Raw genomic sequence first — 72,089 nt, 5'->3', positions numbered from 1 at the left:
CAGACTTCATTTTCGCATGACAGCCCTTGTGCCAATCTGTATTTATATTTTCATTACTCTATTATCTGCAATAAATAATAAAATTTTTACAGATTGGGAAAACTTCACCTATCATATTAATCTTACTATTCTCTTTTCTGTCATAATTCATTACTTCTGTTCAATTCTTACGTATTTTCAAGCTAAGTTTTTATTCTAGAAAAAAAATTTTCTCATTCTTAGCTTCTGTAAGAGAAGATAATATTATCAGCTATCTTAACATGTTTTTTTTTCTCTTCAAATACATATTCCACTCTTTAAATATTTCTTTCAGTCTTGATTTGATCCTTTTATAATAAGTTGAAAAATAATGGAGATATAATGTTTCCATTTTTTTTCTAAATCTGATTTAGCCATTTTTAATCTTCTATTTTCTTAATCACATTATGATTCTTGTACCGGTCATAAATAATTCTTCGCTGAATTTATCTTCTCGTTTTCTCAAAATTTTACAAAAAATATTCACTTCTTTATTATCCAATGGATTTTCAGATCTGCAATTGTCATGAAAGTAGTTTTATTCTTCATTAGCTAATCTTCAGATAAGAATTTAAAAAAAATATATAATCTTAGACTGATTTTAACTGATTGAATTTTGTCTTAGGTAAATAAATTGCAAAAACCTACTACATCTTTGCAGAGGAAAATTTAAAATCATAATATCCTTAGATGTTAATTAAATTAAATTAATAAACTTGTGATACTACAAAATGGACTCTATTTTTAATGATTGAGACACTAGAATTCAGTACGGAAATATAGGATTATTAGTAACAGATTCTGCTGCCGTTCTTCTTGGCTGTTAATTAATACAGAAGTTTTTAATTAAACTGTTCGACAAAATATGTAAACTTAAATAACATTTTTCGAGATGAAATTAAATATTTTTTTTGGGAAGAGTGACTGAGTTGAACCGATTCATTAATTTTTTTAATAACTAATATAAAAAGTTATTTATGTACTATTTCCATTTAGTTGCATCCCATTTTTATTTTTATAAAACAGACCTTGCTATATTTGAATTGAGGATATATATATATATATATATATATATATATATATATATATATATGTGTAAATAAACAAAAATAAATATAGCTATAAATTAGCCTTACTTTCGTTTTGAGTGTAATTTTTAAATAATCCAGATTTCAATAAGTACAAAATGTGAAAAATTATTTTAACAAGAATTCCCGTTCTTAAAAAGCAGTTTTTATTTTCTTAAATGAAACTTGGTAAAATTTTATTCCCGTAGTTATTTTCTTATAATAATGTTTTATTGTTTTATGGAGTATTAATGAAGATCTATTGCAAAAATACTTGAATAACAAAAGAAAGAAAAAAATTAATAACAAGGGGAATTGATTGGCATTCTGTGAATAAGTCACCACCTCGTTTTCATAGGGAGGATGGTTTTCACGTCAGATCGGTTGAGCGATATTTTTCGATTTTGTTGTTAGTAGTTGTATACCCTTCTTAGAGATTGAGTGTTAGAGTAACGAGTAGGACGCCGTCTTTCTGCCAATCAATTATACAATCCAGTGGCTGCAGTGGTGTCTGGTGTGATATTCATTATGAACGAGCGTCTCGGAAAAGGCGAAGTACAACCTAACCTAACCTTACTCTTCTGCCCTCAAACAACCACGTCTCTGTCACACTAATTAACAATCAATTGCCTGCCCCCTTGCTCGACCTACTACGACTGTCTTGTTCAAAAACCCACTCGCTCTCTTTTCGTATACCCCCTATCTATCTCGACTACCCTTCGTTTCGCAACAACGCATTTTAATTTGCCCGTTATTCGGCTCACTTGCTGTTCCCTTGGAATATTTATTAGCAGAAACTCTCCTCTTTCAACCCCTGCCGCTCTCACCCACCCTCATCAACCCTCATTCCTATGATCTCACTGGAAGACCTTCGTTGAGAACGGGACACATTCCCTCTGTTCATCCCCGATAAAGTAATATGTCATTTCCCTAACAGAACACTTTTTAATCCGTTGAAAGCATAATCATACCGTTTTTATTTCAGAGGGTCGCCTTGGAGATTTATAACTGGAGAACATCATTAATTTATTTTTATTACAATAATTTCTCACAATCCTCACAATATTTTCTTTAATCAATTAGTACTAAATTAAAATACGCTCTAATTGATTTCCATACCATAAATTTTTATTTAAAAAAAAACACAAAAAATAAAACGACGCTTATTAAACGTATATCCTTATGTTATCTATAACGTATTATTAGCTTACTAATTTTTTTGTTATTATTGACCGCAATGCTGGAAATTAGTCTGCATATTACCATATTATTTTACTTTTACTGGGTTCGATTCCTTGGTTATTTTTTCCACGTTATCAATATCCATATCTTATTAGTATAAACGTCCATCTGTATGACACATGATATAAATAAATAATCATTATGTATCATACTTATCAGCAGCCTTAATTAATACATAGGTACAATAATTCCCATGAGGTTTTCTAAATTTAATAATAACATGGAGGTTTGCAAAGGAGTTGTTTATCCCGTATGGTTTTGGCAACGTCTAGTTTGTTGGAATCAAAAAGGGTAACGGACTGTAAAATTAAAATCTTACGACTGAAGTGGAAAAGACAATCTTATGTTAAAAAGAAAATACATACATATTTAGGTATTTTTATTTAATATAATAAAAAACTTTGATGTTTATAAATTGTAAAGTATTATATTAACAAAATATATCTATAAAAATAATTTTCTTAAGTTTAATTATTTTTATGGGTATATAACAATATAATTTTATCATTGAAAAATTCCAGAAAAGTAAAGGCACATACAAACGTGTGTATGGCATGTTTTTTACTTGATATCTCCAAGCTAGATATCTGGATGAAATTTTGCACTATAATTTTTGTATTTGATGAAATTTCCTCACTGCAAGTTTCTCACTTAATACGAACCTTGTTATAAAAAAGATTCAAGTATTAAAAAAATAATAATAAGTTATACTTTTCAGATTTTTCTCAATTCGTTATTAACTGTAATTTTGTTTCTTGAAATTAATTGCTAATCTGAAAATTTATACTAATTTTTTATTGTACTAAGAATACAATAAAAATAAACAAATATTTGTATTATTCTACATTTTTTCTTCTCAGCGTAAAAATTTAAAGGTGTTGAAGGGAAATTCAAGAAGGTAATTCAAAGATTTAACATTATAAATTAATGATTTCTATAGATTTTATTTATTTTCATATCAATTTTTTTTTTTAATGTAACGTAATATATTTTCTTGAGTAAACCTAATATTTTATAAATTTTATGTACCATATAGGTTCATATAGAAAGTTTGGTGCATGTAGTATATGGTACAAGAAGCATTTTTTCGGAGTTATTATAAAGACGCGGGTCAGTATTTTTGGTTCAGTGAAAAAGAGAACAAGAATTTACTAGAATATTCATTACCCTTTGTAACCTTGTTATGGAAACTTGTTTTCTTGATATGGATACGGTAAATCCAGAAGTGGTTCACTATTTGTTTCAGATCGCTTACAACCATTTCGTTATTACATATAACATATTGAATATGCATTATATAACCAAAGAAGTCATGTAGTTATTAACAGAAAAAAAATATTACCTTGAATTTTAACGTTAAAACACTTCATTCAATGTGGGCTATTATTAAAAAAATATTCGTTCAAATAGAAAGTGGTAGCGGCCGACTTAATAAGTAAGAAAAGGTAAAATTTTTAAAGATTGTAAAGATTATTTCGGGATGCTCATCACTTATTGAAGGGATTCAAAATTCAACGAGAATTTTATTTCTTCATTTGGTCATTGTAAAGATAGAAAATAAATACTTTTACTTAAAAATTCTGCAAAAATCTAAGTACTTATAGTTTAATTTGTTTTTATTAATGTACTTGAATTTTAATGTGAACATAAATAATTATTTAATCTTTAAAACAAGTTATAAAGAAGACTGGCTATGGCAATAAATTACGAAGTATTATATTTCTAAATAAAATTTATTACAATTTGTTTACTGAATGGATTAATATAAAAATGGAAGAAAGAAATATTGATTTTTACCGACAAACAATTTCATTTTAACAAAATATAAATCATTTTATTCTATAATGAACATGAAATAAAAGTATATTGGATTACGATTTAATATTTAAAAAATACGATGATATTTTTTTCCTTTTATTGAATACAATTTATAAATGAACAGATTTCTTGTTGCTTTTCCCCATCTGTTTTTATGAAACAAAGACTCAATTTCGTGGCTGAGTGAACGCTGCCGGAGGCCTTTACTGGACCAAACCGAACCAGCAAAATGAGTGTTTCTAAGTGTCGTTCAGAACCTTAGGGGAGAGAACAGCACAGCACAGCACCAGCACCAGCCTGAGCTTAAGTATTCTTTCAAAGTTGTAAATGGAAAAATCTATGAAACTCCCAGACGGGCTTCGTTTCCATTCTTTTCCACAACTGTATCAAATCAGGTTTAAAATTAGACCACTTGACTTTTCAATCACATTTCATACATAAAATCTTGAAACTTATTATATATTCGAAATTTTAATAAGGGATTAAAGTAAATTATTTATATTAACTCGAATTATGCTGATGGGTAAATAAAATGAAAGAAATCTGTTATTATAAAGTGTATATTTAAATTATTAAAATCACAGAACGTTTTATGAATAATTTATGAAAAGAATTTTTTATTAAGACTAATTAATTGTTATTAACTGCAGTATTTTATTGCTCTTTTGACGTGAAACATCTTTAAAATCACAATGAAACTATACACAATGTGTACACACTATAAACTATACTATCGTCCTGCCTTAATAACTCCCTAACTATCAGTCTCAGATACGTAAATGCAGTGTCATTTTATAACTTACATTGTCAAATCACTGATACGACTTGAAGTTTGCGTTACTGGTGAGCTGGTGGCGGGGAGGAAGTACACCACAGATCTGCCAAAACTGGCGCTCTCGCTCATTTCCATTCAGTGTAGCTCACGACTTAGACGTGAGAGCGCGATGATTCCAGTGTTTGTGTTTAGAGTTTGCCGAGATAGATCGATTTTAGTAATAAATGTATTTTGGACAATATTTATGTGTAAAAAATTAGAGTAAACATGTAGAAAAGTATGAAAATCCAATATGTCAGCCTCAGCTGAATGCCGGCGAAAAACAGAACGCCGGCGACATATGCCTGGTGGACGTGAAAGTCGAAGATTATCCTGGATTTATCCTCGGTGCCGTGAATGATATTTTTTATTTGTATGCTATTTTACTCTTAATTCCTATAAAATTAGGAAGAGTAATTGCACTGCTAATATCAGCTATATATACATCACAAAGCGTCGGTCGAAGGTGTTAAGTCTTAAAACCTTCTTAATAAGCTTCTGCCATATGCAGCGAAATTGGCGAAATAATTACCAAGTTCTCAACCAGACTTGGAGACTGTTGTCGTTCTCTGTGATGATTTGAATAACGATCAACGATATAACAGCTCCCTTGTTGACTTCATGAAGAATGAATTCGGTCTCAATTACGTTCCCACAGAACCAACAACACCAGTATCGATTGTACGTTCACCAGGCACATTGATACTCATATTAGGCCTTACGTCTCTTACTTCTCATATCACAAACCAATATTGAACAAAACTGTCACAAAATATTTGTCGAAATATATATCATGTACCATTTAGTCTTTGTTTTACGTTAAAATAAAATTTAATACGTCTCATTTTTATAATCCAATACACTGAAAGTGACTTACTGACATAGAGACCGACCAATCTATCTGTAGAATTGGCCAACTGAAGGTACTAAAATTTTCCACTGGAGACTCAGTTTTGTTAAAAAAATACGATGGTGGCTCTCCCATTTAACTCTACAGATAAATTGGTCGATCTGCTCTAGAAAATTCATCCAATGTCTGTAACGTTTCATGTTAAACCAACGGCCATGCGCCCCCACTCGATATCTTTTCTGAGATTTAGAACAAAAAATTAATTTTTATAATCACATGAAGAAGAATAAACACGAATCACTTATGTCGTTCTGTAGTGATCTTTGTACACAATCTGCTACCGAAGGTGAATAAAGACACACTGGAATTGGGGAATATTTATTATTTTGTTTCGTAGTGAAGCACCTAGCCAAGTAAGGAACTACAGATAATTTCTGAGCCCAGAAAATGATAACAAAACTCAAATAGTTTCTCAATATTACACACACATACATACACACAAACACATTTATATATAGAAGATATTAACAAAGTATACTTTTATTTACCTTCCAACATTCACATAAGTTCACTATATTACAAATACCCCAGAAGGGTCAGTAAAAATGCTAAATGTAAATAGTACATTATTTTAAAGAGAATAGGCAAAAACAGCATAAAATCTTTGAGCTTGACAATCTCCCCCCAAAAAAAGTCATTTAATATTTTTCACGAAAGGTTTCTAACAAGTAGTACTTAAAATCAGTACCTCTTAAATAACCACCCAACAGTAAAACACTAAACAAATTCGATTTATTAAACGTTCCTACTTCAAAATAATTTTTTTTTTTTAGTATGAGGCAAGTACTTGGAGCGTATTGCAAACATATTTTAAAATCAGCTGTGAAAAACTTACCACCGCTATTACCGCTATTTTATTATGGTGTTGTTGTAGGCCAATATTTTTATTGATTTTGTCGTAGGCCAACGACAGAATTCTTGTTTTGTCCTTTAAATCCTTGTTGTCCTTAAATGTCCTTTAAAATGATTTGTTCCATCTTTATCGCTTCTATTTTAACATTTTTTAGTTGCTCCACAATGATGGTTTGGGAGTGTGGTGATGCCATACATAAATTGTTTTGAGATATTGTTTTTATAATATATATATATTATATACATATATATATATATATATATATATAATATAACATATATATATATATATATAATATAACATATATATATATACAAATGTAACAATAATAATAATTTGGATGAAGTGCTAGAGGGCGGTGTTTGGATCCGTGATCTAAACATTCGACTACTCGTTTAGGCAAATGACTTTGCTCTCATTTCGTTAAATCCAAACATTCTGCAAATTTTGATTAATAAATGTTGGGAATACTTTGACTCACAGAAATTAGAGTTTAGAAAAGAAAATAGTGATATTTAGAAGGGGAGAAGTAGTGAGAGCGAACGAAAAATGGTGGTATAAAAATAATTTAATTGAAGTACACAATAATTAAACGTATCTGGGGATCTAACTCTCATCTTATCTGTCATTCACAGGCCATTTTAAAGAAAGATTTACTGCAGTAAAATTCGCCGTAAATATTTTTTTTGTAAAGTCTGTTCGTTAGAAAATATATTCCGATATCAGTAAAATGGAGAGTGTTTCACGCTGCCTGTAGGATGATAGTTTTATGTTACGCTCCAGTTTGGGGGTCACAAAAACGGGGGAAAAGAATTGGAATCCATTCAAAGGCGTTTTTCTTTAAAAGATATTTGAACTACCAACTACCAGTTATAATTGTCTTTAACTTAATTAATTATTTTGCACTTTGAAACCAAATCTAAACTTGCCTGTCTTTGATTTATGGGTTTTTATGAAACTAATGTCGAACCTTATTAAGAATTATTGGTTTCCTTTTTTTTTACGAGTCCTTGAAGCTGAACTGGCAAATAGCCTCGTGGTCTTGCTAAATGTATTCATTATTTTTACGTGAAACTTCACTCATTAATTTTGTTTTCTTTTTTATTTTGCTTTTTCACTGATCCATTTTTTCTTACTTTGTGATCCAATATTATCAGATGCGGTATTACATATGCATAATAAAACCTAGCTAATTTCTAAAAAAGCTTTCGGATATGTAAATGCAAAAAAAATTACGAAGTGAATAATATAGTCTAGAATTTTTGAAAGTTAAGCCTATACCAATTTAATTTTTAAATTGTAGCCAAGCTTGAAAGGAAGTAGTTATCAAAATTTCTTGATATTTAGCCAACTAATTAAATTTTTTTTACAATTTTGTTTGCAGGCCTCTCATATGGGGTTTGCAAACATCGTAGCTGTTTAGATAAAATGTGATTTAAATTTTATTTTAAAAAACCTACAGAATCTTGTGGATGTGAAATTTTAATCCAATTAAAGGAATATGTATGTAACATAAGAATATGGCTGCATTTGCATGATTGAAATTTACCGTTACAGACATTTATGATGTGCAGTTTCTTCTACGTTTACTTCAAAATTACAAGCCTACAAGGTACAGTCTCATATTATCATCCTAAAAGATCAGATTTTTAAATATATGATCTCTAACGAAACATAATATCTATACATTTACGTAAAAATAAATTATACATAAAAGATTCTTCTGAAATTGCTGCTAATCATAAATTGATATAGTATAATAACCATTTTCTTTTTATTCTTTTATCAATCTTAAGTAAATTCAAAACGACTTTAATTCATTTATTTACTTATTTTTAATCTAATGGCCACTTTAAATTACTTTTTTCATCAATTTAAATTATTAGTAATGAAATATTACAACTAAAGTTTGTCATTTTATTTAAAGTTATAGAAGGAGTGTAATGCTTAAGTCCTTAGTTATAATGCCTTGACAACTACTACTTGACTGGTATACATATCAAATAAAAATCTGTATAATAAGCATATATCTGTTTTCGACTAAAGCGGACAGTCTAAGCAAAAGATCACAAGGTTCGTGTGGCATAAATTAATAAGAACTTTTACTTATGCCACTTATGAATTAACAACTTACTACTTACAAACAAGATATTGTAAATACTGCTGCAAAATTGAATTCTGGAGGTAAAACTATTTATAAACTGGCTGGAAGCTCCTGGGGAGCGGATGCATGCATTTTTAGAACATCAGCATTACCATTGATCTTTTCTGTGGCTGAGTACTGCGGAACTGGATGATATATTAGCTACCATACCGATAAGCTGAATACTGAATTAAATAAAATCGTGAGAACAATTACTAATACTATCTCCTCCACCCAAATTAAATGGTTCCCAGTACTAGCTAATTACCTTCTCCACATCTCAGGCGCCAGAGTTCTCTGATACTACTGGAGTCCCAGAGTGCTATGGTACTACTCTGGAAAAAAAATGCCAGTACAATGTCACCAGTCAAAAATGACCGTCAGTGGATTAAATAATCGGTGCTATAAATCTTAGATACCTGCATGAAAAATGGCCCAAAAAGCTTATACAGACGGATTTTAATACCAAGCAACAATGGCAGATCTCATGAAACGAAAACTGCGGCTACCAATTAATACAAGCGATCTTAACGCAAGTACCGAGCTTCAGTCTATTAATGCAGTTGTGATGCGAATTGATCCCGTAAGAACTGGACATGATTGATTCCATGTCCCGGGGGATGCGGTCGCGCTTCGACGGGAGCGTTTGTATGAGCACACGACACTGTCGGCGGCAGGACGTGGCTGCGTGCCGCTTAGGTGGCATGCAGCGGCGTTTCGACGGCGGTTAATAAAAGAAGGTGAATGTCACGCGGGACTCCGCGATGGAGCTGAGCGGGAGTAGGCGTTCATTCTCCTCTCCCCGGTAGACCGTTAATTTGCACTCATGAATGAGTTTAACTTAGCGGGGTTCTTTAAGGGAACTAGGTCTAAATTTCGTTACGATTAACACTTTTAGTGGGAAAGTTGTTGTTTGTTGTTGGTTTATTGCCTCGACTTCGAGACATTCAATGAAATTGGCTCATTAAATGGTTAGAACTAGGCGCGGGGTCTTCAATCCGCGGTTAGGTTTCTAGCTTAGTTCCTGAGGGCGACGTGGTAGCTTTAGGTGTCCGTTGACTTCTTCGGAAGGCATAAATCTAAAACTGTGTCTCGGGGTGAATTTACCGATGTAGATGTCCCTCGGGGCATCTGCATCGGTGGCATCTCAGCGGGGCCTGAACTGAACGCTGTGGTAAGTGATCAGTTTGAGGGCGAGAAGATGTCCTCCGTTAAAGCCACTACTGGCTAGGAACGGAGGGGGTGGTGTAGCGACCGGACACGCTACGAGGCGGGATCTTCTCCCCTCGGGGGGGAATCGAGATGGACAAGACTGATGTAATTACTTTATGAACAAATGTAGATATTTATAACATACTGGATTCTGGTTGAACAACCAGCCACTTATTGCTGATTGTGGGTGTGATGAGACACTTCAGACTGTTGAAAATCTAATTTGCTGCCCACAGCGAGTATTTAAGGAAGATTCACAAGATGTAAATCATCTTACCACAACTGAAGTAAATGGCTGAAAAATACTGGCTGTTAATTTGCAGCTATTATGAAATTTATAATTATACCTGTTTAAATATTATATACATTCCGTGCTATTATAATTTTTTGAATGTTTAGTTATAATATTTCGGATACAACACATTTATGTACTATACAATAAATCAGTAAATAAGAAAATTTACTGGTTTTTAGTGAAATTTTACCCGAATAGGTTTAAAATTTAACATATCAGTCTGGATAAATTTGTTTTTATTCGGTTAAGGTTACTAGAAAACTATGTAAATTCATTGAAAAAATATAAAGATATAAAAGTTCAAAAAATATATTACATGTTTAAAATTTGTTATACATATTTAAAATATAGACCTAATTAATAGATTAAGGTCGGCGAAACCTTTATTTTAAATTAAATGTAATAACAATTTTTAGCCAACCTAAAAGTTATAAAGCCTTAAGTTTAAGATTTTAGCCTATTTCAAATGTTTAGCATATTAAGGTAAACATTTAATGGACAAGTAAAAATTAGAACTTAATTATAACTAATTATATAAGAAATGTAACTTGCGATCGAAGATGTAATAATTATTTTAGTTAAAACACTAGTAAAGAGGATATAAAATGCAGAAATGCATCTAACCAGTCAAATAACTAATGAATCAAAGGAAAAAAATCAATAATGTTGCATTTGCTCGATTGCATGAAATTTTATTGAACAATATAATTTTAATGAATGGAAATAGATTAGGCTGTGTATATTAACATAGATATTTTAATGATAGGATATACGTAGCTCCATTCATATTTTTATCACGGAAATGAAGGTTTTATTAAATCTGATCCTCTTAAACCATTATTACTGTCTAATGCTGAATGAAACAATTTCAACATAAACATAAAATTTAGTTATTAGCTTAATCACGTATATAAAATACCTATAAAAACAAATGTATTTATCGAAATATGGGGGGAAAAAAACATTTTTAAGGACCCTTTGGAAAAAGCTTTTACCAAGTTTAAAGATCTCGGAAAATGCATGTTAGTTAATCCATTTAATATTGTCATACTTTTCATTGTATTTAATTAATGGTGGCCCTTATTTATATATTTACATAAAGAAACGTTTATAAAACTATTGTTTATTACAAAAAAAATAGTCTGATTATAAATTTTAACAAAATATGCTCGGTATAATTTAATAAAGCTATTGACAAAAGAATTTAAGAGCATAATACTTTTTAAAAACCGTTGCGATTGAAGGAATTTGATAGCTTACATTTTTTTTAACATACATTATATTTATGAAAATACATAATAACAATTCTGATATTACTACAAGGATATTAAGATGTAACAGAAACTGGGATAATCTGAAATAGTTGACTAAAAGCTGTATTCAAAGCTTTTTTCAGTATTAAAACACCGCTTAGAAGGAAAACTATATCCCAGAACAAACACTTTTAGTCATCGATAACTACACGATTATTGTTTATAATAACGCTCATTGTAGAAGAATGAAGAAAATGAATTATAAGAAAAAATAACAAACTAGATGTAGTGACAGAAATAATTCATGAAGACTGAGATGACCTGGAATGCATAGTTACGAGTTAACACGATTCACAAGTGAAGGAGTTGTGAAATAGTAAGGCGGAAAGATGAAGATTATTGGTACGGTGTAGGCTGATTTGGATAGACATTAAAACATCTGAATAAGGTAAGGGCAGTAGAAGATGAGGGACTTCAGTTAATTGGAGAAGACTAAGTGGCAAGGCCTAAACCATTTCAGGTTTGCATAGCTAGAAGGTAAGCAGTATATATATATATATATATATATATATATTATGGAAATTCAACAAGTAAAAATATAAAGTAAAATTTAATTTTCCTTAATTTAATTGGAAGAAAGTTTTGGGAGGTACCTCCTTTTCCAATTCAGTCAGTCTAAATCACACAGTTATTAAAGAAATTCACAAAATAAGAAATTTTTTTTCAAAAAAAAAAACTTTAAATTTAGTATAAAGCAGTAGTGATCAGATAATGGTATTTTATAAAATTATAATAATTAAAACTAAGTTAAAAGTGAAATGCTTCATTATTATTAATTTCTACGGGCAAGCTTCTTGATTTCTGTCTTCAGCTTTTCAATAGTTTGTTTATTTTATACTTTGAATTGCGTATGATGTATTATCAAACTGTTCCAATCTACATAAATTAACTGCTCCAGTTTATAAATAAAAAAAATCTCATTTATAATGAGATTATATTAGTGGTTTTTTTTTCAGAATTATAAATCTAGTATAGAGGTGAGTAAAAACAGGGTTAAAAAAGAACCACACACACATAATGCGAGCGATATCAATATTTGTGTTAATAATATTTGATTAAAATGGAAAAGGTGAATGAGTGTTCACTAGAGTGAGCTATACAATAAGTTCTGTCTATGTCACGTGACGTCGATGTCAGATACAAGAGAGTTTGGTTAGGGAGTAATAGGGGCAACATACAAGTCAGGCAACAAACAACTAAAACTGAACACCAAACTCTGTTCTGTTCAAAGAAAGAGAGAGAAAGATGGGCTGAAGGAGAGAAAACGAAAGATAGAGAATATGAGAGATAGAGAAAAGAGAGATCGAATGAGAGAGAGAGAGTGACAGCGATGTGTTTCTCTTTATTGGTTTAATTACTCATCTGAAATGGTGTAGAGGAGAAATACATTGTTCTGACATGACATACCATGTGTCTAACTTGTCTGTTTGCTGTCTATACCATGCTATACCATGTTAAAACATGGTTCCTATTTCTCACATTATTTATTTTTATTTACATGGAATTTCATTTCTCTACACTTTGAGTTTACAAAAAAAAAAAATGCAGAATTTATTTTTTAATATTTATGTTCTCTAAACTTTTCAATTTTCTTTTTCGTTTTATTAAAATCTATCTTGTAAAATAAAAATATATTTTATAGAAAATATTTAATATTTTACATCAACAGGAAGGTGATGAGGGGCTGAGTGCTGGACCGTCAGGGACCCCTGCTCGTGAGAATAATTATTATTTGGTTCAAGATTTCCAGAGGGTTATTGGGAGTGCTTGGATCTCCAGTCCTCTTTTAAAATTTGATGAATATTTTGCGGCAGCATTGCATGTGTTAGAGGGTTCAGTAAGAACAATAAAAATACCTGACGTGAGGTGGTTGAGAAAGAGTTAAAGGAACTTTAAGTGATCATGACTGCTTTGATGAACAGTTAGGAGATGAAAACTAAGCCTTCTCTGGTTAAGGAGGTAATTTATGTTCCTACTCGGGTGCCGCAGTCAGTGCAACCACAGCGATGAAGAAGTACTTAAAGGAAAATGTGAGGCTAGTTTATCTCGTTGTTTACCCCGAGGTCCTTTCGAAAATTTAAATGAAGGGGCTACTGTAATGATTATTAGCAAGCAGATAAAGTATGACTTTTAAGTCGTCCTCCATTATAAGAGGCCAAACCTGAGGAATGGGGAATATCAGAGAGAATCAAAAGTTGTTGGTCGTTGTCGCAGATGACAAGGAGACTGTGCAGGTTATTTCGGACTCTCTAGAAGTACATCCAACATGGGAGTTGCCCCAGAATGACTGAGGCACCTAAGAGTTAACATAAGCGATCGATCGACGGTTATCTGGGGATGAGCTGCTGACTCTTTTGAGGCAGCAGAATACTCAGATGCATGAGACCACTTTCAAGGCCAGATGTTGGTTGCTATTTAAATTGGGTAGGCTTAAGGCAGAGGTTTATAATAGCGTATTACAGGATACTACTGAGATACAGGATTAGGTTAGAATTTTAATCTTGAGATTCTTGATAACTTCGTGAAACAAGGCAGGTTGTTCACCGACGTTTCTTCTTGCAGGGTGGAGAGAATACTTATATGTCCGGGGCTGCCAATATAATTATATGGCCAAGAAATCTAACCAATTGGAAGTAGTCTGTGCACGTTGTGCAAATAAAGGGTATCAGCGTGAGGATTCCTTAAGAGGTCTCAGGGTTCTACTTCCATTAATTGCAAACGTTTTCGAAAGTACACTTTGTAATCACTCTGTAAACAGCAAGGAGTGTACGTGTTATCAGAAAACTGTCAACATGTACTGTAATTCGATAGGTTTACATGGTTAGTTGAACGCACAGAATGCCTATGTTGTCCAGGTAGAACTTGATGAGGTTGCTCTTTGTAGTAATTTTGTTTTATTGCAAGATCCCTATATAGTTTCTGATGATCTGCCAGGTTTCTCTCAGAATAAGTTTTATCATGGTTCTAATAGTATGTTCACTGTTTTGTTTGCAGAAGAGAGTTAGATTGTGTTTTTTTTTTCGGTAGTTTTCTAATGTGTCGTTCATCATGTCGTTCATTTGAGTATTCCAAACTTTCATCTTTATGTTGCAAGTTCATATTTTCAATACCGTGACCCTAGTGATCGCTATCTTGAGGTCTAGGATAGGTTCCTCAGATTCTCTGGTCAGTGTCCAATTCTCATTGGTGCGGACGTCAACCCTCGGTCACATTTGTGGCATGGTGGTCTCACCGATGTTAGTGGTGTTAGGTGAGGGTTTTGTAGCCCAACATGGTGTGCAGGCTTTTACTGAACCTGGCGAGTGCCCACCAACGTGGGTATGGTGGATGGTGTCGGTTGTTTGGTGGAACGAACATTGATTTTATCATTGGTAGATATATCCCTGCCAATGTTTGCAATTGGAGGGTGGCTGACGATTGCTCAAATGATTATCGGTTAATTGTTTATGAGATCGTGGGTGGTTTGAGTGGTTGACTGATTGGTTTGAGAAGTTCATCCTTGGTGGAATACGGAGTTATCTAATATGAAGAAACGTGTTTATCGTTTACGGAGGGCCTCTCAACGTGAGGTAGATCCTGAGAGCATGATTCAATGAGAGCAGATGAAAATCCCAACTGTGAAGGTGACGTAGCGTAAAGATCTACAGATTACTGGATTAATTTTTATTAAAATTTTAATTAACTTCATCTTTGCATATACAAGTTTTTCTAATGTCTTCTCGGATTTTTCATTATACATATCCACTACAACATTAAATTTCGTAAGATTCGTTAAAAAAAAAAATTAATTAAAATGACACATTTACAACTTCAATGAATTGAATTTGTTGGATTCATTCTAAATACATTGATAAGTAAAACAATTACAGAAGTATCCATTTTCTGTGTCAATATTACTATAAAGTATTTCTTTCAAACAGCTTAATTTTTTTTTTTTGTAAAAATTTCAAATAAATGCTTTTAATTCTTTAGAAATCTTATTAAAAAATCACGAAAAGTGATATCTGTAAAATAATCTACAGACATTTTTTGATTAAATTCTGAAACTTTCTCTGCTATCAATAAGATAAAGGCTGTATCACAAAAACATATACACTATTATGAGTGTATATACGTTGCAATAAAATAGGTTTGTTGTTTCCATCCCCCGTAAAATAGAGGTGGCGATAGTAAAGAGCTACGTCCACCCCTATCCCTATTACTATTATACGGGGTCCTTTACAAAGTTTTTATGAAAAAGCAATGACGCAGAAACCCGGCAGACCTTGCAGACCTGTGAAGACCTCTTTCAAAGCCCTTTTTTATTATTTGTCAGTGGTACTCTCCGGTACTTTATCTTTGTCTCCTCCTTCCTACCTATTCTTCTCTACCTTCACTTCACCTTACTAATCTTCTCCTCTTTACAATGTCTATTTTTTTTCTTTTATAATAAGTAAGTAAAAGTACACCGCCTTCATTTAATTTAATTTACTAGTAGTTCATTTTATGATTATCGATTATAAAAAAAAAGAAAACAAAATAAATCTAAATAGTAATTAAAACTTCAAAAAATATGTGTTCAGACATGAAAGAAATATAAAAAAATTACAAGCATAATGCCTTCTAATAAATCTTTATAAAAATAAATTAAATGTTAAATTTTTTTTTGATGTTTAATAAGACAAAAATTAAGCTCTTTTTTTTATAATGTATTCATATTTTTTGGAAATTAACGTGAAATTCTCTAAATTATGAACGTAATTTACAAAATTAAAGATAATTTTTTACCGAATTTTCGGTATAAGAACTTAAAATTTTCGGTAAATATTTCTTCATACCGTTGAAATTACTATTTTACTTTTAATAGCATGGGGAAAGTGTGAAGTTAACATAAATATATATATTATATATAGGCCTATATATACAATTTCGTGGTTCGAAAATTTCCAAAACTACTAAATTAATTTCATTGAAATTGAAATATGCAGTAGTAGGATATCTGAAATTGTGCGTATGAAAATTTTATGAAGATTGGTTGATCTTGGATTACGCTCAATTTATAGCGGAAAAAATCTGAGGTTATATTAACTGTGTAGTGTACACGCTTATGCAATGAGTCACAATAGTGTGCGAGATGAAATTTAAGACTTGTGTAGAGTCAACTGGTTAATCGAACGTAGGCGGTGCATTGAACCCTGAAATTCACTGCGTTTCTGACTGCAAAATGGGAGGGCATCAGATACGAAAATTCCGTTTTCTTGCGCAGAATTGAGTAAGAGTTTTTTTAAATATTTTGATATTACTTATCATTACAAGTAACATAAAAAAATAAACCAGTCCATGGAAATTGTATTTTAAACAAAACAAATTTTTGTTTTGCAAGAAAAATAACTATATTTTTCAAATGTTTGTGTACGACTGTTTAAGCGTAAACAAAATATATTTTTTTGTAGAATTTTCAACTTTACAGATTTTTTTAAAATTTAGTATACGAAGTGTTTTACATAAATGATATAATTAATTTAAAAAATATATATAAGATTAAACTTCTCTAAAACTGTTCGTTTGATTCTTAATAAATGTTAATTAACAATAATTTTAAATATAAAATAATAATTTTATGTGTTCATTATAGTAATAATTGCACTCAATTTTGACAAAAAAATGAAAATAAATTATTCTTTTCAATTTCAAAATTCCTATTATCCGCTGTCATTTAAAATGTTTTGGTCAGAGGAACTTCATATACAATCTTAAGTTCTTACTAAAACAATCTGTAAAGAAGAAAAAGTTATTTAAACTTCTTACACAATGTTGTTGAGAAGTCATCGTCCACTTTTTACTGTTATTAAGAAAAACATTATTATACTACACACATATCGGGAAAGATGTAACGTGTAAAAAATAAAATATATTTCAGTAACAGCATAAAATTACACTTTTTATATGCATCATTATACTTCACAAAAATGATTGAGAAACCTTATATCACGTAAAAACCTTAATAACTGAATAAATCTTAAATACTTTAAAAAGATTCAGAAAAAAATGGAATTGAATCTGTAAAATTCCTACATTTTATTTGTACAAAGGTGTATATTAATATAGCATTTTTTATTAATAAAAATACTATTTATTATTAATTATAGAAAGATTTATTTTTTGTGTTTTGACATTTTTTGAATGGATAAAAAACCTTAAAGGGTTCTGATCTGATAATTTATGTTTCGTAACTGATATAATATAGACCAACTGTTCCTTGTTTCAATATTAATGTAAAAATATTAGTATTTTAATTACAATAACCCTAATAGTTGGTAATGATCTTGCATAAGTCACAAGTTCCTAACAGAAATGACATAACCAGTTTCAAGGACAAGATCATATGCCATGCATGTTTGGGAAAGTGAGGAATGAATTTACTTTTTTCATCGAGACGTATCAACATACCAAACCCACTGATGTTGATATTTGTATCCAGAAGTGCCAATTTTACTATTTTATCATAAAGCAAGGCTGTGAAATGAATATTCTGTCAGAAAAAGCATCTCTGATTGACGTCCCTTCATGGGTCATATCCATAACAAAGATTGGAAATGATATTGTAATTCAGTAAATTAATATACCCTGTTTACTTAAAAAATTAACATCCTGTCCATTTTGTATGTATTAAATAAAACGAGGCAGCGATGTGTATTTGTATGGAATTCAGGGCATACTGGTATCTGAGGAAATGAAAGAACAAACGAAACTGCCAGAATAACAAAAATTTGTGAGAATATGTATATAAACCCTATTCGCGTGGCAAACGTTAAAAAAATCGTCTAATTAGCACTATTATAAATTCGGAAAGTTATGAATGGAGAAGACTAAACTCTAAATTAATGCAGTTACTTTAATAACTCCATTTAAATGGAAGAGGGACGCGAAACTGACTCGCCGGGAACAAGTGGCGTTAATGAGAATCAGAATCTGTCACATGCGAATAACTAATTCATATTTGTCAACCGAAGAGGAAAGACCAATGCGCATTGTGTGTGATAAATCACTTACTGTTAAGCATCTAGTGGAAGAGTGTACAATATACGAAAATCTCAGAAAGTGGTACATAGTGACAAACAATGAAAAACCGTTGCTTACCAAGAAGCTAGCAGATTACAAACGTGTTTATAGTAAGTCTTCGACAAATACGTGTTATGTTTGACTGAGGATTCTTTTTGACAAGATTTTTTTGTGTAATTTCTTTTAATGTGCGTTTTATATTTGCATTTAATTTTTAAATAAATTTCAGGGCCCTTAACATCCTGAACGTGATATATCTGTGTATTTCATTTTATATTTCATGTTTGCTTTGGTTTTTGTATTTAATAATAATGTAAGAACCTTATACATCCGTACATCTGACGATCCTGATGAATTATTCCTTTTTTTTGTTTTTGTTTTTAAAACAATGTGACTAGAACTAATAATCTTAGAAATTGGTGCCTTCTTAACTCCGTGGAGGGACACACACACATATATATATATGTCGGAGAATAAAGTACAGTGGAGTATCTTCCGCCCGACAAAAAGTAATTCATACTTTGACCAACGAACCCGTCTTAATTATCTTTGACCCGGATTATCCTATAGAACTGCATACCGATGCTAGTTCTGATGGGTACGGAGCAATACTCATGCATAAAGTAGACGGTAAAAATAAAGTTATTGAATACTTTAGTAAAAGGACAAGCCCAGCCGAGTCCAGGTATCATTCTTACGAACTCGAAACTATGGCCGTTGTTAAATCTATTAAACATTTTCGGCATTACTTGCATGGACGACAATTTACTGTTGTAACTGATTGTAATTCATTGAAATCTTCTCAAAATAAGATTGATCTTAATGACAGAGTCCATAGGTGGTAGGCTTATTTACAGGCTTTTCAGTTCGATATAGTTTATAGAGAAGGCAAACGTATGTCGCACGCGGATTTCTTCTCTCGAAACCCTTTGTCCGATTTACCAAAACAGGTTAATAAAATTGAAGAGAAACGCGTTAACCTCGCGGAAATATCGGTTGATTGGCTTCTTGCTGAACAACAGCGTGACTCGGAAATTTCGGAAATAGTCACCAAATTGCAAAGCGATGAGCTATCGGAAGATCTCTTAAAATCTTATGAAATTAAAGCCGGTACGCTATACCGGAAAATACAGAGAAAAGGCGAAACCCTTTGTTTGCCGATTGTACTCAGAGCATTTCGGTGGTCCGTCATTAACCATGTACATGAGTCTGTTATGCACTTAGGTTGGGATAAAACACTCGATAAGGTTTATGAGTATTACTGGTTTGAAGGTATGTCTAAATACGTACGTAAATTTGTTGACAATTGTATTACTTGTAAACTCTCTAAAGCTCAGTCAGGTAAAATTCAAGCTGAATTACATCCCATCCCTAAGACCCGCATACCTTGGCATACTGTGCATATAGATATTACAGGTAAATTGAGCGGTAAAAATAATACTAAAGAATACATTATTGTTATTATAGATGGTTTTACCAAATATGTTTATTTACATCACACCAGAAAAATTGACTGTAATAGTGTTATTAAAGCTTTAAAGGCTTCAATATTTATATTGGGAGTTCCCGCTCGTGCGATTGCCGATCAAGGTAGATGTTTTACTGGGAAAGATTTTAAAGACTTTTGTAAATCTTTAAATATTAATTTACATTTAATAGCTACAGGTACTAGTAGGGCAAATGGTCAAGTAGAGCGTGTAATGAGTACGTTAAAAAATATGTTCACTGCTGTTGAGTCTAATAATCGTCCATGGCAAGACGCCATTGGTGAAGTTCAGCTAGCTTTAAACTCAACCGCGAATCGTATTACCAAATCTAGTGCGTTAGAATTATTAATTGGTAAGAAGGCAAGACCTTACGGGTTGTTAGTTGATGACAACGAAAATGAAATTGATATCTCTAATGTAAGACAACGAGCGATTGAAAGTATAGAGGAAAATGCTAATTATGAGAAGATTAGATTTGATAAAAATAAAGCGAAGGTTAATAAGTTTAAAATAGGAGATCACGTTTTGATTAAGAACGAAGAACGTTATCAAACGAAACTCGATAGGAAATTTAGAGGTCCATTCGTAGTAACAGAATTACTTGATAACGACAGGTACACACTAAAATCTTTAAGTAGTAGTAGAAGTTATAAGTATAGTCATGATAAGTTGAGAGAAATGCCTGAGAATTATATTCCTAATGAGTTGGATGTTTCCTCGGACAATGAAAGTTGTGCCGAGGAGACTGTTGATGTCGGTCCTGAAACAGGGACTATGGTTTAAAAAGAGACCACCAATGACGCAATGCACTAATGGCTGGCAGCAGGTCGTGGACCTGGCATTTTTATTTTTCGCACATGCATCAGTGTGTAGTCGTAACTGCAAACTAAATTAGTGGCTAATGTTAGTTTGATCAGGGCGCGATGGGCACCTGATGATGTGTCGGGCAGGTAGTTGTGGCAACTACAGAATATGTATGATACTGTATGTGGCATACAGGGTAGCCTAGAGATAGTGCAGAGGTCTATTGGTGGAGGAAATAAAATCTTATTTGACAGTTAAATGATAAGGAATAATGATTGATGGCTTTTCGATCTCTTGAGTACTGTACGATGACTATTTAGGATAATGAATAATTAATGGATTTCTGTTACTCGAGAGGACTTCTGAATCTATCTTTTGTACTTTAACTATTGTAAAATGCTTTATAATGACCGAGGTCAGTTGAAAACAAAAATTAAAATACCACTGTAACTCAATGTTTTAGATACACCCGAGGGCGTGTGATTGTCAGAATGGCCGTGTCGGAGAATAAAGTACAGTGGAGTATCTTCCGACAAAACGATGAGAATATTCTTTAGAATATCTGTATTTTTAGTAGTTTTAAGAAATGTACTATTACTTGTAATATTTTGTAAAATAAGGTTTAAATTGTTTTATTGCGGTAGGCTAGGTAGGCACATGGTTGTCAACGTAATCGGGATCCCAGGACGATAGGGGTATCATAAAATTAATAAGGAAAAGGAAATATGCAGTAGGCATATTATTTGAGAATATTGAGAAAAGGTAGTCTTGCTTTGGAACCCAGATCGAACAGACGTCCTGGTGATCGCGAATTCGTTATTTCCCTGAGCCTCGGTCTATCGCAAGTTGTTTTAATATTATTTGAATTCTAAATTGAATTAATCTTATATTATAATTCGTGTACTACTGAGTTATTGATAAGTGATAATTATCATTTGTAATTATTTCATTGTACGAGTTATCTACTCATTTTTATTAATTGAACATTATTATAATCTTATATATTCTCCACTTGTAATAATAAAAATGAGTGAAACACAAAACGTTGAATCCCTGACAAATCTCCTCGCCTCTCCGACATATATATATATATTCACACAGAGAGAGACACACACACACACACACACACACACACACACACACACACGCACACACACATCCTGTTTTGTTGTGAAACAGAGAGTTTTCTACATTGCGTCAGCTCAGCTAGAGGCGTAAAATATGTACAAAAAACATGTATAAAATAAAATTAAAATTCGTTAGGCAGACCTAAGGAAAGTAACAGGTAAATTTTTAATGGAAAAATCACACAAAAAATAGCTTAAATAACATTTTAACATTTAATCTCAGGTCTACAGATTTATAGAACGAAAGGTTCTAAACTCAAGTTTTAGATAGTGGTGATGGAAAAAGATTAAATTATGTTCAATAGAGTGGAAAATCATATACTTTGTTATCAAATATATTTTAATTTTTAAAAACCATTGTCTTTATATATAGTTTATTAGATTATATGATGAGTTCAAGATTAAGCATTAAACATCAAGAGTTTACTTACTTTTCGTCTTTAATTATATTGTGTTTTTCCAGGAAAATTATGTTCAGAGATATTTTCGTCTTCTTTCCAGGTGTAAAAATAATATTAATTATATCTATGTTAGTGTATCAACATATTTTTAATTGAGAAAATATCTAAATATTATTTACTAAAAACGGTAATCATAAATTGATTTGCTAAACAAAAAAAAATTGGTTTTTAAATCTAGTCAAATGAATAAACATGAGGATAAAGTAAAACTATGATAGCCTGAACTTCCTTGAAACTCATTGATTAATAGTAGCGTTCAAGCTAAAGCGCTCTTATGATAGAAAATAAAAATTATTCTTCTAATGCGAGATTTAATATTTAAATTAAATAAAATATTAAATATATTAGAAAGTAGACGAAAAGTTATTAAAATAATTTAAAATAATAATTTTTTACTAAGTTATTTTATAAAAAATGTATAATTATTACAAAATTAATTAATTATATTATTATTTAAGAGTGTAGACTGATATATTTTTAAATACAATCTAAAGAAAAAAGAAACAATTTTTATATATAATCCTGAAATAAATCAATAAACGTAATTGTTATCTGATTATGGGTTAGCGTAGGTTATAAAAGTACATAAATAGTACAATAAAGTCATACCTGCAGCAACCAACCGTGGTGTTTCCACCCTTAAGGGACAAGGTATAAGATTCAAAGAGGTAGAAATATAGTACAAGTAAGTCATGTATGAGATAAATGTTGGTGATTACAGTTAACAACTTAGACGCAACTTTCCTAAATTCCTCTTGCTCTTCTACTATTCCATTCTAACTTGTGTTTCAGTAGAATTTCTCTTTCTCTTTTAGGGGACGTCAATTGAACAACTTTAAACAAGTTATAATTGTCTCCGTTCTATAAAGTAAAATTTTGTTTAGACGGTTACATGGCGACTAGGATTATATTCCGGTACAAACTTTTCAAATAAAACTAGAAGTAATGGTTACTATTAACTCCCCAATTGTTACTTAATAACAGTAAGTTTATGTAGGGTTGTAATAGAGTTTTACACTACCTATATATTATTTATGAAATATGAAGTTACTTCAGTAGAAGTGTAGTAGTAGTAATATTAATAATAATAATAATAAAAACAATAGATTATAAAATAATGCCCGAATTAAGATAATTCAAACTTATAGTTTAAAATTACTTTACATACAAGCTTAAATTTGAAAGTATTTTTTCTAAAAACAAACAGCAATATAGTATTATTTTTATTTTGATAATAATTGCAAATAAAATTATGCAAGAAATAACATTATTCTATATTATTATTATTGTTATTATAATTTTCTTTCACAATATAAAGGATTCTATATTTTGCATTAGTTGAATCAGGATGAGATATGGTCTTACATCTTATGGTTTTCCACCACAGTATATTTTAAATCCGGTCGTAAACCTTTTAATTAGAATTTTTTAAGTTTTATTAGGACATCCTGATATGGATAGTTACATAATTTGTTGATGAATATTATACTTTTGAACAATTATTTTGTTGTCACTTATAAAAAATATAAAATAATGAATTAACAGAAACAAGTATATTTTTTAATGTGCCGTGACATTTCACGAGTTATGGGAAATCAACACCCAACTTTTTTTGTTTTTATCTTAATGAACTGCCAATTCATTCGAGATCTATAAATGGCTTTTCTAGATTGAAGACTGAACTGAGACATCACTTTCTGACATTAGCAAAAAAGTTTCACTAATAATTTTGTTCCACGTTAATTGATTTTTTATTTGTATCCGAAATTAATTTATATTCACGTTCATTTTAGACACTAAAATTGAAATAATTTTCTTTGTAAAGACAACATTTTTAAAACGTAAGAGAAATTTTGTTCTAATTAAAAAATATGTAAAAACTACGTAATATATTACTGTATATTATAAAATACTGTATTATAATTAATATTATAGATTAAATAGGAATATTTTTGTATGCAATTTCTCAAAAAAGCTTCTTGCTGCTTAGAGAAAATTTTATCGTGATTGTAACTCAATAAATAAATAAAGAAAAAATATTATTATTATTTTATAAAAAATTTCTTGGTATCAAGCTGGACCGTTATCTACATTGTTTTTTTTTTAGTAGATATTAAGAAATAATTTGATTACTTGGAATTGAATAAATTCGGCTTTAAATAATTTAACTGAATGATTTATAAACCATTAAAACATGCTATGAACAGGATTCAGCGTGCTTTACTAATCAAAAATTAACTAAAAGTTATCGATAATCCTCGTTGCTTTCCAATGGCCTGCCTTTCAATGACATACCATAAATACAGTAGACAAAAGCTATAAGAAATTATGTATGTCAATAAACTGGAAGCAAAATTAAAATTTTCAGAAGTGAAATTAAAATAATAAAATTGTTGTTCGGAATTTAAATTAATTAATGAAATATTAAATATCACAGTTCTACAACTAAATTAAAAAATTTGACTTGAATATAAATATGAGTAATACAAACGATATTTAATAATAAAACCATTTTCTTAACAATTTTTTAGAATAAATAAATATTGTAAATATATTTCCTTAGATATTCTAAAAAAAATCTGATGTGGATACCACATGACTTTCTTGTACGCCTATTAAATTACATGTACAAATTTTTTTTTTCTTTTAATGAAAAGTACATAAAATTTTATTCCATTAATAACTTTTGATATTTTTATTTATATAACTAAATATTTTTTTTATTGTTATTATTGAATGAATTATTTTATCGTAAACATTTTTTACAATCAGAAGTTATTAATTATTAATAAATCAATAAATATAAAATAAAAAAAAGACAGGAGATGAAGTCTGATTCGAACCGATGTGTCTTCCCCTTGATCCAATTATTTCATTAATTAAAATTTTATTTGGCTACAACTCTGGAACCAATGAAAATAAGTACCACTTATGATATATCGTTGAAAGGCTCTCAATGAGGACTTATTACTGCAGTTAAGAAAAATTCCAAAATCCAAATGATTTTGGACACTTATCCTTCAGTCGATTGCAATCAAAAGAGGAGGTGCACAACGAGATGTTACAACAGTACAAATTCAAAATTTCAACGTTCTGAGGCTAATCATTTTCTCGTTATGCGAGATACATAGGTACATACAGACGTCACGCCTAAACTAGTCAAAATGGATTGAGGGATGGTCAAAATGGATATCTCCGTTGAAATCTGAAAATCGAAATTATTAGCAATCACAATACTTCCTTTACTTTGTACAAGGAAGTAAAAATATGACTGTAGAAAGTTTAATATAAATATATATACATTAATTAATATAATATATATTATTTATTACTATTATATATTTATAATTAATGATAAAATTAAAACTATCATTATTTTTTGAAATAGAAATTAAAATAAAGAATATATAAAAAATATATTAGCACAATGATGTACCATTATCATCCAAAATTGAAAATGTTCTTTTTTTTTTCTTTTTTTTTTTTTTACTTTTTTTTTGATACTCTACTCCCCTGGGCCGGTCCGACTGGTTGGTATTACGCCTCCCAGGGGAGTGTCTGCTATACTCTAACGAGCCTTCCCGCCTACTGGCTGTATGTCCGGCATGGCATGTCGGCTCGTCGGTCAGATCTTTTGAGTACTTATTTTAGCTTTGCCCTCTTTTCTGACACCACTTGACGTGGTGTCGGGTCTTTTCTCTTTTATTTAATTTAATTTTACAATTATTCCCCTAACCTAAATTCCCATGGAGTCCCCAGTCGATCCTTGAAGCCGGCACACCTCAGCGTGCCGACCTGGTGAATAACAGCCCTTCCCATCACTATCTCTAAAAACCTAGTGTCCTCTCATCCGCATCCTTCTGTGATATAACCCCCCTCGCGAAGTCCGCCACCTTCCTCCAATTATTCTGTTTTCTTAAAATGTTTTTCTAAAACTAGTGAATCTTACTCCCCAAGTGGAAAATCTTGAAGAGAAAGCAGGCAGCTGATATTATAAAGTATGAAATTTTAAATTATGAGAAAAGTATATTCATTTTGAATTGAATTTAATGATAATGAAACAATGAGAGCAGATAAATAAGAAAACAATTAGATTGAACTATTAAATTTTGGGTTACGGAAACAGTTCTATTCCCAGAAAATATAAAAAGAATATCTTATTATCCTGTTTTCGAAATATGTTATTAAATATAGAAATGAAAAAGTGAATTTGTAAGAAAAGACAATGATTTGGTCATATGAAACAAATAATATTCAAGATATCAAATCGTTTGAATTTATTTCAAGATTCAAAAACGTAATAATGGAAAAGTGCATCAAACTCTCATATGATTTAAAAAAGATGAAATAAAATATAGTCTAAGTACATTACAAATGTAAAGTAATCGTTCAGTATAAAATAATTTTATAAGAAAATAATCCTGATTAAATTAAATTTTTTTCCATTCTGCAGGTGCAGTGAAGAAAAAAAAATGAATTGAAGGTTGACTCAACTTTGTTGAGTTTATTGCATTATCTCTCAAAATGGTTAAAACTATGATAATGGATAACAGTAATTATTACGAACGTTGATGTTGGGTTAATAAACTTGTATGATAGGTAACCTTTGACTTTAATGAAATTAACTTTGTTAATTGAGTGTAGTTGAATGAAATGTTCTTTGAATCACACATGTTGAAATGAAGGTGAAATTACCTCAGAAAACACTCCTAAAATTAATTGTAGTACTGAGGTAAAAGTGGCTTGCTCATTATTTCCTGCTTTGGAAGGTTGTTATAATGGAATTTTTAATTAATTTAACAAGAAAGAATTATATACAGCGGTTTAACAAAGTATGGCAACCCTTAAATAACTTTCCAACAGTTAAACGCAGAAAAATGAAATTTAGGAAATACTCTTATCTGGAAAGAATTATCTTTTAGCATCAGGATCGATTTTTAATCAATGAAGTTTTAAGGGATACGGTACTTTGTTAACACTTATACTTTGTTGATAATTATATTTAATAAAATAATATAGATATTATTACTAACAAAAAATAGAAGTTACTACGTCATCCCTTCTAAGCGTTTTATCATACAAGTTAACCTATTGCATTTTTTTCTTTTCTTCATTATTCTGTTATATTATTTCTTGCTTATTACGGTAATATTTTAACTAATAATTATCTTACATAGAAAAACCAAATTTCAATAGTTAGCGTACTTCAAATCACGAACAAGAAGTGTAATCAATGGTTGAAGCCGTTGCATGTTGAAAACACATCGAAACAAAATATGTCATTTGACCTTCACAAAATATAATTAAAAAATCTGATGTGGTTACCACATAAATTCCTTGTACGCCCCTATTAAAATACATATACACAATTTTTAAAAAAATGTAAAGTACATAACTTCTGATATATTATTATTATTACTGAATTATTATTTATCGTATTTTTTTTTACAAGCAGAGGTTAATAATAATTAAAAGATCAGTATATTTATATTAAAAAAAGAGTTAAAAAAAAGTCTGATTCAAACCGATGTGCTTTCCCCTTTAAGAACCAAATATTTCGTTAATTAAAATTTAATTTGGCTATAACTCCAGTGAAAATAACTAACACTTATGATATATAGTTGAAAAGATCCCAATGAGGGCTTATTACTGCAGTTAAGAAAAAGTCGAAAATCCAATTTTTTTTATTTTGGCCTTTTTTGGACACTTTTGTTTCAGTCGATTGCAGGCAAAAAGGAAGATCCAAAACTAGATGTTACAATAGTTCTAAATCCAAAATTTCAACTCCCTACAGCTAATCGTTTTTGAGTTATGCGAGATTGGTACATTCGTACCTATGTACTAATGTCACGCCGGAATTAGTCAAAATGTATATTTCCGTTGAAATCTGAAAACCGAAATTCTTCGTGATCACAATACTTCCTGTACTTTGTTGAAGGAAGTAAAAAGCACCAAAACAATTGATTTGATTTTTTTTTAAACAGATTTTGTGAAAATCAAATAACATATTTTGTTTATTTTCTTTTGTTAAAAAAAATGTACCTAAAAAGTTATACACGAAACAATTTTTTTTTATCTATAAATTTTTAGCATCGTGTTCATCTGACAAATAAACACGAATATAGTTCTGTTTAGAGATACAATCGTTAGAATATAGTCTAGCAATAAGTTATATAAAAAATATTCAATTATTTTAAATAAATCTATTAAATCCTAAAACAAAAATTTCTAATATCAACGATAAGGCTTGTAAAATAGATGATAATGTATCGAATGAAAATTATCAAGCCTAACCTGGTCTTGAACTCGTAAATTTCAGATAAGGATAAATACCTTATCACGTCACCACGAAGATAAATTACAAAATAAGTAAATACAGTTATTAAACATATGACAAAATAAGAAATAACTAGTGGTCCCTTGCTGCCTATAGCGTTATTATAACAAAGTAATGTTATATATTTATAAAAATCGGCTGAAACCTATTCCAGCTAAAAACGTCGTGTACCCTTGCTGCTTAAATCTAATCCATTTACCAGACGTCTTACAACCAACCTTCTTACAGTTTCCTTTCCTACCACAAATTATACATGCTTATAAGCTATTTCCAGTCCACCCATCGTTCTACTGAACGGATAGAGCTAATTTTATTTCATTCTACTCGGAATGGCGCGCAGATATGTCATCAAGCATTGACAAATCTTCAAAATGATTTTCGTGTGAGTAATAACCTCGGAATTTCCTCAATTAAATAATACGAGTAAATGAGGATTTTATAGGAATTCTCGGAAAAGACTCAAGTTTGGGGTCAGATGACAATTGATTATCGTCATTTGGCGTCTTCATACCCCAAACATTGATCTGTGGGTCATTCTGAGCCGAATAAAAAAAAATCAGCCCGATCCGTCCGGTAGAATGTCCAAACGGACGAAAATTAGTTTTCAGCTCATTTTTTTAATATTATATGATAGAAAAAAAAATTTATTAGCTAACACTTATTTTTAATTGATTAATAAATAGTAATTATGAAACACTAAGAACGAGTATTTTAAGGGTTTTCAGAATAAGATTAAAGAAATACATAACGACTGTTGTTTTGGTTCGTCTAAAACGAAAACAGTTTTTTGTAATTTTAACTAATTTTTTAAAAAGATTGCTATTTAGAAAATACCTTTTTTATGGTGTTTATTTAGTACTGGTTATCTGTCAATTAATGAAATTAATACATTATTATTATTATTATCGTTGTTGTTTTTACTTTTTCTTTTCTAATTTCTTTATAAAATGTATGTACCTCTGATGATGATTGGTGAAAAATCGAAATGATTATTTACTTTTACATTTTAAGTTCAAATTTGGCTTACTTTATTAAGAGAAAAATTAATCGTATTAAAGGTAATTCATTCAATCATTTAAACTTTATTTGAAAAATTATTAAAAATATTATGAACATTTTTATTGAATGTAACATCACAAAACTTCATTTAACGATATATAATTTTTTTCTATACATTGCACCTCAAGTTATAAAATTTAGGAAAACAAGATATTATACAGTTATGAAAAACTTATCAATTTTTTTTTTTCACCTAAAACATAACAATCAAGAGGTAACCGTCATCCGTTTTCATAAATATTATTATTACGACTTTTAACTTTTCAATTTAGAACTTCTATTAAAATAAATTAACATTTTAAACAAAAGAAGAATTTAATCTCTTACTTTGATTATTAATTGTATGATACGAAAATAGAAGGATAAATTTGTCAATAATTATTCTTTTCTTAAAGAATTATTTTACTTAAATTGTATACTGCAATATATGAATCATGTTTAAACATGAATAAAAATTTAAACCATCTTTTTTATAATTAATGAAAAGTACGTAAATATATGTATTTATTTTGCATTGCTTTCAAACGACAATTCTCCGTTAAAAAAACATACACCTCCCACTGTTAATAAAATCAAAGCCTAGCCAGTTTTGTAAATACATATGCATGGAGTTTCCGACGCCGTAGTCCAATAAAAACAAAAACAATTCCACATACAAGGGGTTTGTGTGTATATGTATGAGCTGTGTTTACGGTTAAAAGTATTTTGTATTTGCTACAGTAAATGTGTGATTGTATATAGAAGTGAATTTGTGCACGTGGGTGAATGAATTTCATCCAATAGAAGGGAAATATTAGGTTGGCCTCCTACTATACAAACAAATTTTGCGCAAATATACAAACAAGATCAACAGGTTTAAACAAAGTAAACTGTATATTTTTGCTTCTAATAATAATTAATTAAAATGTAAATGGATTCTTTTTTTGTCACTCAGTTAACAGTTGTTGCATTTCATAATTCTTCTTTAGTTTCTACATATCTTCTAACGTATTTTGTAAATGCGAATTCTTCAGTTATTTTCTTAATTTATTTAATTTTTTTTCTCAAAAAATTTGTAATTTTTATACCTGTATTTATAAAATTACCTAAGGAAGTCATAATAAGAAATATACAAATTTAGTTCTCTAATTAAAGAGAAAAATTACCTCAACCTTCTATTTTCTACAGTTCACATTCATTTTAAAATTATTCTACTTAATTAACAGTTTTCAAAGTTGACAAATCTTCTATGCAAAATATATTAGTCCCTTGCATCGGTTTGTCAAAGGTTAGATGAAATAATACTTTGATTATAAAATGTGTTACAAAAAGAAATATAAAGCAATCAAAATAAGATAGTAAATTTGAAAAAGGAATCAAGCAGTTACGAAAAAGAAAAAAATGTATAGAAACAAAAGCAAAGGAGTGAAACTGTGCAATATTAATAAATTTAAAAAAATCATTCTACGTAGCAACTGACAAATAAAATACAAGAATTTTAAACTAAACTAGTCGATTGAATGGTTATAGTAGTTGATTTTCTATCCAGTAATCTTCCTACTAATTGACTGTATTATCTTGAAGTTACAGAAACCAATATAACAGAGTGGTAACGTATGAAAATTGAAAAATTGGAAATAAGCTAAGGGACCAAGGATAGAAGAAACATGGGAAATTTTAAAGCGATAAAAAAATCCTAATGCCTCCCAGAAAGGATAAGAAACAAATTATGGGTATAGGGGACATGCATTCCCAAAAACAATAACATCCACTAGTTTTGTAAAATTTAGGCGGGTAATGTACAAAAAAAAAAATTAAATACAGACAGTGAAACGTGAAGTCTTGAAAGTTCCCAATACACGAAAAAAAGATTGTAAGATATCACGTAAAAATTATAGAGGTAGTATTCCCTTTATAGGAATCTTGATGTCTATTATAGTGCTGGATATAATCTGCCTGTATTTCACTGGGCTTGGTATGATGATACAAAAGATAACAAGGTACTACTTCATTCCGTTCTTTCTTAAAAATCCTGGCATTGGATATTTGCTACTTTTTAAAAGTGAATTTTATTATTTTTATTGTCGTTGTTTCATAATAGGTTAACTACAACCATTCCACGGTTTTGAAACCTTACATACATTTAATATCAAATTCCTATCTTTCTGGAAAGAATACTGTAACAGTAACTAATCTGATTTCATAATAAACAATTAACAACTGCTGAGTAATATTTCAAGAATAAGCAAACAATTTTAAGATTTTACGTGTATAATGATTTTCTGCAATTATTTTTTTAAATTTATAACAGGAATTTTACAGCATAGGCAAAATCGATTTTAGCAAAGTTAATATTTTTATTTTTTAATGTGAAAATATCAATACTGACAAAGTTTGAAAATGCAGCAAAAAATATGGTGATTTTTTTCATATCTATTTTTTTTTTGTCTTCAGTCATTTGACTGGTTTGATGCAGCTCTCCAAGATTCCTTATCTAGTGCTAGTCGTTTCATTTCAGTATACCCTCTACATCCTACATCCCCAACAATTTGTTTTACATACTCCAAACGTGGCCTGCCTACACAATTTTTCCCTTCTACCTGTCCTTCCAATATTAAAGCGACTATTCCAGGATGCCTTAGTATGTGGCCTATAAGTCTGTCTCTTCTTTTAACTATATTTTTCCAAATGCTACTTTCTTCATCTATTTGCCGCAATACCTCTTCATTTGTCACTTTATCCACCCATCTGATTTTTAACATTCTCCTACAGCACCACATTTCAAAAGCTTCTAATCTTTTCTTCTCAGATACTCCGATTGTCCAAGTTTCACTTCCATATAAAGCGACACTCCAAACATACACTTTCAAAAATCTTTTCCTGACATTTAAATTCATTTTTGATGTAAACAAATTATATTTCTTACTGAAGGCTCGTTTAGCTTGTGCTATTCGGCATTTTATATCGCTCCTGCTTCGTCCATCTTTAGTAATTTTACTTCCCAAATAACAAAATTCTTCTACCTCCATAATCGTTTCTCCTCCTATTTTCACATTCAGCGGTCCATCTTTGTTATTTCTACTACATTTCATTACTTTTGTTTTGTTCTTGTTTATTTTCATGCGATAGTTCTTGCGTAGGACTTCATCTATGCCGTTCATTGTTTCTTCTAAATCCTTTTTACTCTCGGCTAGAATTACTATATCATCAGCAAACCGTAGCATCTTTATCTTTTCACCTTGTACTGTTACTCCGAATCTCAATTGTTCTTTAACATCATTAACTGCTAGTTCCATGTAAAGATTAAAAAGTAACGGAGATAGGGAACATCCTTGTCGGACTCCCTTTCTTATTAGGGCTTCTTTCTTATGTTCTTCAATTGTTATTGTTGCTGTTTGGTTCCTGTATATGTTAGCAATTGTTCTTCTATCTCTGTATTTGAACCCTAATTTTTTTAAAATGCTGAACATTTTATTCCAGTCTACGTTATCGAAAGCCTTTTCTAGGTCTATAAACGCCAAGTATGTTGGTTTGTTTTTCTTTAATCTTCCTTCTACTATTAATCTGAGGCCTAAAATTGCTTCCCTTGTCCCTATACTTTTCCTGAAACCAAATTGGTCTTCTCCTAACACTTCTTCCACTCTCCTCTCAATTCTTCTGTATAAAATTCTAGTTAAGATTTTTGATGCATGACTAGTTAAACTAATTGTTCTGTATTCTTCACATTTATCTGCCCCTGCTTTCTTTGGTATCATAACTATAACACTTTTTTTGAAGTCTGATGGAAATTCCCCATTTTCATAAATATTACACACCAGTGTGTATAATTTTCATATCTAATAACAACATAATGATTCTTTAAAATTTAATAACTGATAAAGATATTTAAATGAAATTTCAATCATCTTATTTAACCTAGTGTCTTAATAGAAGTGAAACTGAAAATAACAATTTAGAGAAACGGTTTTTTTAATAGTACCATGGTTGTTGGTTTCGGTATGAAATTGTAATGGTGGCGATAATAATAACGTGTAAAAGGTAATAGTAAAACTAAGGGGACTACGTAAAAGGGTTGAATGAAAGTAAACAAAAAAAAAATTTGCAGCCAACACGAAAATTTTGCTACTTTATTACAAACTTGGAAAAAATCAATTTGAGATAATGTTACATATGTAAGAATAACAACCGACTGGAACAGTGAAATTAAATTAAACGATCCAAGAAAAATTATCAGCAAATAATTAGACTTATTTCTGTAACATTAATCTTTTCAAGAGATCTATTATCAAATGGAACAAAAATTAAAATATATTTAATAATGGTGAACTATTAGTTTAAAAAAAATTGTTTAGATATGGACAACCACTGTTGACATTGAAAATAATTTTCGTATCTTTGAAAGTTAGATTCAAAGGGAAACAGTAGGATCACATATAAGATAGAAAATATATTGATATGTCCGTTAATTTCTATTCAAGTAAAAAAAATCTAGGTAGAATAAAGAAGGAAGAATGGAAAAAGTAGTGTGAATAAACTTGGAAAAAATAAATGGTGGTCAAAAATTAGTGGATAGGCGGATAACGGTCTGAGTCACATGAAGGTAGACTGTAGAAAAACAATCTATCGGGGCCGACCATATGCTGTAATGCTAGATGAGAAAGAGAAATAACAATGAACCAAAATATTTATTATATTTTATTTATTTATTTTATTTGTTATTAATTATATTTTTTAAAGTTTATAATTTTACGAATATATATTCAATAGTTTTTTTTAATAAAAATTTTATAAAATTTAATGGGATTGCAATTTCAAAACAATAGATATATTTAAAAATCTTTATTAATAAAGATATTTTTAATTTTGTAAATTATTTGTAATTTGAATTTATTGCTTAGTCTAAATAGCAAGTCAGCACTAATCATTTCATTTATTTAATGAATGAAAACCTACCTGCAATATAATAAATAAAATACTGCCAACGTACACTGGCAAAAATGTCAGGAAACATACGGGTAGCAATGATTTCAGAATGCCATAACAGCTGATCGATATATCTTGAAAACGTGGGATAGGTATCACAATGTTTGAACGGTATTGTAACTATTTCAAATGTAGTAAAAATATTTTACATTCTATTTTTATTTCATGGGTTTCAATTAGTGTTTTTTCTTTTTTATTTTCTTTTTTTATTTTTACCTTGATATTAATTTAGAACATTCAAACTCCCCCATTCACAGTACCGGTACCATTAGCAACACGTTTAAAAAAGTTTTTAAGTTAACCACTTTAATAATAACATTTAAATATTTTTTTTCTTATATTCACTTTCAATATACCTACAAATATAGCTTACCAACATGTACGTTTATTTTTTTTTAGAACAAGTAAACTCACTGGATTGGTTGGATTTCATACTTAATTCATTTATGTGAATTAGTCAATTAGCATAATTAGATCTAAATCCGAAAAAGTATACTTTAAACTGATATAAAAAATATAAAAAGTGAAAATTTTTATCAATCAGAGATGAAGTTATTTTAATTATAATTTTTCATTAAACTCTTTGTGCAATAATATACCATTTAATGGGCACACGTACATCATGAGATATTACGTAAGATTTATTACAATAATTATGTTGATAAATAAAATGAATAAATAAACTCTTCTGCTTCTGGAATATTTTAATAGAAATAAATAATATTTTTAAATTAATTATACTATAAATATTAATTTAAAAGGAGTAGAATGATAAGATAAAATATAAGATAAAAAAAGCAAATAAATAGAGATGTATGAAACAGAAAGGCAATTTTTGAACTCCGTATAATACTGCTGTCTTGGTGAGATTAATTGAGAACGTTGGAATGCAAAGTGAAATAAGTTTAAAATGAACTCGTGTTTCAGAGAATTTATCTTAAAGCTGGTAAAATATTAGAGGTAGACGGTGCAGCGGTAGAAATAAGGTTGGGGGAATAAACGGAATGATTATGGGTGGGGTAATGGTGGAATTTTCTTATTAGAGATTCTTGTTTGTAATGTGATTTCCCTGTAGGCTGAATGTGATCCACTTCTGGTATAGGCCCCCTGTAGTGGCCCCGACCCGCTTCACGGTTCTCGACTCTCCACTTAAACTCAGAACCTTTTAAAAACATTTTTCTTAGAAAGAAGTATACCAGACTTCTATTTTGCCGTTATGGTAAAGTACTATTTGCTTCCAATTTATTGCAGTAATTTAAATTTTCTTTTTCATGACGATAGCAAATAATGTTAAGGAGTCCAATTATGCCTGAAATTCGTCTATGTTGCTCTGTTTGCGAGTACTTGTCATACTGCAGAAAGAAGCACATTTTATACAACTAGCTACAGTTTTTTATAAAAAAAGTAAATGAAATACTGATGAAAACGTATATTTTATATAGTCCTACAAAATATTGTGAAGTACATTTTGAAATCAAGGTAAAGTTAAATAATGGACTTAATATTTTATTATTTCGAGAATTTTATGTTAGTAAGTCTAATGAAATGTGATAGAAAAGAAATTACACATACACTTTCAAACAGAGATAGATAGCGCACATACAGAACAGACTGTATTTAACTTGAAACTTAAATAACAACCCTAACATTCTATATAATATTGAAAATATAAGTTAAAAGTTAATGTATAGAAGAACACTTTATACCATATCAGAAGTGGCAGAAAATTTCAATTTGATTAGTAATCATGCAAAAATTGATGAACTGAAGCGGATTTATATAAAGAAAACAAAAAAAAAACAGCCTGACACAGGCAAGAAGAGCTTTCATGCTATAAAATTAATTTATACAGAATACAAATCTAAAAATTAGAAATATTCCTTGAAAACTTGTATTTTTGGTGAAGCTCCTTTACATAGGAAAACTTAGGAAAATAGGAAAGGAAAAAATTACGCGTCTTTTGAATTGAGTGTTATAAAAGGATGTCAAAAATTAAAGATTGATAAAATGAAATGACGAGTTCTTGAGAAGAAAAGCAAAGGAGAAAAATTTGATCGATGGGTTATATATTAAGAAATCGCGATTTAGATAATTCGGTAATAGATGTGAGTATAAAAATAAAATATGTAAAAGAAAACAAAGATTGAAATATATTAAAAAAATATGTATAAATAAGGATATAGAAAGTACTAAATATGTGGAGATTAAAATATAACCACAAAATGAGTGGAATGGAAAATAACTTCAAACGATTCAAATTATTTTTTTGTGTCTTCACTCAAAAAATACATCTCTTCGCATATTTTAATACCATGTATATTTAAAAAATATATATATAATTACAACATCTGTATGTTAGAGGAACATCTGTAAGTCAGGAATAAAACCAGAGTTCTATATAAAAAATGTTTACCCATCTCTTTAAAAAAATCCGTTATAATTAACTTCAAACAAAAATTTCAGTATTACAAAAACATTATTAATCAGTTTAAGGAGTTACCTGTTCCGAAATAACCGCTTTGCATCAGTTAAAAATTTTCAATAAAATTAAAATTCTGCTATAAAACCAGTAATTCTAAATATTAAATAAAAAATACTTAATAAATAATTGATTATTATAGACATAAAATAACAAAATGATATTATTAAAATTGGTTACAAATTTTTTTCTGAACGTTTAGTGCATTAACAAATTTATACAGTTTAACTGTAAGAAAGGTTTTGTGTTATTATACAAAATGTATCATGAAGTTTTCCCAGAAATTTCATAACCTATTTTATACCTGAAAATAATGGAAAAACTTATATAAACATATATCTAAAATGCTTTGTTTGTGAGTTACGGCTAGTGAAAAATTTCGCTCCCCGGATAGAATTCTGGTAAAATTTATTAGCCTGGAAAATTAAATATTTTTTCAGTTACCCCGGTAAAATAGTATTGAAAATTTTGGTGTTAATTAAAGAACAGAATTAGTAATCTCTTATGGTTGAATGACACGAAGAATCGAATAAAATAACTCCAAGAACCGTATTTCAATATTTTTTTTAGAAATCTGGGCTGAAAATCAATAAATTGGGTAAAAAAATCCTGTATTTATTGAGGTACAAGCAACTTTGTTAAATGGGTAAAAAATACATAAAACTTTTAAACAAAACTTGTAGAGAATTTAATTCTGAACAAAATGGTCATGTTGTTCAACTTGAATAAAACAAAGAAAACTTAAAAAATTATAATTTTATTTACTATAGACCAAAGTGCCATTATATGTACCAGTTTATAATAAATGTTCAAAAATGAGCCCGCCATTTTCAAAATATTTCATGGCACGCTTCTGTACTACATTTGTTGCTTTTTTGTTTATTAAGCTGTCCTTATGTTCCTCAGTCGCATCCATAATGCGGTCAATTAACCTCCTCACGAGAATGTATTTCTGTTTTGTATACAATATTTTTCATTCATCCCCAAACGCAAAAATATAAAATTGTTAGATTGGTGGCCAGAAATGTGAACCTCCATGACCGATCCATTTCTCAGTGAAAAGATGATTTATATGAGTGGAAACGGCTCAAGAGAAATGGGGAGGCGTGCTATCGTACGGGAAGTATACTTTGCGTCTCAGGGCTACAGGAACATCTTCAAGCAACTGCGGCAAGCAGAAAGTGCAAGTAGATCTTCATCATTTAGATTAGAAGGCCGCACTATACATTGACGCTAAATCGGGGTTGCCTTCCACCGTTTTATTCCTACTTCCGATCTATGCTCATTGCGTATTTCGTTGACGCCATCTGAGTGAAATATACCTTTTCATAAATTTAAAGTTGTCGTGTTTCTTAAAATTTGGCTCATATATTTCAGTATATCGGCCATTTATCATATTGCTTTTTTTCAAAATTCGATCAGTGGAGAAATATCATGAAAAAATAATTTAAATTTTCTTCAGCGGCATTTTATGAATAGCTTTATTAAAACAAATTTGTTACCTACAATGGATATACAAATAATAAAAAAATCAACTCCACCTGTTAAAATTGAAATATGTATAATATATATATATATATATATATACAGATATATATGTCTTTGTTCTTTTGATCTTTCTCCCTTCTGTTTAAATATTTTTCAAACATGTTTTATTCTTCATAATATATAGAGAAATTAAGACGTACTACAATTTTTTTAAATTATAGACCCCGGCTCTAAAATCCAGAAGAGTTTTTGAAAATTTCCATTTTTATATTAGCATTTATTGAAGGGAGTGTTACATTTAAAAAAAACTTTATCCAAGCAAATTTGGTAAGTTTAAACAGTGTATAAATATTTTCATAAAAACATTTCATATAATTTTTTCTCTTCTTCTAAAAAATATATAGAATTCATTTTTTGGTTCCAACTTTTTTAATTTTTCTTATTAATAGCCGGGAAATGCAAGGAATATTTAACCTACTTTTTTAATTTATAATAAAAAAGTTACGTGTTTATTTTCATTGAAAATTAACTTTGGTCCACCCGGTTCTAAGTGATATGGCTAGGAAGATACCCGCTTAATACTCATGTCATTTAATATAGGTTGTTAAACATTCAAATCTAACAAATAAAATGTAGGGATCAAATGAAGAAAATTCCAGATTAATTATTCGGTAAAATATGAAACTGTGAATAATTAAGATAAAGTGTAAACATTAAGCTAATTATATAAACAATATTTTTCATCATTATACTTTGTAATTATCACGACACAATGACATTCATCCTCGTTATTGCTAAACTGTAATTTCCTGTTCCACGATTACAATTATTACCTTTAATTAATCATAAATCACAATTCACTACTCTAGTTAAATTGATATCAACATATTAATTGCAGTTATGCAGTATAATTCACATTTGAATGCAATCTTCCCAACGTAATAAAAAAGATTGTTATTCTACAGCGGGCGTCTAAATATATGCGCTGCTGGAGAATAAACAACATGTATAAATAGATTTGTGTTTCTAGGTGTGAGAATTTATAAACATCACCAGAGTTCGTAAATTTTTTATAGAATAAAAGAATATGAAAGTTGGTAACTACGTGTGTTATATGTAGTCACGGTAACTACATATAACACATGAATAGTTCTATATCTGTATTTTGGTTAAATATAAATAAGAATAATGTAATTTCATAGCTATTTAAAAAAAAAATAATAATAGCAATATATTTTTAATTTTAAATTATACTCGGCTTCAAATACCGGTGGCACCAAAGAGTAAAATTCTTTAAATTTTTGCGATAGTGATTTTGATTTAGAAAAATTTCAACTTTAACAAACTATTAATATAGTTTCAACAACAGAATGTTCGTTTCCCAGCACTAATAATTTTTTATATATAAAACCTATTTTTTTAATCGAATGGCTGAGCAGAATATACGGCAAAAATTTAAAAATCATACGCCATAAGAATATTTTTTTAATTAAAAGTTAAAATAGAGCATCTATACAGATTGTTGGTTATTTTAATTCAAGTTAATGAATGTAGATATCACCTGAATGCATTAACTGTATATTTTATTAGTTTTAAATGCTGATAAATTACACAAAATACCAAAAAGTAATGTTAAAAAATATATATTTAATTGTGTCTTTATATTATTTTGTAATAATCATCACTAAAATAAAAGAGAACTGGTAAATATATGTACAAAAACTTAAATAACTAAATGAATTTAAAAAATAAAACAAAAAAACATACACATCACCAAACATTTAAAAATACTTTCTATTTTTATTTATAAAGTAAAACAGTGGGAAACTAGCAAAATAATAAATTACATTTGTTCAAAGCAATTACATTGCTTTGAACAATCTAAGTTGGAAGTAGTTTAGCTACTATACATTTTTAAATTTTCTACTTTGATGTTCGATTTATTAAAGTTAAGTGAAAACAAAGAGTCAATAATAATTCTCTTTGAACTGAACCCAGGATAATACGTAATAAAAAAAAACATGTAAGTTCTCTTTAAAAACTTTACAGATTAATATATATACTAGCAGCCCCGACGCGGCTTCGACCGCGCTGTGTGGTTACTTGCGTTTCCCGACGCGGGCTTGCTTCACTCGAAGCGAGCGCTAACCGTCTAGCCATGGGCTCTGATCCCTGAACTCCTCTAAGTTATTTAAACTCATTCTTGTGAGAATTATAATAATTAAAAATTAACGCCTGTTCAATTTATAAAAAAAAATCTGAAGAATGCGGATTTCAAAATAATCGGTCTCAATCTTTAAAAATATTGTTGGTTAGCAGTTCTTTGTGCGCGTAAAAATGAGGTTGGCCGGTTTGTAGCGTTACCCGAAAAACACTACTAGGATTTTGTTTTTCTTAAGGTTTTTCACTCAAGAAACCGGCAGCCAGTCGCGTCGCTCATACAGTAACAGTGGCAGTGGCTATGATGTTTAATACGTCGCGCCAGACACCGTCGCACCACTTAAAAATCTAAATTTAAATACCCGAAAACAGTTTTTAAATCTTAATCTAAAGAATATTTGCTCGCCCGAATCAAGTCAATATCTTCTTTATCTCATTTCCAAGTCGAGTCAATATCTCGGAAATTGGAGCAAACAATTTTGAAAATGTTCTACCTTTTTTCACCCTTTTCAATTTCGAATTTCGCAAAATCTAAAAATCATTCTTTATTATTTACATGAAGATTACTCACACTAAAAACAAGGTGATATTTTCACTTTTTACAGAGATATTCAAACAGTAGTCAGGTTTTGAAAAAATCCATAAAAAGGGGTTTTTTATAAAAGGGTTTTTTAACCCAAATCCATTGTGGACTTAACCGTAAGAACAACGTGTATAAAAACTTTCATAAATATATTTTCAGTAGTTTTTTTCTAGGCGTTGAATATGAATCACTCACAGCATGTTGTTTTGTATATATCACGTATATAATATACAGAGTGCTTAAAACAGAACTCCTTGGTTCCAAAACTAGTAATGAAATTATGGAATCAATTAAAAGAATCCGGTTTTCATGTTTCTACTCGTTATATTATTATGCTTTTCATCGCACATACTCGTCGCTGTTAAAACCACTGTATGACCTTCACTGCGTATCCGGTCGATAGTCGTTCTCCAGTCATGATAATACCACAGCAGAAAGATCAGTGCGTGATTTGGTTTATCAAAACAAGTTCGGTTATCACAGTTAATCGTAACCATCTACCTGAATATGGCGGTGCCACACCTACGTATACAACAATATTCCAATGGTTTAATCAGCTTAAGGATAGAGGCAGTATCTTAAAAATAAAGTCAACAGGCAGGCCGTCCGTATCTAAACAGATTGTGGAACGGATCCGAGCATCTTCAAAGCGTAATCCGAAAAAGTCATAAGCGAGGCAAAGTTTAGAGTTAGGTATAAATAAGTCTACAGTGTAAAAAGTAGTACGTAAGAGCCTTAGACTATGTGCGCAAAAGATACAACTTTTTTATGAAATTAAACCCAATGACAAAGTGAAAAGAGTGGATTTTGCAGCTTTGATGTTTAAAAACATTGATTAAAATGAGGACTACCTTAAAAATGTAATCTTTTCAGATGAGGGGACATTCCAAATTAATGGGTCAATAAATCGTTAAAATTGCAGGATTTGGGGAGCAGAGCCACCGCATGAAAATATCGAACATCAGCGTGACTCTCCCAAAGTTAATATTTGGTTCGGACTGATGAATGACTGTATTGTAAGTCCGTTCATTTTTGTAGAAAGCAAAATTAATGGGGATATTTTCTGTGATATAGTGGAATTTACATCTTTCCAAAAAATAGCGATACTGAAGGAGAAAAAGGACTAATTTTCTCAGTTATACGGCGTTTCGCCGTATTCAGCAACCGTGTCCATGGTGCATTAAACATTCTGTTTCAAAACAAATAGATTGGAATAGGATCGCATGATTATCAAGGAGCCCAGATATAACCTACGTGTGATTTCTTTTTGTCGAAATTTTTCGGAGAAAATCCGTGACATCAACCACCTATGGGAAAGGTTTATTACGTCAGCAGCATCCATTACACTTGATGCTGACAAATACCTGGAAAAAGTTGGATTACAATCTGAACTTATGCAGGGCAACGAACATATCGAAATGTTTTAAATTAAAAAAAAAATCAGAATTTACGATAGTGAATCAGATAGTGAGTCAGAAGTTACGGATACGATTAGTGAATGTATTTAAAACAATCGAATTTTACCACATAAATTTTGGAAAAGGTTTTATTCTCTTTGCAAAATATGTAGCAGATTAGGTAGTTTGCGATGAAATGTTGGTAAAAAAACTTCATAGTTAACCTAATTATTTAGGCGTTGAATGCAATAAATGGGATATGGGTATTCATATTAAGTATATGCGCGTAAGCGTGTATATATAATACACACACACACACACACACACACACACACACACACACACACACACACACACATACACATACACACACACATACATATATATATATATATATATATATATATATATATATATATGTGTGTATATATATATATATATATGTGTGTGTGTGTGTGTGTGTGTGTGTATAGATATACACCTTATATACTGTGTAAAATGGAATGTTGGCTGTACGCAGTAAAACATTACAACATTATAGGGTTATAGCGTAATACCGTAACACGTCATTTCACGGTTCGTTCCCGAGCATAACAGACCGGGTGCAACTCATCTCCCTTTTCTCCCTAAAACATCAGTCGACCTATCTCTCCACTAGTCTTTCACCAGTTCCATTTAAATTTAAAATTCCAAAACAACAAAGAGACATAGCTGGTTCTACAACCGAAATAAAATAAAAGGAACTTAAAGCAACACAAATAACGTACAGTATTCATTATAAGAATAAAATAAGTTACATTCTTGTAAAACATAAAATTCTCGGTGAAATATCCATGAGAAACTTTTAAAATTAATTTACATTATTTGCTACTTTTTTATTAATACTATGTACATCAGTTTTTCAAATTACAGTTTAAATTAAAAATGTTACTGTTGTGATATTATTACTTTATATTATTATTAATTCTAGGAATAATATGTAGTCATTTAGTTTAATGAGTTCAATTTTTTTAATTCAGATTCGTCAAAAAAATTTGTTTATTATGGTTTTAAAAGAGTTATTGATACTAAAAAATATTTTTACAGTATTTTTAAGGAGGTAAAAATAGATATTTTGACATTTAAAGTAAATAATAAAGGTCCTAGCGTACAATGCAAATTTAATTTAATTATAGATCAAAACCGAGACAACGTTAAGGAATTTATCAACTGAGATAAGGTAAAATACAACTGAAAATATTAATTTCACAGATATTCATTTCTGTCCACTAAGAACAGAAGGTCAAAAGATTTTTCAAGATGTTATTCTCACAGGTACTTTAGCCGAATTTAATCGTATAACACTTAAATATGTTAGGAAATAAAATGAAAGTCTACAAAGGAGTTTTGATTTTATTCGTTTGGATTCAATTTTAGTTTAGACTTGTCTTATTAGATTTGATGACAAATTTTCAGGTGGAAAATATTAATTCCTTTTTTATTAACGCCTTATGATGGAATATTCAGGCTTCCTTATCCGGAAGGAGTGAGGATTGTCGGCTATGCAGATGATGTTGCGGTACTGGTGGAGGATAGGGAAGTGGACCGTCTTGAAATTAAGGCAAATCAGGCATTACTGATAATGCACATTGCATTAAACTATTAGACGAATGGTTAGGTAACAACCAACTCCAAGTAGCCCCAGCTAAGTCAAAATGCATTTTGCTCTCTGGTAGGAGAAGGGTCAGAGGAATATATATAGAAATAAGGGGGGAAATTATTCGTGAAGTCAGTAACGTCAAATACTTGGGCGTATTCATAGATAAGAGTCTAAAGTACGGTTATCACATAGATATGATTTGTTAAAAGGTAGCCCCAACAATTAAGGCTCTAAGAGGTCTGTTTAATAACCACTGTGCACCGAAACTGGTGGTCAGAAGGTTGATCACAACAGCAATGATGTCATCTATCTTATGCGCGGCACCAGTCTGGGGCACTGCAATGAATGTGCAATGAATGTACAACGCAATAAACGCAAACTTAGAAGCGTGCACAGAGAAGCACTAATACGAGTTGTCTCAGGATATAGAACAATTTCTTACGATGCGTTATGCGTCTTAGCTGAAACGCCTCCCATTGAATTACAGATAAAAGGCCGAAGCATGAGGGTGGCAGGTGTGCCAAGAGCCGAGGTAGAAGACACAGTCGTTAGCAACTGGCAAACCACATGGTCATCCAACAGGTCATCCACATGGTCTCAAACAGGTGAGTGGACAAGGAGACTTATTCCCAATCTGAAAGAGTGGTTGGGCAGGGAGAAAGGCGGACAAAATTTCCACACCACTCAGTTGATGACAGGACATGGGTCGTTCGGGAAATACCCTAATAGAATCGGGAAAAGGCAGACGTCAAGCTGTCCGTACTGTCAGGAAGAAGACGACGCGGAACACACCGTATTCAACTGCTATAGATGGGAGGGTCTCAGATATGAAATAAGGCATAATAACCTGACACCTGACAACCTGTTTAGCTGGCTAATGCAATCCAATAACAACTGGGATTGGCTTTCCAATTTTGCGAGCACCGTCCTCAAATCTAAAGAGGAAGAGGAGAGGCATCACAGACGATAGGCGTGAAGATAGGGCAGGGAGAACAGTCCCACCTCGGAGGGCCCGTATGCTTAAGTATGCGGGTTCTGGTGATGGGGTGGGAACTCCTGGGGTTGCTTGAAAGGTATAAAGAAAAGACCGAGTCCCGGCCGGCGGTGTCGGTTCCTGGGGGATGCTTCGGTTCTTACTGGGGCTGGCGCCGCCGGTTTGAGGCAGGCATAAAAGAGTAAAGACCGAGACCCGGTTCTCTGCGTGTGGGGGGGGGACGGCATAGCCGGACCTTGCCTTACGTGCGGAGGATTAGTGGCGGGCAGCAATAAGAAAAGATCCGGAACCGGGGGGACTGATCTACCGTGCCGGACGTACAGCCGGTGGGTGGGGAGGCCCCCTTAGAGTCACAAGGACACATCCCTGGGCCGTGTATACTTGAGTGGATGTCCGGCCCAGGGATGTAGTGGAAAAAAAACCTTAAACAGGTTTCCTGCAATTTTTAACAAGAAACACAAAGAATTACTAGTTCCAAATTAAAAATTTCAAAATAGAAGTTTTCAAAAAATGAGTCATTTGTGTTAGATAAAATAGAGAATATTACTGTACAGAGAGGCTTAATTAATCATATTTATTTTCATAAATTTTGAAATATAACTCTAAACTAAAAAATAAATAGGGACAGAGGAATGAAGAATACCATTTAGTGATTATTGTCTGATTTATGTATTTTATTTATTGTTGTCCCTTGTCTATGTTTATTATTTATTGATCCTATTTCTTTATTGTTTATTTTTGTTGTTTTATATAATACTATATGATAGTGTTACTGTAGCCACTAGTGTCTATAACTGTTGATGTGACTGTAAATAAAAGCATTTTTAAAAAATTAGGGACGTTATAAAACTGTTTAAAATAAAAAATATTTGTTCAATATATAGTTAACAGAAACAATTTTATGACTAGCTAATGGTAACAGTGAAATAGAAAGAAACATAATTTATAATATTTAAAAAACAAAGTGAAGAAAATTTTTAAACTAAGAATTCTTGCTAATAAAAAATGATTTATTCAAAAACAGAAATAGATTCAGGAAAATATAGATTGGTAAAAAATGACGAAAATGGGAAATTGAATAAGAGGTAGAAATCAATGGCTTTTTGTTGTACTAGAAGTGGAATCAACTAGTACGATTATCATTCTATAGAAGAGTTTATTCTAAGCTTTCGCGTAAGGCGTATCTATAAGAGATATAAAATTATGCTGAAGTCAATAAATTCAACGTAAGTATCTAATATAGTATATCACAATTTTTTTATTTAGTCTAAAATCAATCATACATAACACAAAATTAGTTTACTTTCACTTAGTGTGAACATTAAACGATCAACAGTATATTAGTTACACAGCCTATACCATGTCCGCAACAGTACATAGTCCAGTTAACAACAGTGTTGACTGGAGCTGCTGTTGCAAAAATGTTGTAGTAAAACCGTGCTAAACCTGTTAAAATAAACCTAAACCTGCTAAAGTACTCCACGTTGAATCGTACAGCACCAAACTTAAAAAAAAAACAAAAAAAAAACATTCAGACAAAGTTCAAGGAATTTACGTTTTAACATCTTTCTTACTAATTTTTTGTATCGCGGAATTGATTGGAAAAGGTTACAAGTCGATAATTTTTACGATAAAAGACTGAATATTTTCAAGGTCTTCTTAGAAATTTTCCAAGGAAATTGAACTTTTAGACGTTTGCAATTCTACTCAAAAAGAGCTTTCAAATAACACCAAAACCTTTACAATCGGTTGGGTAGAACTGTAGAGACAGAAGTTACCTTAGAAAATTATTATGATTCTATTTTTATTAAAGTAAAAATTATTTAAATTTAAAAAAGGTGAAATCAACATCGTTTAAAATGATTTTATTCCTAGTAACAAAATTGTTCAAGCTCAGAATAATACTGCTCTACTGTGATCGTTTAAAATGCCAAAATAAAATGTAAAGTTATATAAAAACGAATATTTCTTCAAAAATATTTTTTTTAGTTAGTATGGTGCAATCAGAAAATTAATAATTATGTAGAATAAAATTAACAGGATCTCAAAATATTATTCTTTTTAGATTTACTTTAGTTTTTCATCTGTTTTTAAACCAATATTAAAAATCTGATATGGGCATCACATGACTTTCATGAACGCCTGTAAATTACATATACACATGTTTTTAAAATAAAAAGTACATAAAATTTTATTTTAATAACAACTTCTTTTTTTTTCTTTATTGTTATTATTGTAAAATTTTCTTTATAATGAGAGGTTAATGATTATTAATAAATCAATATATTTACATAAAAAAAAGTTAAAAAATGAGAACTCGGATTTGAACCGATATGCCTTCTCATTGTAAGATCTAAATATTTCATTAATTAAAATTTTATTTCGCTATAACTTTGGAACCAATAAAAATAAGTACCACTTATTATATATTGTTATTAATTTCTCAATGAGAGCTAATTACTACAGTTAAGAAAAGGTCAAAAATCCACATTTTTTGGATAAATTTGGTCCAGTTGAATACAATTAAAAGGAGAGGTGCACAATTAAATGTTACAAGAGACCTAAATTCAAAATATCAACATCCTAGGGCTAATTGTTTTTGAGTTATGAGAGATACATACGTACAGACCTCACGCCGAAACTAGTCAAAATAGATTCAGAGATGGTCAAAATGGATATTTCCGTTCATATCTATAAACCGAAATTTTTCGCGATCACAATACTTCCTTTACTTCGTACAAGGAAGTAAAAGCTTCATTTTAGAACCTGATATTTACCCCTATATTAGAACCACTTAACTAAATATAAAAAAGAATTTAGCTCATTGACTAAAATTTATTTAAATGATTTTAAGATGGAGTGATTACAATTGATTGGAACTAATCATCTAATCGTATGTTCTAAAATCGTTCTAAATCGTAAATAAAAATTGTATTTGTAATTGATACAGAATGATTGAATTGATTTTTATTGTCCCTGAAATTTTCAGTTATAATTTTAACTATTTTTCACATAATCTATTACTAATATTATTACGAAACATTATATTATATTTTGCGGCAATCACAACTACAACAGTCTTTATTGAGACTATTAACTGTTACTGATAAGTAAAGTTAGATTCAGGTTAGTAATTTAAAACCTACTAAAACAATAAAACATGAAATAATATATAAATATTTCATTAAAAATATAACAATAATAATTATCTAATTAATAATTAAAATCAACAGAGACATAAAACTACTTTCGTATTAAATTTTTAATTTATTACCGATTATCACGACTGATAAAAAAAAAGTGCCTCAAGTAAGCTGACGGATGTCTCGTTTTTATATTGTCGTTGGTTGCTGCAACAGCAATGTTATTCGGTTCAATCACCTAACTCAATCTAGGAATACCCAAGAGATTTCCACACAATTCAGCTGTTCAACCATTCAACCATCCCACCTTACCATCCTTTCCTCTTCTGTAAAAAAAATCACTAACGGAGAAAATCAGAATTTTTAAACCTACCTAAACATGTTTATTTTATGCACAGAAACTCATAGTACATTATCATATAAAGCAATTTCATTTTAATACGCCTGGAAATACTCGATCATAATTCTTCATGTATACCAGGATTTTACGATGTTTCAAATTATAGTAAACTTTTTCCTTTTACCTTCTTATTTACTTTATTACGTAGAATAAAATAATTACTAAACAACAAAAATCCTACTACTAATTGTAAAAATTTGCTAGAATAATTATGAAAACGAACAAAAAATCATTAAACAAGTTTTTATTTATTTTCTTGATATTTTTTCAGGATAAAATAAGTTAGTCTACGATGTGAAATTTATATTACTTCAACATTTTAAGTTGTATTTCCTCTTATTCTTAAAAGTGAACCCCATAAATGTCACCACCTCATATAACATATACCACATGCATCATTCCTGGGCGGCCACCAGTGAAGCCATGGGGAGTACAACCTCGAGATCTTCTTGGTCCAGGAGCCGTACACGTCCGGGGATAGAGTGGTCGGCTTTCACGGAGTTGATGTTATTCACTGTCGTGGGGGGGGCTCGATCTCGTTGGGTGTCTTCTGGATGCCCCAGTTTTCTGATGAGCAATTCACCATCGCACGAGTCACGACGGTTACTGTCGTACTAGTGTCGGGATATTTCCAGCTTGGATGGAGTATCGACGACTTGCTGGCGAAGTTGGGACGGATTCAGGACGGACTACCGGACATCAGAGTGCTAGTTGCTCTAGACGCTAACGCCAAGTCTTCCGCCTGAGGTTCACCGCTCACTGAACCCACAGGCAGTGGTCTCGCACAGTTCGTAGAAGCCAGTACCCTTTACTTGTTTAATGAGACAGAAAAAACGCCGACTTTCTCTTCCGAACTGGGAGAAAGTTACATCGACATCACCTTGGTGACGGACGTTCAACTTAGGAGTACAAGTAGTTGGACTGTCTGGTCCGAGGTCGGTGTGAGTGATCATAGGTTTATAACCTATGAGATCACTTACGCAGACGGTCTAAGAGCTCAAAATTGAGGTCGCTATAACCTAAGAGCCTTGGATAAGGACAGGCTGCGGCGCGAGTTTGCGGCTGCCTTACACGGGTTGAAATGGCTCATGGAACACATGGAGGGAGGGTGGATTCGAGTCAAAGCCCGGATTACGGGACTGATGATACATTGGACTGATGATACACGTCCTCTACGTCCCCGATACGAGGTCGAATGTTTATGAGCTATTAGGGAATTCGAGAGTATACATTCTTTTCTGGATCTCCGTATACCTGGATGATCCGTGAGGTATGGTCTAGTGTAGCTGGTTTCCTCCGCACCCTTGCGGTGTGTAGGTCTGTAGACGGAGTTTAATCGGGGTACTCGATCGTGGTAGGATCCCGGGTGGCTAGGGTTCCGGCTTAGGCAATGGACTAGTTGGAAGTAGGCGAATTGGCATCCTGCCACGGTTATACTGGAATTGTTTGTGATTCGTTTTGGGGCTTCCGCTAGTGGGGTAGCCGCGCAACCGGGGTATGTTAACCCGTGCAACCACCGGAGGTGTGGCTTCCTTTCGCCGGTGGCGGTCGTGATTGTGACTTGGTAATGCCACGCGAGACACCATGGGCCGGCTGGGGGTGCGAGGTTTGTCCACAGCTCCTCCGCGGACCGGAATGAGGTTGCGTTTTTCTTGTTAGGTGACCTAAATTGGTCGACTTAATTGGGTGTTGGTCTGAATTTCTATGTTACTTAAAACACAATTTTGATTGGTATGAGTTTAGCACTAATGTAACTTTAAATTCGTTCGTTTTCTGAGGCATTCACAGTCACGAACGGTGTTGTCAAATCTGTACCAAACGCAGGGTTTCGGTTAGTTAGTTTGAGTGAATCATGTTAGGTTGGATGTGAAGATGTCCGTTTGAGGCCTACGTGAAGACGAAATTTGATATGTATTTACAGATGCAAATTTCTGCCGATGCATTTACATCGGTGGCATCCCGACCGAAACCTGGCTGATGACTGTGAGATCAGTTAGAGGGTCTGCAGACCAACTCCGGTAAATCCCCTCAGGGTTTGGAACGGAGGGGGTGTTTTGGTGACCGGTAACGTCATAAAGTGGGGTGTCTTCCCCATACGGGATTGGGATGTCCTTAACAGAATAAATTTTAATTTATTGACAAGTCATATGTTTTAATATGAAGACGGGGTGCGCTACCAATTTTAGTAATATATGACAAGTTAGCGGCGGGACATGCAACCGAATGGTGTAGGGCACTGCTCTTATTCCGCTCACGTAGTTAGGTAAGCATCGCAGCTAATTAGGATATTGGTCGCTAAACCGTTTTGAGGAACAGTATCCGTTTTTGATACGGACATTAGGTCTTATGCTTTAGGGCGACCGAATGGGGTTGTGGTGGGAAAATACCAGACGAACCAATAACCTACACCAGGCGTGGCCAACAATTTTTGCTTCCGGGCCGAATTGGATTTAAAACTCTTTTCACGGGCCGAACGAAATATTAAAATGAAAAAAATTTAAATACAAAACGATTCGTTTAAGTGCACAAATTTTATTATGGAATTTGTTGTACTTTTATTGAGATTCATTTAAGAAAATGATGAGCTGAAGATTAAAAAATAATTCTTACAAGTTTTTTTTTAAATTTCCGTATTTACCATTTTTCAATTGCTTACAATAAAAGCTAATATTGAAAAATTTTTCACGGTCCGCATAAATTCATTACGCAGGTCGTATGTTGGGCATACACAGACACCCTAGTTACAATATAAAATGTAGCAGTAATATTAAATTTTACATTACAGACTAACTTACGTATCATGAAAAATGCCTGTAAAAATACAAAAAAAAAAAGGTTGTTTAAAGATTCTTTGTTCGTTTTGTATAATTATTCTAGATAGATGTGTACAATTAGTAGTCAGATTTTTTATTTTATAATAATTGTTTTATTTAGAACTTTCTTCTTGTTTCCATAACTTTACCATTCAGTAATGGTAAAGTCATAAAGTAATCATCTAGATACGATACTGGTGTATCGTATCCTGGTGTTTTCTTCTTTTTTATTTTTGAAAAGTTGTGCTATTTATTTAGATAGAAGTTGAATGATAATACATATGGGTGTCACGTATGTATAATATGTGTATTCGTTTATTAAAATTATTTTAATTAAATTCAATATTTGACGATAGGGAGGGATATCGCACAGGTTCTATCTTGTCGTATAATGATAATAAGTAGAGATATCGCGCACAGATTCTAACTTGTCATACTCGATCATTAACAGCAATACAATTCATACCGACAGCATACAGCGCTAAGATGGGCACTATTTGTGGTGCATTCTTCCTATCAGTTGATGAGCAAGTTTTTTGCTTATATCTCGAGAACGATAAATTTTTCGAAAAAAATAGAAGAAGTAAAAAGTATTTCGTTTTTATTTTTTTTATTTTCAATTAACAATTGAAAATAGCGTAATTTTTAATTTTGTCCTCTTCCCTTTAGATAAGACAATTCGAGATAACCTATTTTACTTCAAAACCAAAGATCTCTTAAAACGTATGGGTTTTGTATGATTGTTTGTATCAGTAAAACTACCATAGGAACAAACAAAAATAATAATTAAAACCATTACCACCCTAAGGACGTAGCTCGGTAAAAATCTGATTAATTTTTCAAAGGTTTAGAGAAGAAGTAAGATTTTTGACTAACTATCTCACATTTTAAATTTCTGAAAGTGTTAAATTTTCAAAAAATAAACGTATGTTTTCAAAATTCTCAAAGCCCGCGTGATTTTTGAATAATATTAATAGATGAGGGCTGTTGGGGTTTATAACTTTTGTAAATACAATTCTAAATAAGAAGTCTGATAAATATTTTTGTATTGAATGGATAATTGTAATAAAAAAATTTGATGTGGACACCACATTACTTAATTGTACGCCTATTAAATTGCATATAAATATGTGTTTTTTTAATCAAAAATACATAAAATTTTATTTCACTAATAACTTCTGACTTTTTTCATATTTTTAATATTATTATTTAATGTAAATCTTTTTTACAATTAGAAGTTAATAATTAGTGATAAGTCAATATATTTAAATTAAAAAAAAGGAAATGAAGTCGGATTCGAACAGATGTACCTTCCCTTGTAAGATCCAAATATTTCATTAATTAAAATTTTATTTGGCTATAACTCTGAAACCAATTAAAATAAGTACCACTTATGATATATCGTTGAAAATATCTCAACGAGAGCTTATTACTGCAGTTATGAAAAAGTCTAAAATCAATTTTTTTTTGGATTTTGGGCTTTTTTGGTCATTTTTGGTCAAGCCGATTGCAATCAAAAGGAAAGATGCACTACTACATGTTACAACAGTTCTAAATCCAATATTTCAATACCCTACGGTTAATTGTTTTTGTATTATGCGAGATACATACGTACATACGTGCAGACGTCACGCCGAAACTAGTCAAAATGGATTCAGGGATGGCCAAAATGATTCGTATTTCAGTTAAAATCTGAAAACCGAAATTTTTCGCGATTAAAATACTCTCTTGTACAAGTAAAAAGAAGTGAAAAGTGGTGATTTAAACTATTTTAAATTGAAAAATGTAATGTTTTTATTTTTATTACTCTTGCAAAACCTAGCTGCAGGTACTATTAATATGGATAGATAGATAGTTAATCAATATCATTTTTTACAATAATAATCGAAGAAAAAATATTAAAGTCACGTTTCTGAGAAATTTACCATTAAAATTTCGGAATACTAAAATAAAATTAATATTTATATAATATTACTATAAAATATAATATTAAAATAATATTAATACTATTAAACAATATTTATATAATAATTCATCTTTGTGGAAAATGTCAATATTTAATGACACACAAAAAGAAAGAGGTCTATTAAACAAAAAGGTGTTTACGGAGATTTAAATTTCTATCCAATAAAAAAAAATAATAAATAGATAAAAATCGGCTATGACACTGAAAATCATTCCCGTTAAATTATCTGATATATAACCTAAAGACTTTCCGTTTGCTTACCAACTATTTGAGGCCACAATTCTAAACGTAGATATCATAACTATCCCAAATATAAAAGCCACCGTAGCAAAATCTCTATTCCTTCAAGTCCCAAATTATTAAACCAAAGCAAGCTTAACCTTATTCTCCAATTACAAACAAACGTACAACGAAGAGATTTCACCCTCCTCTTTTAACATTTCTTAGTCGTCTCATACCATTGAAATAAAAACAAAACATTTGTTTCTTCATGGTAAATAGAAATAATTTTTTTTAATAAAAACAAAGAAAACAAAAGTTGTTCTACATGATTCCACACTTCTATGTCTGTTAAGTAATCATTTTATTGTTGGTTAACATAAAAATACATCTCATTAAAATAAAATATTGGTGGTTCCTATCAAATAACATATCGCTTATTCAGTTACGAAGTTTTATTTTTAACTCAATGTTTTATATTTAATGAAATAACTATAATACTGTTTGAGAAGAGGTACATTATTTTTAAAATCTTATTTAAACCTCATTATGATAAAGATAAAACTTTAAAAGTTTAAAGGTAAAACTTTTTTTGAGGTTCATGAAGAATTGACGTGATTAAATTTATCTTAGTAATTCTGCAATAGATATTTTATATAAAAAAATGAATAAGTTTTAATGAAATACATTTAGTGAAAATAATAGTAATTTTTTTGAATTCATATGTTTTTTTTTGTCACTACTTGAAAATGTGGCTGAGCAGTCGGTTAGTATCTTAATTATTTAAAAATATTGATCGCTTTAGGTATAATATTGTTAAGTTTTGTGAGAATAAATCACCTGATTCCTAGAACAATGAATTAAATCAGAATATACAATGTAAATACCAATCTTACTAAGAAGTTTATTATACAGTTCTATAAGGTCAGTTCAGAAATTCTTATGCAGTGTATAAAGAGGGATTGACAGATTGATCACAAATTTCTCCAACTAAATTTCTCGACAACCCGGTTCTTAATGGGGCACGGGGTCATTCGATCATATCTTTTCAGAAGGAGAAGGACTATCAACTCCGAGTGCCTGTATTGAGAAGACTATGACTCCCCTTAACATGTTGTGTTAAGGTGTCGACGGTGGATAGTTGAAAGAGGCATCTGCGAACAAATAACTGGTCCCAGTCGATGTAGACACGATTATATCGAACATACTACGTGGAGTCGACAAATTCAGGACTGTGTCAGAAGATATAATAACGATACTACAGTACAAAGGCAGAGACAACGAAGTAGCGAGGAGGTGATGGACAGCCTCCTATCGTCGTTCATCCGGGCTTGCCGGGATGGGCGACGATGATGAGACACGAGAACTCGGTTGCCGTGGAGCTGTTAAGAACGAGACCCGGCTGAGGCCCGGGGGACCCGATTAGAAGCAGACAACTGTTACGATCAAGTCCCGGGTTGGTCTTCGTTAGGTTGAGTTGGCAACGACACTTCCCGGAGCTGATTTGAGCTTAATTGCGGGTCCGGTTCCGGTGTGTGTGTATATATAACCCCCCCCCCCAAAAAAAAAATGTATAAAGAAGAAGACATGAGATAATCGGTTTTTCTTCACTAGGACATGAAAAATGAAAAAATATCATGAAAGAGTAGCTTTCTAAAATAGTTTTCGAATAAAGCTAACTTTATGATAAAGAGATAGTTTTATTAATATTATATAACGATTTATTTAATTTCTGATACCAATCTAACCTGAAGTAAAAGAAATACGTTTAATAAATAATATGAGTGAATTTATTCTTATAATATTATATTATTGGGGATTGAACTTAAGAAAAATTGTTGTTTTGTACGACTGTTCTTATACAGATGCAAATTTGAAGGGAACGTTTGAGAAAAAAAGAAGAAAAACATGAGACTCCATCACATGTCTTGAATGATTTAGACAATTGAGATAAAATATTTGTGCAATAAATCCGAAGGAAACATAAATAAAAGTGAAGGGTGAACAAGCACGAGGAAGTAAGGAGAGAGAGGGAAGGGGTGTGACATTAGGGGCTTTCGTCTTCCAATTTGGAAGCAGCGTCGCATCGCAGACTACTACTGGTCCCCTTCATTTCCCCTTTAAGAGTTAGCAGGATTCCCCCGGGGGAAGGCTAAGCCGCGTTATGGCCTGACTGTCTGATAGATTCCCTTGCCTTAACGTCAATTACTAACTCTACTAACGATAACTTACTGTCTCGCTGTTGCTACTATAGTACTACTGCTATCTAGAGTCTTATGTAGTATGTACTATACTGTATGTCAGAAGTTAACCGTAATCTATCATTCAGCACTGGAGTACTAATTTATGAAATTCCTATGCGTATTTTAAAAATATTTTTCTTTGTAGATTTGTACATGTGTACTATACATGTACACGCGTTCGTGTGGGTAGCAGTTGTTATTTATTCAGTCACGTATTTCATTAAAAATGTAAAATATTATGAGAAAAGCTATATTTTATTTTTATATCTTCTTTTCAACGTTATTTCCCAGAAATAAAAGAGTTCAAAGGATTGTAAACCTTCATTGTATATAAATCTGTTGAGCATAATTACATGAAAAAGAACTGTTCAAATCCAGCTCAAATTTACCGGATTTAAAATACGTGTCTTCCTAAGTAAAAAAAAACAAAAAAAAAAAACAGAAAAACAGTAGCAATAGCACCAAACTGACGCGAATGTGAGAGCATCACTAGTCGCAGAGGTTTTTTGCAACAGGGACCAACAAAGGTTATAAACTAATTAATAAATTTGGTTTATTTTTTAATTAGAACAACGAAATCTTTATTCTAAAGTCGTTGATATCCAGCTTCTGTTTTTCAATGTACTCTCATCTACATTCACAGTACAGTTATTAAAAATGAAACATTTGTTATATTATTGCATTTACCGATTATATACTTCCGAAGCTGTTATTAAATGATTTAAGGATCAATTGATTTTCACGATGATATCTTTAGTTTTATTAAATCATTCATAAATCTTTTTTTGATATAAACTGATTATATAATATACTGATACAATGATTTATCACCTATAAAAACGCGAATTTTTGTACTCGATAAATAAAATTTAATCTTGCAACGATAAATTTATGTATCCTATTAAATTTCATTCATGATAATAAGAAAAAATGTATATATATATTCATAAAAAATATTCGATAAAAATCTGACATGAATATGTGGATATTAATAATTTTAACTTTATTGTTACAACATACGTGAATTATTTTCAATTACTGGAAAAATGATCCTTTCTATAAAACGCTTTCATGTTTACATCAAAGTTTACAGTACTTTAATGGAAATTAAATGCTTCTCGTAATTTTATTTAATTGTCATTATAATTATTATTATTATTAATAATATTAGTATTATTATAAGAATATAATTTATTAGTTTCAATCCCTTAACCCAGAGCAGGGTACTAAGGAGAGTTAGGATAAGTTTAACTTCCAAGTTTTGTTAAAGTCTGCTCAGTACTTCATAAAAATGTAGTGCATATTTCCTTAACAATTTAATATCACCAGTGCTTTACGTAGATAAGGTGCTATACTAAAATTGAAAATCATCATCACATCTTCGAAATAATTAAGCAAAACACACACAAATATATGTATATACACACACACACACACACACATACCTGATATAAAAAATTGCACACTAATTCTTTGTTATGGTTTTTTGGATTAGGGTTCTCAAAATGTCTAAAACCAGGAACAAATTACACACATTTTCACAAATTTCACACATTCACGTAATTATAACATTCTATACTAAGTTTAATAAAATGGAAAGTAAATAAGGAAGAATTTTTTCTATGAAGAAAATTAGTTAAATAGGTTATTTTTGTTTTGTGTAATTTCAGAAATCACAGTTTGAAAAAAAACTGTAAATAGTGTGTAGTATATTTATCTTCGTTAAGTACTTCATGCACCCAAACAGTTTCTGAACTTTATCACGTAGAAATACACTGGTATAGCGAGCGGCATATAGCTGTGCACATTGCGTGCGAGAGATAGTTTGACAGGACGGGTGGATCAGTTAGTCATTCCTTTACGAAAACATCTGGTATAGCTCCGTATGCTTACAAAGTATGCAGTACATTGTCAGAGTTGTTAAAACTATTTTCAGGATAGTTAACAGCGCCTATGTGCACAGCAATACGCCGCCTACTATAAAAGCAAGTATTAAAATAAGTAATTTAAAAATCTCATGTGGACACCCATGACTTCCTAGTACGCCTATTGAATTATATATACACATTTTTTTTAAATGAAAAGTACATCAAATTTTATTTCATTAACAACTTCAGATTTTTTCATTTTTTTTTTTTTTTTATTGTTATTATTGAATAATATTTTTTTTTACAATTTGAGGTTAATAATTATTAATAAATCAATATATTTAAATTAAAAAAAAGCAGATGAAGTTGGATTTGAATCGATATTTTTTCTTCATGAAAGATCCAAATATTTCATTAATTAAAATTTTGTTATAACTCTGGAACCAATGAAAATAAATACCCCTAATGATATATCGTTGAAAATCTCTCAATGAGGGCTTATTACTGCAGTTAATAAAAAGTCAAAAATCCAAGTTTTTTGGATTTTGGGCTGTTTTGAACACTTTTGGTTCAGTCGATTGCAATCAAAATTGGAGATCCACAGTTAGATGTTACAGCAGTCCAAAATCCAAAATTTCTACATCCTACGCCTAATCGTTTTTGAGTTATGCGAGATACTTTCGTACATACAGGCGTCATATCAAAACTAGTCAAAATGGATTCACAGATGGTCAAAATAGATATTTCTGTTGAAATCTGAAAATATTAATTAGATTTTTCTTTGGATTGCTATTATTCATACCATGATAATAAATATATATATAGAAAATGTTAATACTAAATATTAATTAGATTTTTCTTTGGATTGCTATCATGGAATTCTCATTTAAAAAAAAACCTTAATTTATTCTACAAAGTGTTCCTATCTCTCTCTAAATAACTAATATCTCGCAAATACTGTTGATTTGATTCCAGATTTTCAATCTGAGATATTTGAATTTTTCTTTGTGCACGAAGCTTGTCATTTATAGTTTGCCAGTTTTTGCGTTCTTGGCAACTTTCCACTTCTTCAGCACAATTAGATCGATGATTGGATATTGTTCTAGAGTGTCTGATATAAAACCCAACCCAACCTTATATTGGTAGGTATTGAAATAATAAAAAGGCATGGGCAAATGTAAATGTAATATTTATTATTACCACCCATTACCTTACATTTAGAGTAAATGTTGGAAGTGGCCGCCATCTTCTTGAATACAAGCTTCAATTCTTTTTACAGCGTTTCTTGCAACTTTTTTCAAAGTTTGTGGCTGGTTATTTAATACAGCTTTTTCAATATTGACTTTCAATTGTTCGTGGTTTGTTGCGGTAGGCGTTTTCTTTGAGGTAACTCCATAGAAAAAAAACCGCCGCAGTCAAACCTGGAGATCTTGGTGGCCACAAGCCTCGACCGATAACACGATTACCAAAGAATTCCTCAACGAAATCACAAGTTGAACCTGCGTAGTGCGATGTCGCACCGTCATGTTGTAGCCAGCAGTGTCTGACTTCCTATTCCAAGAGTGTAATGAACTGAAATAAAATATCCTGATATAGTTCTGCATTAATGGTGTACTCGAAAAAGATAGGACCGATTATTTTCTTCCGCGATATCGCGAACCACACGTCCAACTTCTGCGGGTGTAATTGTTTTTCGTGATAAACTTGGGGATTTTCAGCACTCCAAATTCTACTGTTTTGGCTGTTTACGTAACCATCGAAATGAAACCGTGCTTAATCTGTGAAAAATAACGAATCCATAACATTAATTCCCTCACGCAGAAATCGACGGAACCGTTGACAATATTGTAGCCGTTTTTCTTTGTCGGGGTCAAGAAGTTGATGAACCGTTTGAATGCGATAAGGTCGTAATTGTAATTGTTTGGTCGCCCGATGAACAGTGGATTTAGACAAATTAATTTCAGCAAACAAACGTCTGATCAATTTATTTTGTGAGGCGAGTAATCGGTCTTTCATTTCAGTGACTGTATCTGTATTCAACACTGACGCAGATCTTTTGTGTTCCTTGTTATTAACAGAACCGGTCTCTCTAAATTTTGCAACTAACCTTAATAATGATGTTTTGTTAGGGGCTGGTTTATCTGGGTACTTATGGTGAAACAAATCTTGCACTGCAACCACTGATTTCGTACTGAAGTACGACTCAACAATGAAAACACGTTCATCTAGCGAAAACACCATCTTGTCTCTAGCAATACATTGAATGTTATGACTGCATTGTTGTTACTATCGGTAGTGTTCTACTGCGTCGCCACGATGTTCAGATGTTGGACGAGTCCATTTCAGTAACGAGTAAGGGAGTAAGCTTGACTTTTGAAATTTCATGGATGAGTGATTGATGGGTTGCCTTTTATATGGATTAAATTACACGATTAAATTAAAAAAAAAAAAAAAATGTTTTGTACAAAGTACACAATTGCATTTAATATAAGTCGAAAAAAATTAATTTCACTATTAACTTGAAAATTTTTTTCTTACACAAAATCCAGCAGTAATAAAAATTGGATTATAATAGAAAAAAATTTGGACATAATTACTAGGCTTCTTAGAAAATATTATGGTTGAAATGATTTAGACAAATCAGTATCTTTAGAGAAAATCAGATTATTTTGTGTTTTATATATATATTTAGTCAATTACTCAAATCCCAAAGGGATGAGTGATTACTTCTAATTATGAACAGTTCGAGTTATAGAGGTTAATTTTCAGACTTTCCAACGTACAGATGTTATAGATTATTTCGAGAAACAAAGATGTAAATGAAAAAAAATTCCAGATAAAAAGAAAAATATTCTTTATACTGTATTGTATTTTATACACCAACTATCAGTTTTGTACTGCAGTGTACTGTTCATTAAATGATTATAAAACAACATCAAATATCTATTAATAAATATTACACTGTGAAAATTAACTTAACTAAGAATATGTTCAGGTAAATTGAAGTAAACATTAAACTCAGTAATGTAGTTGTATTTTGACTTATAAAAAATTCTGTAATTTTACTTTCCTTTGGGTTACTGCCAACAAGTGAAGTTCTGACAAAAATTGATGTTCTCAATAAAAAAAAAAAAGCAGAAAATACATATCTTGAGTTGGATTGCTGGTTACACTCTTCTACTCAGCACTCATATCGAGTACTTAAATCTTAAAAGATTTAACATTATAATGAATCTTAAATCTTAATAAATGAAAAAAAAAAACGCATTAATAAGCATTTCGAGTTTTCAAGATTTCGTGTTACTGAGAATCGACTATATATATATATATATATATATATATATATATTTATATATATAAATAAAATTTTCATTTCATTACGGTTTCTTATACCAACCAAGTACAATTAATAAAATACTCCAGCAAAATTTCTTGTTTTTTCTTGAATTTTTGGGACAGTAATTAAATTTAAAAATATTTCTGAATATTATTTATAATCTTCACAGCCGATATTTATAATCATTTTCGTCACGAAAAGAAAATATAAAAAATAAATAATTTAGAGATAGGGAACCAAATTAGTTACTTACGTATTCATATATAATAATTAAGAAAGCAACGTTATTACTATTCATTTAATAAATTTTAAATCGCACAAATAGGTTCTATTTACGAAACCAGCTAATTTTCTCACCTAAGTAATGAAATATTCATAAGTTTGCGTGACATGTATTCAGTTACAAAAGAAATTATCACATAAATATTTACTTAGATCACTCAATAACCGTAACTTAACATTTTAATTACAGATATATTACCATTTATATACCGTTATTAAATAACCAAAAGAGCTTATAATTAAATTTCCCTGCAGTAATATAATATCATTATTAAGGAAAATCTTAAAAATTTTTTTAAATGTTCATTAAATAGAATCCATATGTATTTAAATTACACGCGTATTAGATCAAAGATTAGATTTAAATAAAACATTATATTAAATAAGTTTAATTGAATGGTGAAATTTAAGTTCTATAAGTAGCAATTCAATAAGTCTATTTACAGCATTCTCATATATTTAGTTTTGTCTTAAGCATTTATTTTTCAACTCCTGATTAGTTTTTGAAATCCGATAAAAAATTACAGATATAAAAACCATGTTTCATAATCTACATAATGTGAAAAATACAGATTAGAGTGATTTATACAACTGTTATTCCTTCTTCAGTGCGTAGCATTTGAAAAGATCGGTTAAAAATGAGATAATCATTGCTGAAAACAAACAAAAAATAATTTAAAAAGTCTGATGTTGACTCCACATGACTTCCTTGTACGCCTATTAAATATCATTACATTTTTTTTTTTAATGAAAATAACATAAAATTTTATTTCATTAATAACTTCTGGTATTAATTCATATATATATATATATATATATATATATTTTTTTTTTTATTGTTATTAAATACTGTTTATCAATTTTTTTTAAAATTAGAGCTTAATAATTATTAATCAATATTTTTAAATTAAAAAAAGATCACATAAGCAGATGAAGTCGAATTTAAGCCGGTGCCTTCCCTATGAAAGATCCAAATATTTCATTAATGAACATTTTTATTATAACTCTGGAACCAATAAAAATAAGTACTATTTATGATATATCGTTGAAAAGCTCTCAATTAGGGCTTATCACTGCACCTAAGAAAAAGTCCAAAATCCAATTTTTTTTTTATTTTGGTCTTTTTTGGACACTTTTGGTTTAGTCGATTACAATCAAAAGGAGAGGTGCACAGCTATGTGTTATAACAATCCTAAATCCAAAATTTCAACATCCTACGGCAAATAGTTTTTGAGTTTGCGAGATATATACGTACGCACATTCGTGCGTACGTACAGACTTCACGCCGAAACTAGTTAAAATGGATTCAGGGATGGTCAAAATGGACACTTCTGTTGTAATCTGAAAACCGAAATTTTTCGCGATAAGAATACATCCTTTACTTCTCACAAGGAAGTAAAAAATTAGGAAATAAGTTAATGGACTTAAAAATGCATGACTCAACATAATAAATCTTTCTTTGATTTCAAAATATTAATTAATTATATTTCATTACAAGAAGGAAATTTCATGAAAATGACGTAATATATATGTATACGGATTATAAAAGGGGTATAATTAACTTATTAGATGGTAGAAATCAGGGCCGTAAAGCAGCAGCGGAGCGGGTTGATTGAATGGGAGGGGATATGAGGTAAAGATGAGGCCAAAGGGCGACCACAGAATAGTGAGTAATGTTAGCGACGAGTCATAATACACGAGTTAAAAGGGGAAGAGAGATTCACTTCGAATGCCTGCATAGGTGACAATTACCATTTAACAAAGACGATTTGTGTTCCGCCACTCACCCGAATACTGTTCCCCATACCCTTTTACAGTTCAGTTCAATTCTGCGACGCGACTTAGTAGAAGAAGAAGAAACGGCGAGGGGGATCGTAAACGGAGATAGAAGATATAAGGGAGCGCGTATAAAATAAGTGAAAACATTTCACGCTGTCTTGATAGAGGCTGAGTGCGCCTTGTCACAAGACGAACGCATAGAGGAGGCGTACGGGGAACCAAATTCTCTCCCCTTTTTCCTTCTCCCATTTTCTTCCATGTATTCTACCCCCTTCAATTATACTTGCCTCGAAATAACGTCGTACGCCGTATATATATTCCCCCCTCATCGCAATGCCGATATCCTCATACATTCTATTAAAACTCTTCTCTTCCATCCCTTCATACTATTGCTGTTACTACTACATTTCCCTCATATATATACTTTCTTAGATCTGTACTTTTTTCAAAACGTTATATACTCTATATAATCGATATTATATAGACAAACCCCTTAACCTTATAAAATATATACACAATGCGTTTACATTGACTACACATACAAACACATTTTCATAGAAAAAAAACGAGGGTAACACAATATTTCCTGTAGCATAATAAATTAGACTACATAAACCATTACAAAACATTGTAACAAAAACCTTATCCATAAAATACAATCAAATTCCGTTTGGAAAAGTTGTTTAAGAAGCCATTAAAGTAAAAAGGTATATATAATATACGTGTTCAACAATAATATTTGCTGCTGTAATATAATACGCATTGTTATCCATTTCAGTTTCTTTAAGTAGTACTTACGTTACCTCCGACAGGTGGTACAGTAATTTTTATGTTATGAAAGCTTTTAATGAATTTCTCTTTTATAAAATTTTTCACTAGTTTTTTTATATGTCCTCAAAGGAGAAAGAAGTTTAATGATCCAGAAATATATTATTATTAAAATACAAATAAAAATTTTATTTAACTTATATAAATTACAACATTATGTTTCTAGGTTAAATAATGCAATTATATATATATATATTTTCGTTAAAGTAATGTCGAATAATTTTGAGATACCTTTATTTTGTTACATGATTAAATCACCACATGGACTTGAAGTTTGTGAATAGAAATAGGATAAGGAAATATTGTGCCATACGTCAATCATCATCAAACCAAAGTAGGATAGAAACGGTAACTTTTCTAGCATAAAGCTGAAAAGTTATTACTCTTTTAATTATTTTTATTCTCCATTAAATTAGTCACTACGCCAAATCAATCTAAAAAAGTGGATTTAGGTCCAACTAAAATAAACTATACTCTTCAACATAAGTTCTTTGTTATTATATATATATATATTTAATTATGTAAGCTTAATCGACAGTTAAACTAAATAATATATATTATGTATCGAGAAATAGAGCCTGTTACTGATACTATGCGGAAAAAAGAATCTCTTTCTTTGGTGATCTCATAAGGACACCGGAAACAAGACTGTCAAGAAATATCATTGAAAAGCTCTGGTTCCAAAAGCTAGAAGTAGGATGGATCAAAGAAATAAGAGAACATATGAAAGAATTGGGAATTTCCCTGACTGACCTACAGAATAAAACTGGAAAAATTACAAAGCTAAAAGACAAAAACATTATATTTAAACAAAAGACAGACAAACGACAAAATACAACGAAGAGGGTGTTTACAGATGAAGAAAAAGAAAGCAAGATCTGAACGGATGAAGAAATACTGGGCAGCTCGGAAGAGTAAAATAACACGCTTTTCTCAGAAAAGACCTAACTAAAATTGACTTAACTGGTCCCATGTTGGCCGTAAAAGCATAATAATAATAATAATAATAATAATAATAATAATAATAATAATAATAATAATAATAATATATATATATATATATATATATATATATATACAATCGATTGAAAGAGTTGACCGATAATCCTGATGTTTCCTCAGTATCTGATAAAAATTATTTTAAAATAGTCGATCTGTAATTTCCCGATAAGTTTGAGACTCATTAATTAATTTCATAAAAACTAAGTTGACGATTATGTGTTGTCTTACTTTATTCCCAGTTTTTTCTGTTAATATATAACATTAAACTACGTTAATGAAACTTTGCTTTAGAAGAAAATAAAGAAAAGCTAAAGAAAATTACCTTTCATTCTATAAACTGATTTGACTTTACGTCTGTATGAAATGGAAAAAAACGAAATCGAACAATAATATGCCCTATCAACTGCTAATTAATTAATTATTTTAATAATTACTTTTTTATCGTTGTTTTCAACCATTTTTGAGATTTTTTTTTAAGTTCTCCAATCTTTTTTTTTTTAAGTTAAAGTTGTTTTAAGCATAAAAACTTTTGCTGTAGAGTAAATTTCAAAAATGAATGTTATGGTATGAACAACAGACCACATTAGTAATACATCTTCAAAGTATTTATTATAAACATTGAGTTACAATGCATTACTATGAGCTGTACTTAAAATAAATGCAGCATTTATTTTAAAAGTAACTTTTTTCTTTATTTGAAATACCACTTCGTCCCAGACGTTATAATGATTTATATTTAGATATATTAATAAAAATAAACGTTTCTTAGTTATATTATAAAGACAACTCTCATATCTTTATTAAATAAAAACGTTTTTATACAAATACCTATTACTTAAAGGTCAATAATCGAAAAATCATTGGTTCTAGAACATCCAAAATGGATTAGGACAATGAGAATAATGTTTGATTACTAGTCAATAATTATGATATATTGTTATCTTTTTTTACGAGATTCACACGATTATAAAATTGGGTTAGACCTGTATATATCAATAAGAGTATTTTTCTTTACAATTTATTTTCAGTTTTTACAGAAAATTTTAAAAAATTACATGGAATTGATTAAAGTAAAAATAATAATTTGAAATAACATAATCCAAGATTTTTTCCCTGCTGTTATAAAACGAATTATCAATCTGCAAAATAATTGGAAAAATATAACAAGTACACTATGTACTCGAAGATAGATCTATCACTATTACATTAAACACAAATTAAATAATGAGGTGTTATTAATCAAAATTCAATAGTCAAACGATGCGTCTGGAACTAGTAATTCTTAAATGATTTTTTTTGTTTTTATTAAAAATGAAGACTCTGGAAATCTACAGCAATCACTTACTCTCTCAAACTCCAGACAATATCACGTACAGTATATTTATCATTATAAATTCAGAATTGTATGTTGTTTATGGATTACTCCGTTGCGAGAGTGGTAGCGTTTTAGGCATGGCATTTTACTCATACGCTTAAAAATTGTCATCTCACGCTCCGAAGCAACACTTACCGGTGCTCCCAGAGGCTACAAAAAAAAAACCTGCTACATTTTTCTTTATATGTCATTAATGCACCCACCCTAGCTGCACCACTATTTCAAAAAAACATTTTTGTATTTTTTCTTATTTAAATACAATGCTATCACGTCTTCTCGTCCTAAAACATTACCTACCCCGTTATTACATTCACATAATACAATACAACCAGTCCCTGTTATGAACAGTGTTTGAATACTGATATGGGATATATTTTATTCAGTAAGAGGCAAAAAGAAACACCCTCACACCTCACTTTTCCTAACGAAGAAGCATATCTAAGAATTTATTATTAAATAAAATTTTTTTACAGAAATACCTATTACTTATAGGTCAAAAACCGAAAAAAATTACAACCGGTTCAATTATGATACGTAAGAGACAGGGATATTAATATAATTATGTATTATTAAACACATATTTATATGATATATTAATAAATACCTTGGTTATTTAATAACAAAGCTATATTAATATATACCTTAGATATTTTCTGGAATTTTTCTATTTTTACTTCGTTGTATGAAGTAAAGGAAGTACTGTAATTTCAAAAATTTCGGTTTTCAGATTTCAACGGAAATATCTATTTTGACCATCCTGAATCCATTTAGACTAGTTTCGGCGTGACGTCTGTACGTACGTATGTATCTCGCATAACTCAAACACAATTAGACGTAGTTTGTTGAAATTTTGGATTTAGGACTGCTGCATCATCTAGTTGTGCACCTTCTCTTTTGATTGCAATTGACTGAACCAGAAGTGGCCAAAAAAAACCCAAAATCCAAAAAAATTTGAATTTTGGACTTTTTCTTAACTTTTGTAATAAGCTCTTATAGAGAGCTTTTCAATAAGTGGTACTTATTTTCATTGGTTCCAGAGTTATAGCCAAATAAAATTTTTCTTAATGAAATATGGATCTTCCAAGAGGAAGGCACATTGGTTGAAATCAGACTTCATCTCCTTTTTTTTTAACTTTTTTTAATTTAAATATATTGATTTAATAATTATTAACCTCCGATTGTAAAAAAAACCGTTTTTAAAATAAATAAATAGTTCAATAATAACATTATAATAGAAAAAAAAAATATGAAAAAATATCAGAAGTAATTAATGAAATAAAATTATACGTACTTTTCATTTTTTTTAAATGTGTATACGTAATTTAATTGGCGTATAAGAAAGTCATGTGGTGTCCACATCAGATTTATATGATAACTTGGGTTCTAATATTTCGTTATTTGTTTGATGATTTTATGTGACTTAAAACACACATAATATATTATTTATATTACCTTATTTATTTTCTAATTTATAGTAAAATAAATTTTATATTATATTTAAATTTTTATTTTTTATAAATAATTTATAATTAAAAGCTGTTTTAATTTTTTTTAACTCTAAACTAAATACTAAGAACTAATTTTATTTTTAAAAAAACTTATGTGATTAACTGAACTATTTATTTTTTATCTATTTAGGTTATCTTTTATTTATTTACTTATTATATATTTGTCTATTTTTAACTTTAATAGTAATAAATAATAAATTATGATTTTAATAATCCAATAAAATTTATATATTAAAAGTTGAATCGATTTGATCTATACGTCTGAGAAACAGAGGAAATAATCTCACAGAAAGGGAGGAAAACTTCACAGGAATTCTCACTTACCTTGCACACCTCTTAACCGAGATATTGAATGGTCAAGATTTAGTACAAGAAGCGGTAAAGGCACTAATAAAGGATCTAAATAACTCTTGGTGGGTGTATATTACTCATTGATGTTTACTTAACGAAATAAACAAAAGAATTTCACTATCTGTCAAAGATAATAACGATACATTCATATAACATGTCTTTAACTACATCTTCATATTCAACTACATATTTACCTTATGGTCTGAATAAATTTATCTATTTTAAAATTTATACAATATATAAATAAATAATCTCAATGGCTTTGAATAATTTCTATTCTTTGAATTACGTAACTGAATAAATTATTTTGATACAGAGGTTTACGGTAAAACAAATTCAATATATTATTATCTATTGGTTCTTACAAACGTATCGGTTGAAAATTATTAGGTGAGGGTTGATGGACGAGGCCAGAAAGGTAGTTTCTTAACGCTGGAAAACAGAAGATACAGAGTCGGTGCGTGGGGGTAAAGGGGTGCTAGTGCAGATAAGAACGTGCCGACACACAAGACAGAAATTTATTTATATTTATTTCTCCCTTTCCTACTAAAGTAAAGGATATAGCCGAAAGAATGATGTGGTCGAAAAGCCTTTTTAGTGCCCCCTGCAGTTAAAATTATGAGATCCGGAAAAACAGGGAGAAGTCTTGTGGAAACGATATAGGCTTACTCATAGCAAAAGAACAAAGTTATATATCCGGATTTGTGTTTCTGCCCTCAGAGCTTTGTTTTGTGCTCGTCCGAGCATTATACAGCATCCACTGCCTCAGGAGGAACCCCAACCTAACATCATCGTCATCATCAGCAATATCATCATTTTTTTTCTCTTTTTGATTCATCTCTATCTCTCTCCCTCCTTCTACGACTCCCACTCCTCCTGCTCATACTCGTGTTCGCCAATTTTACTCTCCTTCCAATTACTTGAATTTATAGTACTGTTGTATACGCTTCATATTTTAAAAAGAATTTTTTTTCTGTGCTTTTCCAGTTCACGACCTCAGTCGGCTCCAAAGCACTCAACTCTCTATGATTTTAATAATAAAATATTTTCTACTGTCTTTGTGACGTTATATGAAAGAAACATATGTTCTTACTTACTATTTACACTACATGCACTGTTAGTATTACTCGTATGTTTGCCAAAAAATAAATTCTCATCGTTTTTAAAAATGTAGCTATATCCATTATCTATTGCTTTATTTTATTTTTTTATAAAAGACAGCAATGGAGATGGATTAAGAACTTATTTATAAAGTGTATTTCCAATTGTTGTTAGCGGTAAAGTTTTATACTTTAATGGATAATCTTCCATTTATAATTGTATAGCCTCATTTAAAATTTCAGAATCGATGAACAAATAAACAAAGATGTAATTATAATCGACCCTGCATATTATAGAAATGTATTAGCGTTACTTGCTAGCGATTCATTCAGTGTTAATGCAAAAAATAAATGTTCAGAAAAGTTACTAAAATCCCAGTCATACCCTAATCCCGGTTTTACTAAATGAGGATAATTTTTAAAAAATATACAAAAAGGTTATTTGGAATTTCTAGAATGTGAAAAATATAAAAATAATATACGAAATCCTTTATGTATAGGTATCATAATTGATTATGTTAACGAATACAATATTTACAAACATGATTGCAAACATCTTTTCATCATATATTAGTAAAATAAAAAAGTATAATATCATTATATTTAATTTTATATAAATATATTCATCATTTACAAGAGTTTTATTGTTATCAATTGCAATTTTTTCTATATATTCAATAATCCTCTTGACAACAGTACTGTAATAATTTTCTTTATAATAATGTTTAAATATTCTATCAGAATAATTAAATAATTCATGTGGTATTTCAACATTATTTTTTTTTAATAATTATTTAAAAAGAGAATGGAACCGACATCAAAATGCCCTTAAAAGTAAGAAATAATTTCGTCCAAATACTGAATTCTTAAGACACTTTTTTGAATCGGTGCCTGCTTCTGCAAAATTAATTTCTACATATAATATAAATTTGTTCTATAATACTATATACGTATACGTATAAAATCAAATACCAATATTACATCAGTGGAATTCACATTTACGTCCTTTGACTGTTTTTCCGTTTGAGATTATTACATATTTTTATATACGCCATCTAAAGGTTCATTTCAAGTACCACTTAAGTATGATCATGAACTTTGGCGCCGATTCAAAAAAGTATCTGAGAAATTAAGTATTTGGACGAAATTATTTATTACTTTTGAGCGCCTTTTGTGGACTGTTCCATTTACTTTAAGATATTTATTTCATAATTTTTATTAATAAATTTAAGTTACTCGATGGACATAACGCATTTTTTGGTAATATAATGCAGCTGCCTCCAGTCAAAATCCATTGGAGCTTTGTTCAACCTCCTTGGTGTGAAGCAGAAATGAATTTTTGGCACCAGTTTTCATTATGTTAACTAACAAAAAACATGAGACAAAGAAATGCCATGGAGTTCATTAATTTATTAAAGAACTTGGTTTTAGTGAAGTTAAAACTGGCCAATTTATTTTTTAACAGATGAATTTGCAGATAGAAATGCTGCAAGAATATTCCCAACAATTAAATTAGTTGATGAATGAAATCGTAATGACTGATATGATATAAAAAACAAATAGAGATTATATTATTAAAGCTATTGATGAATCACAAGAAGCTGCAACTTATAGAAAAACTCCCTCTGGGAATGTTATTCCGGTAGACATCAATAACTGTGGTGGCCTGATGCGTAACATACATTTGGCAGAGGGTTCAAGAGTTATGTTAAGACGTAATATATTCCTATTTCTGATTGTTTAGTTAACGGCGCTATGGAAATTGTGAAAAAATTCAAATGGGCTGCTCTACGAAGGGACCAACTGGAAGGAGTTACCAAATGCTGTGTTAATAAAATTCGATATGAAGAAGATACTAAAGGATATGAAGAGGTAGAAAGATGTATGCTACCTTTAATTTTAATTTGTGCTGTAATAATGCACAAATTTCAAGGTACAAATATTAATTAGAGTTGCAGTAGATTTAGGGAAAAAAGGATTTTTAATTGGACAAGTTTATGTTGCTGTAAATCGGTTCAAAACCTTAGACAATTAGATGATAGTAGTATTATCTACCTGCTATTCATTTCCTATTGATGCCTGATTGAAATACTTTCGATATCCACAAAAATTTGTATTTGGATTAGTGATGTTATCAATATTGTCTTATACAATAATATTTGGATGGAAAAA

The sequence above is a fragment of the Lycorma delicatula genome, chromosome 5 (genome assembly GCF_047948215.1).
Source record: "Lycorma delicatula isolate Av1 chromosome 5, ASM4794821v1, whole genome shotgun sequence".
Taxonomy (NCBI): Eukaryota; Metazoa; Arthropoda; class Insecta; order Hemiptera; family Fulgoridae; genus Lycorma; species Lycorma delicatula.
This window is presented reverse-complemented; position numbering follows the sequence as displayed.